Genomic DNA, 72,089 nt, shown 5'->3' with positions numbered 1-72,089 from the left:
TTCCAAAACGATATAGGCAATTTCGTGAATCACATCATAGATCGAACCATGTCCATCAAGGTTCAATTTCGACGTTCAGAAACACCATTCAATTGTGGTGTTGCTGGTGGAATCCACTGTGAGAGAATCTCATTCTCTTTTAGATAACCCAAAAATTAAGCACTTAAGTATTCTCAACTCGATCAGATCGAAGTGCCTTAATACTTCTTTCTTGTTGATTTTCTACTTCAGATCGGAATTCTTTGAACTTTTCAAATGCTTCATATTTTTTTTTTATCAAATAAACACAACCATTCCTCGAATGGTCATCAGTAATGGTAATGAAGTAGGATTGCCCATATTTTGTGCTAACACTTAGCGGGCCACAAACGTCTGTGTGGATCAGATCCAGTAGACCATGTGCACGTTCCACGTTTCAATTGAATGGAGTCTTAGTCATTTTTCCTTTTAGACAGGACTTACAAGCATGTAGAGAATTTATGTCTGACAAGTCAAACATGCCCTCTTCCACTAGCTTGTGCATCCTTCTTTGGGAAATATGACCAAGTCTAGCGTGTCATATTTGTGTGGGATTTGGATCATCTAACTTTCTTTTGTTTGTTGTTGAAATCATGTTTACTCGGACATTCACTTATCATTTCCAGAACATTTCTGACGCATATAATTTCTTATGTCCGGACTTCTTGCAGTGAAATAAATAGTAGCATCGCCCCATGATCCCCTAGGTATCACTGATAGTGCCTGCAAGAACCAGTAGATTATGATTAGCGTACAGTACGGTCCCTTCATCTAATATATCCCGATCGAATATGCAACCATAGGTTCATCGAGGGTTGCATCTTAATTCGATAACTATGTGATAACTATAATAGTGGCATCGCGTGTACTATTGGAGAACTCCTTCTCCAACGTACATCTCATACTATGGCCAGAGATTCCATGCACTATTATTTCATTAGATCACATAGGATATCCACACCCACAGGTGAGCGGTGAATCCACGACTACAATGCACTGGCTCCTATATGTGTCGCAACTATACCCATCCTCGCCACCTGATAACTCTCCTTGAGCCGGTAAACGAGTCAAAGCACAACCCTAGCATATAGAGCCTCAGTGTTGTCCCGGGTCATAAGGACTAATGGTGTGGGGACCCGGACGCTAATCAAGTTCTTAATCATCATTGGGACTAATTAATCAATTATAAAACAGGGTCTAAAAATTTTTCTTTTTAAATTGCGGAACGTAGTGAAATAAAACATATATACATCTCAGTATATAAAATACAAATCCTGTATTACAAAACATTTATTCAAACTAGAGTTTAACATCTAATATCAATTGTTCAAACCCTATCTCAGATCAAAGTCCGAAGTCTCCACTCTAACTCGATCTCTCCTCATCTCCTCGACCCTGAACCTGTCCCACCTGTTGTCAAGTACACATACAGACAAGACAACAGCCGATAAACCGGTGAGAATAACTCCCAGTATAAATCAATGAAACATGCAATCATATAACAAATATAAAGCATGTAATCAGGTATCAACAATATGTAACGAATCTGAAACATAATCAATAACACACTGTCAACTATACTCGTAGCTACAAAATTCAGACTAGACTCAATCCTAGTCTAGGGATCCCGGTTCCAGAAGTTGGCATGCGTATATCAACTAGCAGTAATAGAAAAGACTCCAGTTCTATCCACGCCGATATGGTATCGATCAACAGTAATAGAAAAGACTCCAGTTCTATTCACATCGATACGGTATCAATTACCAGTAATAGAGGAAGCTATTATTCTATCCACATCAATATAGTACCGATTAACAGTAATAGAAGCAACTCTAATTCTATCCACATCGATATGACATCGATTAACAGTAATAGAAGAGCTACTAATCTATCCACATCGATACAATACTGATTAACAGTAATAGAAAAAGCCACCATCCTATTCACATCGATAGCCAAACATCTAGTGACAGTCTTTGGCACAACCGCCAATACACCATCTTATGACATCGTGCAATGTGCCTGTGGCGATCCCCCACTAACGGCACTTCTGTCATAAGATTACTCTTCTAATACCTGAAATCTATAACTCAAGAAAACAAGTATAACAATCAATCAATGCAAATATCAATGCAATAAAGTAAAGTATGTGATTTAGGGAAATCCAAGTCTAACCCGACTCAAGTCCATCTCCCAATACCACATTGACTTATACCTTTCTCTTCTCGTTCAGAAGATGAAGAAGAATTCCCGACTCTATCTCGGTCCATTCCCAAATCTGGTAATCACAATATTGAACAGTCACAATATCAATAAATAACCCAATCCGGAACATGCTCTGATCAATATTTAAATCAAAATATACTCTGATCAATGTCAATCGACATACGGTATCATAATACAATCTAAATCAATACCGACTATGATCAATATCGATCAACTGATGTTTTCGACGGTATAATAATATTGTCTCGATAATCCCGTCAATCCAAACATCACAGATATAATACCAAAACTCATAATCAATACTGAAATAACTCCTAATCTCAACGATAACACAAATCTGATATCGAATCTCTGTCAATATCTTTCGAAAATCATAACAAATACAGAAACAATCTATTCTTCAATCTGACTTCAATTCTATAATATCTACTGTAGCAGGAACACCATATCTGAATCATATTCAATTCTGACAATATCATAAATTCAAATCTTGTCTAAACGTAACAAAACTTACGTCCAGTTGTAGCCTGCGTTGATAGGAACATAGTACTATAATCGGATTCAAAAACAGACGGACGGATTTCTCACAAAAGGCGTAAGGATTTTCGGATGAAATTCTCTTTTCTTTCTTACCTCTGAAGCAAGAATCGTACATGTATATATATATATATACAAACTTGCATGTAAAAGAAACGTGGCATCTTTTCTTACATCTTGGTCGGCGCTCGGGCGGTAATAATTTACCGCTCGGGCGCGACCCTTTCTGCCCAAGCCTTTCGAAATGTACCCTTGGCGCTCGGGCGGTCAAAAACTACCGCCCGAGCGCCACCTTCTCTGCCCGAACTTGTTCTTGTTGAACATTGGCGCTCGGGCGGTCGTCATCTACCGCTCGGGCGCCACTACTTCTGTCCAACACTCGTGTAATTAGTATACTTTGCCCCAATCTGGTCTCGCAATGGCCCGGCTACATCATTCACTTTCGTATAATCTCAATCATATCAATTAATCACCGTCTGATTACAGGAATTAATTTTCGGGCATTACATTTCTCTCCCTCTTAGATCTGAGTTCATCCTCGAAATCACAAGCAATCAATTCTGATATACCAGAAGAAATGTATAATAGAGTTTAACATCCAAACTCATCTCACTAACATCATTCTGAGGTATTTTTCTTTGATCCATCTCTGATTCTAGTCTGAAATAAGAATTCAAGAATTCTAATATCATAATACTTCTCAAAATCATTATGACAGAATCCATCTCGCATTACTGGCTATACAACATCCGTATATGCCCATTTATTCGTTCGTAACAAAGCAATAGCAGCAATTGTTATGTCATATGTTTATCCCAATAAAATATCTATTCTATCTTCGACTTCAAGTACCAATCATCACCATCCGATGTTGGTTTATTAATTCTATCCATTCTGAACTATCTTAATAGCTATTGTCATGTAGTAAGTCATACAGTGACAATAAATCATAACAACTAGTGCTAACATCCAGCACCAAAATTCTACCAATATCTTCCAATATCTGGATAATACCCTCTGACTATCTGTCAATCTGTGAAAAATCTGCGAGAGAGCTCATGATATCTTCTATCACAAGTACAAACTCAATCAAAATCACAATCTCATATAGTCTACTTAAATTTTCTGTTCCATCTGAACATTTCTTTGACATCGATCTACATCATCTAGTTCTGTTTGTACGTAGTCTGGTACAAACTGATAGATATGGATTGAGTAATCTGTCAATCATAATCATATCATATCTCAATCTGGAGAAAATGACGGTACTTTCATTACGAAAGCCATAGAAATGTACTCCCATTTCTATTAAGAAATATACAAAATCTGTAATAATCTTCTGATTTCTATCTTTCTGTCTTCTTCTGTTAGCGATTCAGACATATCTGTACAATTTCTGCTAGCATTTCAGTACAAATTCTGTTATAACTGATTTAATCTATCTATATCATACCTGTCTGTTCGAATCTCATACATTCTCAGTCAGCAAAATGAACACTGAATCCACTACAATGCATTTCTGACACTATCTGTAATTTCAGATTCAAACTATTCGGTATAAACAAATCAATTAATAATAAAATTTAAAGAAAAATACCTACCTGGTATTCGGCTCTGATTATAATATCAATTCTGTTATACAACTCTGAAACCTTTTGATATCATAAACGGGTCACTACATTTATGATCCTAGAGATGGAAGATTTTGATTGTATTCTGGGTATAGACCTGTTGACTACCTACCGAGCTACTGTGGATTGTTACCAGAAGCTTGTTCAGTTTCGTACGACTGAGAGCTCTAGTTGGTTTTTTTATGGTGAGGGAGCGCGACCGCCGATGCCATTGGTATCTGCTCTGAAAGCCTGTCGTGCTTTAGAGTCGTGCGGGGAAGGCTACCTCATCTATGCGATTGATTCATCCACAAGTAGTGTTGATACAGATGATATTCCAGTGGTTTGTGAGTTTCCTGATGTTTTCCCAGATGAGATTCCTGGTTTTCCTCCGATTAGAGATGTGGAATTTGGCATCGAATTAATGCCAGGGACTACACCGATTTCTCGTGCCCCCTATCGTCTGGCTCCGTCAGAGATGAGGGAATTGAAGCAGCAATTGCAGGATCTTCTTGATAAAGGTTATATTCGCCCGAGTGTTTCACCTTGGGGAGCTCCAGTCTTGTTTGTCAAGAAAAAGGATGGATCGATGTGATTGTGTATTGATTATCGCCAGCTGAATCGTGTGACAATCAAAAACAAGTATCCATTACCTCGTATTGATGACTTGTTCGATCAGCTTCAGGGTACCTCTATTTACTCCAAGATTGACTTGCGATCGGGTTATCATCAGATGAGAGTCAGAGATGATGATATTTCCAAGACTGCATTTCGTACTCGATATGGGCATTACGAGTTTCTAGTTATGCCATTCGGATTGACAAATGCGCCAGCGGTGTTCATGGATCTGATGAACCGAGTCTTTCGGGATTTTCTAGATCAGTTTGTTGTGGTTTTCATCGACGATATCTTGATTTATTCTCACAGTGTGGAAGAGCATACCCATCACTTGAGGATTGTGTTGCAGATTCTTCGCGAAAAGCAATTGTATGCTAAGCTGAGTAAGTGCGAGTTCTGGATTAATCGTGTAGTATTCCTTGGTCATGTGATTTCCAAGGAAGGAGTTTCTGTGGATCCTAGCAAGATTGAGGCAGTGCTGAATTGGTCACGTCCGACGACAGTGGCCGAGATCCGTAGTTTTCTAGGTCTGGCAGGGTATTATCGTCGCTTCATCGTGAATTTCTCTCAGGTAGCTAGACCATTGACGCAACTTACTCGGAAGGATGTTCCATTTGAGTGGTCATCTGAGTGCGAAGATAGTTTCAGAGAGCTTCGTCGACTTCTGACTTCTGCACCTGTTTTGGCGTTACCGTCAGGATCTGATGGTTTCAGGGTTTACACCGATGCCTCCTTTCAAGGCTTAGGGTGTGTGTTGACGCAGAATGGTCATGTGATTGCTTATGCTTCCAGACAGTTAAAATCTCACGAGGAGAAGTACCCTATTCATGATCTAAAATTAGCTGCTATTGTGTTTGCGCTAAAGATCTGGCGTCATTATTTGTACGGTGTTCAGTTTGAAATCTTTACTGACCATAAGAGTCTTAAGTATCTGTTCACTCAGGCTGAGTTGAACATGAGACAACGTCGTTGGATGGATCTACTAAAAGATTATGACTGTGTGATCAAGTACCATCCAGGTTCTGCGAATCTCACAGCCGATGCTCTTAGTCGCAAGGTGAGAGCCTCTGCACTTCAGACCAATGCTATGTCTAGTGTTGTCCAGGATTGTTGTTCGTTGGGGTTTAAATTCAAACATCGGAAAGGTATGGAGAGCATTCGTGTTGCTACTATTTTATCTGAGCCAACTTTGTTCACTCGAATTCGAGATGCTCAGATGTCTGATCTCAAGACTCAGAGATTAGCTCGGTTGGTTGGTGGAGATAGAAATTTCCATTATCAGTCTAATGGTCTTCTGTGTTTGTCTAATCGGGTTGTAGTACCAGAGGATGATACTTTGAGGGAAGAGCAGCCCGGGAAGGGAAGATCAGTCGGGAAGGGAAGAGCAGCCCGGGAAGGGAAGATCAGCCGGGAAGGGAAGATCAGCCCGGGAAAGGAAGAGCAGCCCGGGAAGGGAAGATCAGCCCGGGAAGGGAAGAGCAGCCCGGGAATAGTATTTGGTTGACACGCCTGCCGGGCAGGTGTCAAGTGCATGGTAACTGTTGGACACGTTCATGCATGTAAGGTGAGGTGTCTTTGTGCATGTTGCCTAGCGACAGATGTCCGGATGCATGGGATTTGGTTGACACGTTCATGCATGTAAGGTGAGGTGTCTTTGTGCATGCTGCCTAGCGACAGATGTCCGGATGCATGGGATTTGGTTGACACGTTCATGCAGGCTGAGGTCTATAAATAGGCCATGGGATTTCTCATTGTGGAGGGGGCACTGTGTGTTTAAATGCAAGATTTAGCTCTCTAGAGCAGCCCAGAAAGGGAAGAGCAGCCAGGAAGGGAAGAGCAGCCCGGGAAGGGAAGAGCAGCCCGGGAAGGGAAGAGCAGCCCGGGAAGGACAGAGCAGCCCGGACAGAGCAGCCGGGCATAGCCGACAGTCCGAGAAGGTCAGTCAGGGAGCTCAATATCGTCAGGGCTGACAACGGACTAGACCCGATTGATAGGATTTCCTGTGGACTAGGATTGCTTTACTAGAGGTACGAAAGTACTATCCGAGATATCCTGGTCGAGTATACATTCTTATATGTGTTGCATGATTATTTGCTGCATTGATATATGTCATATGATGCATGCTATTATGTCACGCTTATTACTGCATGTTGCATTTCATCTCGAGCCGTATCTCTTTCGAGATAGCCTTTATTGTTGAGCTGTATCTCTTTCGAGATAAGCTATATCTTGTGGGGCCGCTCAGCCCTGTCTTGTGGACGCATGGACACCGAGAGTACACAGTGGCCGACGGGTCCGGAGGGCTTCGGTGATCCGGGACATTTTAGGTCCACGTCTGATCTTGTAGTGGATGTAGTGACCCAGAGGAGTACCGCGCGGCACTATCCACTTGGCGCCTCTAGACTGAGCATATTGAGATCCTTTGTGACTCCTGTTTCTTGACTACCCTGGTATCATATCATAGCATGTGCATTTCATATAGGCTTGTATACTCATGCTTTTGTGCTGGGCGTTCTTATCGCTCACGTCCTCGGTTTTGTTTATCTTGGACACCCCATTCCCACGGGGCAGGCCTCAGGTTGGATGGCTCAGGAGGAGGATGAGGAGGACGTTGAGTAGCCGGTTGTTTTAGTTCTTCAATACTGTTTTGTTTCGATATGGTTGTACCGCATATTTTCATTTTAGTTTGAGTTGTTCTGGACTTCGATTGGGTTGTATAACTATCGTTTGTTGACCTTTTCCGCCATTATCTCTGATTGTAATTAATTAAGTTAATTGCATGCTTAAATCTTGATTAGTAGGTGATTCTGGAACGGGTCACTACATTTATGATCCTAGAGATGGAAGATTTTGATTGTATTCTGGGTATAGACCTGTTGACTACCTACCGAGCTACTGTGGATTGTTACCAGAAGCTTGTTCAGTTTCGTACGACTGAGAGCTCTAGTTGGTTTTTTTATGGTGAGGGAGCGCGACCACCGATGCCAGTGGTATCTGCTCTGAAAGCCTGTCGTGCTTTAGAGTCGTGCGGGGAAGGCTACCTCATCTATGCGATTGATTCATCCACAAGTAGTGTTGATACAGATGATATTCCAGTGGTTTGTGAGTTTCCTGATGTTTTCCCAGATGAGATTCCTGGTTTTCCTCCGATTAGAGATGTGGAATTTGGCATCGAATTAATGCCAGGGACTACACCGATTTCTCGTGCCCCCTATCGTCTGGCTCCGTCAGAGATGAGGGAATTGAAGCAGCAATTGCAGGATCTTCTTGATAAAGGTTATATTCGCCCGAGTGTTTCACCTTGGGGAGCTCCAGTCTTGTTTGTCAAGAAAAAGGATGGATCGATGTGATTGTGTATTGATTATCGCCAGCTGAATCGTGTGACAATCAAAAACAAGTATCCATTACCTCGTATTGATGACTTGTTCGATCAGCTTCAGGGTACCTCTATTTACTCCAAGATTGACTTGCGATCGGGTTATCATCAGATGAGAGTCAGAGATGATGATATTTCCAAGACTGCATTTCGTACTCGATATGGGCATTACGAGTTTCTAGTTATGCCATTCGGATTGACAAATGCGCCAGCGGTGTTCATGGATCTGATGAACCGAGTCTTTCGGGATTTTCTAGATCAGTTTGTTGTGGTTTTCATCGACGATATCTTGATTTATTCTCACAGTGTAGAAGAGCATACCCATCACTTGAGGATTGTGTTGCAGATTCTTCGCGAAAAGCAATTGTATGCTAAGCTGAGTAAGTGCGAGTTCTGGATTAATCGTGTAGTATTCCTTGGTCATGTGATTTCCAAGGAAGGAGTTTCTGTGGATCCTAGCAAGATTGAGGCAGTGCTGAATTGGTCACGTCCGACGACAGTGGCCGAGATCCGTAGTTTTCTAGGTCTGGCAGGGTATTATCGTCGCTTCATCGTGAATTTCTCTCAGGTAGCTAGACCATTGACGCAACTTACTCGGAAGGATGTTCCATTTGAGTGGTCATCTGAGTGCGAAGATAGTTTCAGAGAGCTTCGTCGACTTCTGACTTCTGCACCTGTTTTGGCGTTACCGTCAGGATCTGATGGTTTCAGGGTTTACACCGATGCCTCCTTTCAAGGCTTAGGGTGTGTGTTGACGCAGAATGGTCATGTGATTGCTTATGCTTCCAGACAGTTAAAATCTCACGAGGAGAAGTACCCTATTCATGATCTAGAATTAGCTGCTATTGTGTTTGCGCTAAAGATCTGGCGTCATTATTTGTACGGTGTTCAGTTTGAAATCTTTACTGACCATAAGAGTCTTAAGTATCTGTTCACTCAGGCTGAGTTGAACATGAGACAACGTCGTTGGATGGATCTACTAAAAGATTATGACTGTGTGATCAAGTACCATCCAGGTTCTGCGAATCTCACAGCCGATGCTCTTAGTCGCAAGGTGAGAGCCTCTGCACTTCAGACCAATGCTATGTCTAGTGTTGTCCAGGATTGTTGTTCGTTGGGGTTTAAATTCAAACATCGGAAAGGTATGGAGAGCATTCGTGTTGCTACTATTTTATCTGAGCCAACTTTGTTCACTCGAATTCGAGATGCTCAGATGTCTGATCTCAAGACTCAGAGATTAGCTCGGTTGGTTGGTGGAGATAGCAATTTCCATTATCAGTCTAATGGTCTTCTGTGTTTGTCTAATCGGGTTGTAGTACCAGAGGATGATACTTTGAGGGAAGAGCAGCCCGGGAAGGGAAGATCAGTCGGGAAGGGAAGAGCAGCCCGGGAAGGGAAGATCAGCCGGGAAGGGAAGATCAGCCCGGGAAAGGAAGAGCAGCCCGAGAAGGGAAGATCAGCCCGGGAAGGGAAGAGCAGCCCGGGAATAGTATTTGGTTGACACGCCTGCCGGGCAGGTGTCAAGTGCATGGTAACTGTTGGACACGTTCATGCATGTAAGGTGAGGTGTCTTTGTGCATGTTGCCTAGCGACAGATGTCCGGATGCATGGGATTTGGTTGACACGTTCATGCATGTAAGGTGAGGTGTCTTTGTGCATGCTGCCTAGCGACAGATGTCCGGATGCATGGGATTTGGTTGACACGTTCATGCAGGCTGAGGTCTATAAATAGGCCATGGGATTTCTCATTGTAGAGGGGGCACTGTGTGTTTAAATGCAAGATTTAGCTCTCTAGAGCAGCCCAGAAAGGGAAGAGCAGCCAGGAAGGGAAGAGCAGCCCGGGAAGGGAAGATCAGCCCGGGAAGGGAAGAGCAGCCCGGGAAGGGAAGAGCAGCCCCGGAAGGACAGAGCAGCCCGGACAGAGCAGCCGGGCATAGCCGACGGTCCGAGAAGGTCAGTCAGGGAGCTCAATATCGTCAGGGCTGACAACGGACTAGACCCGATTGATAGGATTTCCTGTGGACTAGGATTGCTTTACTAGAGGTACGAAAGTACTATCCGAGATATCCTGGTCGAGTATACATTCTTATATGTGTTGCATGATTATTTGCTGCATTGATATATGTCATATGATGCATGCTATTATGTCACGCTTATTACTGCATGTTGCATTTCATCTCGAGCCGTATCTCTTTCGAGATAGCCTTTATTGTTGAGCTGTATCTCTTTCGAGATAAGCTATATCTTGTGGGGCCGCTCAGCCCTGTCTTGTGGACGCATGGACACCGAGAGTACACAGTGGCCGACGGGTCCGGAGGGCTTCGGTGATCCGGGACATTTTAGGTCCACGTCTGATCTTGTAGTGGATGTAGTGACCCAGAGGAGTACCGCGCGGCACTATCCACTTGGCGCCTCTAGACTGAGCATATTGAGATCCTTTGTGACTCCTGTTTCTTGACTACCCTGGTATCATATCATAGCATGTGCATTTCATATAGGCTTGTATACTCATGCTTTTGTGCTGGGCGTTCTTATCGCTCACGTCCTCGGTTTTGTTTATCTTGGACACCCCATTCCCACGGGGCAGGCCTCAGGTTGGATGGCTCAGGAGGAGGATGAGGAGGACGTTGAGTAGCCGGTTGTTTTAGTTCTTCAATACTGTTTTGTTTCGATATGGTTGTACCGCATATTTTCATTTTAGTTTGAGTTGTTCTGGACTTCGATTGGGTTGTATAACTATCGTTTGTTGACCTTTTCCGCCATTATCTCTGATTGTAATTAATTAAGTTAATTGCATGCTTAAATCTTGATTAGTAGGTGATTCTGGAACGGGTCACTACACAGATCTTCATGCCATTCTGATCCACTGCTATATATATCATCTGCAAATACAATATGCTCCCCACACAATACAATCTGTATAAAATACTGATCTAGAAGCAATCATTCTCAAGCAGTTCAAAACACAATCATATCAGATAATCTGTCAACTCATATAATATCAATTTCTGACAATTCTGACCTTTCTGACGTTCTGATCTTTCTGATATCGGTATCTGATCAGTCACTGATCACAATATCAACTGTCTCAAAATCAATCGGTATACTAACATCAGATATCATCTATTCTGAATACAATCTGTTTCAAACAGAATACCTATCTGAACAATTTATGTATACAAGAATTCTAATTCTCAGAATATTCACTATAATCTTCAAATATTCAATTCTTTCAATTCGGTATGTATTATTCTGTATATTCAATATCATTCTATACTGAATCTAGCATACAATCAATGTCTGATCTCCATTCAATTTCTGAAATTTATCTTTCTGATATAACTCAATTCTGAAATCTTATCTAGGCAAACATCAGCCAACTTGTATTATACTGACCAATCTGTCAAGACTAAACTCGATTTCAGTGGATCTACTGAATACAGAAGGACCTGTTGTGGGGACCCGGACGCTAATCAAGTTCTTAATCATCATTGGACTAATTAATCAATTATAAAACAGGGTCTAAAAATTTTTCTTTTTAAATTGCAGAACGTAGTGAAATAAAACATATATACATCTCAGTATATAAAATACAAATCCTGTATTACAAAACAATTATTCAAACTAGAGTTTAACATCTAATATCAATTGTTCAAACCCTATCTCAGATCAAAGTCCGAAGTCTCCACTCTAACTCGATCTCTCCTCATCTACTCGACCCTGAACCTGTCCCACCTGTTGTCAAGTACACATACAGACAAGACAACAGCCGGATAAACCTGTGAGAATAACTCCCAGCATAAATCAATGAAACATGCAATCATATAACAAATATAAAGCATGTAATCAGGTATCAACAATATGTAACGAATCTGAAACATAATCAATAACACACTGTCAACTATACTCGTAGCTACAAAATTCAGACTAGACTCAATCCTAGTCTAGGGATCCCGGTTCCAGAAGTTGGCATGCGTATATCGACTAGCAGTAATAGAAAAGACTCAAGTTCTATCCACGCCGATATGGTATCGATCAACAGTAATAGAAAAGACTCCAGTTCTATTCCCATCGATACGGTATCGATTACCAGTAATAGAGGAAGCTATTATTCTATCCACATCAATATAGTACCGATTAACAGTAATAGAAGCAACTCTAATTCTATCCACATCGATATGACATCGATTAACAGTAATAGAAGAGCTACTAATCTATCCACATCGATACAATACTGATTAACAGTAATAGAAAAAGCCACAATCCTATCCACATCGATAGCCAAACATCCAGTGACAGTCTTTGGCACAACCGCCAATACACCATCTTATGACATCGTGCAATGTGCCCGTGGCGATCCCCCACTAACGGCACTTCTGTCATAAGATTACTCTTCTAATACCTAAAATCTATAACTCAAGAAAACAAGTATAACAATCAATCAACGCAAATATCAATGCAATAAAGTAAAGTATGTGATTTAGGAAAACCCAAGTCTAAACCGACTCATGTCCATCTCCCAATACCACATTGACTTATACCTTTCTCTTCTCGTTCAGAAGATGAAGAAGAATTCCCGACTCTATCTCGGTCCATTCCCAAATCTGGTAATCACAATATTGAACAGTCACAATATCAATAAATAACCCAATCTGGAACATGCTCTGATCAATATTTAAATCAAAATATACTCTGATCAATGTCAATCGACATACGGTATCATAATACAATCTAAATCAATACCGACTCTGATCAATATCGATCAACTGATGTTTTCGACGGTATAATAATATTGTCTCGATAATCCCGTCAATCCAAACATCACAGATATAATACCAAAACTCATAATCAATACTGACATAACTCCTAATCTCAACGATAACACAAATCTGATATCGAATCTCTGTCCATATCTTTCGAAAATCATAACAAATACAGAAACAATCTGTTCTTCAATTTGACTTTAATTCTATAATATCTACTGTAGCAGGAACACCATATCTGAATCATATTCAATTCTGACAATATCATAAATTCAAATCTTGTCTAAACGTAACAAAACTTACGTCCAGTTGTAGCCTGCGTCGATAGGAACACAGTACTATAATCGGATTCAAAGACAGACGGACGGATTTCTCACAAAAGGCGTAAGGATTTTCGGATGAAATTCTCTTTTCTTTCTTACCTCTGAAGCAAGAATCGTACATGTATATATATATATATATACAAACTTGCATGTAAAAGAAACGTGGCATCTTTTCTTACATCTTGGTCGGCGCTCGGGCGGTAATAATTTACCGCTCGGGCGCGACCCTTTCTGCCCAAGCCTTTCGAAATGTACCCTTGGCGCTCGGGCGGTCAAAAACTACCGCCCGGGCGCCACCTTCTCTGCCCGAACTTGTTCTTGTTGAACATTGGCGCTCGGGCGGTCGTCATCTACCGCTCGGGCGCCACCTACCTGCTCGCCTAGCCGCCTGCCTTCGCCCGGACGCCCCGCACGCTCGCCCGGACTCCCCGCACGCTCGCCCCCACCTGCTCGCCCAGCCGCCTGCCTTAGCCCAGACTCCCCGTACGCTCGCCCTCACCTGCTCGCCCGAACTCCCTGCACGCTCGCCCCCACCTGCTCGCCCAGCCGCCTGCCTTCGCCCGGATTCCCCGCACGCTCGCCCCCACCTGCTCGCCCGGACTCCCCGCACGCTCGCCCGGCTGCCAGCTCCCGCACGCACTCGCCCAACAGCTCTGTGCGCTTGCCCTGCCAGCCTCGCCTAGGAACCCCTCGTCCGGCCGCCCATTCTTCCCGTACGTTGAGAATTTTGATACATTCCCGGTCAGGTCGATCCCCGTAATTTTCGCAGCGGCAAACATTGTTCGGTAACGACAAACGAAATAAATTTTTCTAACACAGTATGCCCTCGTCGCCCCCATCTTCAAGATCCTCTACTAAGCTTTTGAAGGGAAATAGTTTCCACTTCCCCATGCCCTTGACTCCTCTGCTAAAATAGTTCATAGCAGGAAAATAAAATTCAACACCTCCACCATCTAACTCCTCTGCTAGGTGACGTCATAGCATGAAGATAAAATTCAACGCGCCCACTCTCTAACTACTCTGCTAGGCGATGCCTTAGCAGGAAAATAAAATCAACACCTCCACCATCTAACTCCTCTGCTAAGCCGGGCCTTAGCAGGAAAATAAAATCAACACCTCCTCCACCCTCTAACTCCTCTGCTAAGCCGGGCCTTAGCAGGAAAAATCAAATTCTCACCTCATCATCTCATAACTCCTCTGCTAAGCCGGGCCTTAGAAGGAAAATAAAATCAACATCTCCACCCTCTAACTCCTCTGCTAAGCCGGGCCTTAGCAGGAAAATAAAATTCAACGCGCCCACCCTCTAACTCCTCTGCTAGACGATTCCTTAGCACGAAAATAAAATTCAACGCGCCCACCCTCTAACTCCTCTGCTAGGCGATGCCTTAGCAGGAAATAAAATCAACACCTCCACCCTCTAACTCCTCTGCTAAGCTAGGCCTTAGCAGGAAAATAAAATTCAACGCGCCCACCCTCTATCTCCTCTGCTAGGTGATGCCTTAGCACGAAAATAAAATCAACACCTCCACCCTCTAACTCCTCTGCTAAGCCGGGCCTTAGCAGGAAAATAAAATTCAACGCGCCTACCCTCTAACTCCTCTCCTAGGCGATGCCTTAGCACGAAAATAAAATCAACACCTCCACCCTCTAACTCCTCTGCTAATCCGGGCCTTAGCAGGAAAATAAAATCAACACCTCCACCCTCTACTCCTCTGTTAGGCGATGCCTTAGCAGGAAAAATTTAACTTTTCTCCCCCCCACTCTTCTCCTCTACTAGGCGCAGCCTAATTAGGTAAAACAAAATTCATATAATCCTCATAATACAAGAACAACCATGAACTTAATATAAGAACTTGGCTTTATTAAATATCAACTGATAACGTAAGACAAATTCAGGAACGAAATACATCAAAAATGAAGTAAAGATATTCTCTAAGGTGGTAAGCGTTCCCATGCCTCTTTAGAGCCTTACCTAGCGCATTCTCCAACTTTCCTCTCAGCTCCCCTTGAACCTCCACATGACAAAGTTACCCATTTAGAAGCTTCTCCGAATGACTCTACAACTGCAAGAGTGAGCTCAAGCTTCCATGCGAATGCTCGTGACCTCTCTTTTCTTTTTCCTTCACGATTCTTTCATAACAACGACGCACAGGACTCCGACTCCTTTTCCCACAGGAAACTTAAGCTTCTGATGATAACTTGAAGCTACTGCTCTAAAATCCTTCAGGTTTGGTCGTCCTAGAATTGCACTATACGCTGACGTGGTATCTACTACTGTAAGGCTTGAGATTTCTTTATTAGTCTTCATTGAGGTGAGACTCGGAAGATATGAGTATGCATGACATGTAATGAGAATTTTTGAATAAAGGAATATTGCACCCGCGCCTAGAAAAGGATTGCACCCGCGGTCATTAATCCTGAATTTGTGAAGGGGATGCCGAAACAATACCGCACCCGTGGTAGAGATATGACCGCACCCGCGGTTGATGGCCTGTAGGGTAGGAGTTTTAGTACGAACCATGACCGCACCTGCGGTCGTCGAATGTTGGGAAATTAAAAGACATGCCGTGAGTTGAGCGCACCCACGCTGGTGAAGCCACTGCACCCGCGATCTTACGTGTTTATTGAAAAATAAACCATGTGTCCTAGGCCATGCATACTTAATGTGTTGTCTCTCCATCCTTGTGTTTCAGAAGCAAGAACCGAGAATATTTCCAGGAAAGCCACAAGCTTCTTCATAGCTTAGAATTTGATTTGTGCAAGATTTAGCCATCCAAACATAAATCCAATTTCGATTTTGAGTTCCTCTCTTCAAGGACTTCGAAAGGATGTAAGTATGATTCATTTTCAACATGTTTCGAAATTCAGATATGAGAGGAATTATGATTTAAGTTCTAGAATATGTTCTTGAAATTATAAATGTTGTAGAATCGTAAACAGATTGATTATCGGATGTCGTATGCGATTGGTATGAAATTCCAGCATGTATATGATTGAAAATGTTCATATTTCAGAGTTTAGAGTGTGTTATGAAGAGAATGGTGAATTGTGGATATTGATTATATTGTGTTGAATTGACCGGTATCTAGAAATTACGTCGTTATGCCGTCAAATTGTATTCAAATTGAATATGGAATCCTATATGTAGTGTTGGGGACTAGAAATTGATAGAATGTACTTTGATCATGCCATTTCATATTTGTATTGGCAACTTTGGTAGCAAGATTTCGACTACGACAGATTGTTCGACGAAAGGTATGATTCATGTTTTGTTTGGGGAAGACACAACTCAAATGAGATTCAATTTAAGTTTTCCCAAACTAGATGTTCGGTAGTATCGTCGCATTGGAGCAGTTCGACTCCGTATGTAGACACTCGATAAAGACATGACCGAAGTCTAGGAATAAGACGTACAGTTAACCCGATTGGGAGGGTAGGTAACAGACAGCGACTTCTTATTCATACTGGGATCCCTATAGTAGAGTCGACTTGAGTCATGACATGATTTGATTGTTATTGCATGCTTATATTGAATTGGTTTCATAGACTATGGAACCTATTGTTTTTGATTTATTGATGATAGTTGTTTCATGATTCATACGCTGTTTATGCATGCATACCATGTTTTATACTAGGATTTGTTTTCACCGGAATTTCCAGCTGTTTTTATGTCTGTATGTGTGCATAACAACAGGTGGGGAAGGATCAGGGTCACGACCGAGATGAGAGATGGACATAGCGTGGTGATCACGGGCGTAGAAGATGAACTAGTAGTTGTACTTTTGACATGTACTGTATTTGAATACTGGTTTGTAGAATATGGATAAAACAAGACATGTATATTATGTGTGTTATAATGAAATAAATATAGAACTATCTTTTGCTTGAGTTATAAACATTTGATTTAATGTTAAAAGCAAAAAAAAAATTTGACCCACGTTTTCTAGCAACGATTCGATTAATCCCGTAAAGAACTGAGTTAGAGCCCGGGTCCCCACAACAGGTGGTATCAGAGCAGTAGGTTCTGTAGACTGAGATAGAATTGAGTGAGCGGGGTAGATCGAGTCATCTTCCTTGCTTTATGATGTGCTAGCATGGTTTATTGCTTTCCCTATTACATGTTGTATTGTTATCTGAATTGACTTACAGCATGTACTCGTAAAGACTGAATCAGAACCGATTCTGGATCAGAGGCATATGATCAGAGGAGGGATGAGACAGATTGTATAGATTGTGTATTAATCTGTTTGATATTCAGATATGCCGCCTCGACGAGTACCGCAACCAGCAGCAGGCCGGGCACTAGAACAGGGCAGTACATCCATTGATCCGATGGACGTGACTGCCACACCGATGGAGACTTTGCTTAAACGGTTTCAGTGTTTCCGACCACCGACACTGAAAGGCACAGAAAATGCAGTCGAATGTGAGAGTTGGTAAGAGGATATCGAGATGCTATTCGAATCCCTTGAGTACACTGATGATCGACGAGTGAAATTAGTGGGGCACCAATTTCAAGACGTAGCAAAGAGTTGGTGGATCACTATGAAGAGAGCATTGGAGCACCGTGGCACACAGATCACCTGGAAAGTGTTCAAGACTGAGTTCTATCAGCGATTCTTTCCGGTGTCATACCGAAAGGATAAGGGTGCCGATTTCGCCAACCTGATGCAGGGACAACTGAACATCGAGGAGTATGTTGCTAAGTTTTCGTCATTACTCAGATTCGCTCCTCATGTTGCCGAGAATGAAGAGGCCGTTGCGGATCAGTTTATAAACGGCTTGAATCCAGACATCTTTACCTTGGTGAACACCGGTAAACCCAATAACTTTACTGATGCGTTGAATCGCGCCAAGGGAGCGGAAGCTGGATTACTTAGGCAACGAAGCATTCCTTATGTTGCGCCGACTCCTAGACCGCCACTACCTTCAGTTCAACCCCGTCCTCGATTTGAGAGCAGTGGTAGCAGCAGTGGAAGAAAAGATCAGTTGAAAGCGAAGGGAAACAGTTCAAAAGATCAGGGAACAGTTCGTCGAGCTCCAGCGGGTCACGACAGAGAGGTCCTGGCCAGAGTACCGAGTACACAGGTGTGTATTGCAGTTCTTGTGGAGGTAAACATGCCACTGAGCAGTGTCAGGGTGTGATGGGCAGATGTAACATATGTAGGCAACAGGGACATTTCTCCAAGTTCTGTCCGCAGATGGGTTCACGGAGATCTCAGGGTGCAGGGTCTTCTGCGTCAGTAGCTCATCCTGAGAGGCAAGCTTCGTCTGTCCATTCCTTTCAGCCCACTTCTACACAGACACAGCCAAGAGCCAGAGGTAGCCAGACAGGGAGCCAGCCTCCCAGACAACAGGCTCAGGTGTTTGGATTGACAGAGGAGCAAGCCCAAGATGCACCGGACAATGTGATTGCAGGTAAATGTTTTCTTTGCGGTTATCCTGCCTATGTTTTGATAGACACAGGTGCATCTCATACATTGATTTCTGAGTGCTTTGCATTGTTGCATGCTTTGCCTGTCGAGTCCTTAGCTACTGTAGTGTCTATTTCTTCTCCGTTGGGAAGTGGTCTTATATCTATGACTTCAGTTAGACATTGTACACTACAGTTTGAGGGACATGAAATTGATTTAGATTGTATTTTACTTGGGATAGCTGATTTTGATTGTATTGCTGGCATTGATATGTTAACCAAGTACCGAGCCACTGTAGACTATTTCCAGAAGATTGTCAGGTTCAGACCAGATATGACTGATGAGTGAAAATTCTACGAGAAGGGTTCCAGATCTCGGATTCCCTTAGTGTCTGTTTTGACTATGACCAGATTGTTGCAACAAGGAGCAGAAGGGTTCCTTATTTATTCAGTAGATTTACTGAAGCCGAGCTTGACATTGGCAGATTTGCCAGTGGTTTGCGAATTTGCAGATGTATTCCCAGAGGAGATTCCAGGGTTACCTCCAGCTCGAGAGGTAGATTTTAATATTGATCTTATTCCTGGTACCGTTCCTACATCTCGAGCTCCGTATAGGATGGCGCCGATAGAGTTGAAAGAATTGAAAGCACAGTTAGAAGATCTTTTGACCAAGGGATACATTAGACCGAGTGTGTCTCCTTGGGGCGCACCAGTGCTATTTGTGCGGAAGATAGATGGTTCTATGCGATTGTGTATTGACTACCGGCAACTGAACAAGGCGACGGTAAAGAATAAGTACCCATTGCCTCGCATTGATGATTTATTTGATCAGTTGCAGGGATCCTCTGTTTATTCCAAGATTGATCTGAGATCTGGATATCACCAGCTGCGAGTACGAGATATTGATATACCAAAGATAGTATTCCGAACCAGGTATGGACATTATGAATTTATTGTCATGCCTTTTGGTTTAACGAATGCTCCAGCGGTGTTTATGGGGTTGATGAACCGTGTCTTTCAGAGATATTTAGATGAGTTTGTGATTGTTTTTATTGATGACATTCTGGTGTATTCTAAGAGTATGAGTGAGCATGCAGATCATTTGAGGATTGTATTACAGACATTGAGAAAAGAGAGATTGTATGACAAACTGTCCAAGTGTGAATTCTGGTTGAGACAGGTTGTCTTCTTGGGTCATATCATATCTGGAGATGGTTTTTCTGTGGATCCGAGTAAAGTGGAAGCTGTGATTAGTTGGCCGAGACCGACTTCGGTGCCTGAAATACGCAGTTTCATGGGTTTAGCAGGGTACTATAGACGATTCATCAAAGATTTCTCCAGCATTGCGAAACCGATTACCTAGTTGACACAGAAGAACGCGCCATTTGTATGGTCCAAGGATTGAGAGCCTAGCTTCCTAGAGTTGAAGAAGAGGCTGACCACTGCACCTGTCTTCATGATTCCTTCAGGTACTGGCGATTTCGTGGTATATTGTGATGCATCCCACAGAGGGCTAGGATGTGTTGTTATGCAGCGAGGTCATGTGATTGCATATGCCTCTAGACAGCTGAAGCCAAACGATATTCGATACCCAATTCATGACATTGAATTGGCTGCTATCGTATTTGCACTAAAGATTTGGCGTCATTATCTTTATGGCGAGAAATTTGAGATCTACTCTGATCATAAAAGCCTGAAGTATCTATTTTCTCAATCAGAATTGAACATGAGACACCGCAGATGGCTCGATTTGTTGAAGGACTTTGATTGCGAAATCAAATACTATCCAGGGAAATCAAATGTAGCAGCGGATGCCTTGAGTCGAAAGGTTTGTGCTCTATCCTTGTCGATGATAGGTGTTACGAATATGATTGAAAACTGTTGTTTGTCTAGATTAGCATTTGATACAGGTAGTAGACCATTGCGACTTGCTTTGATTCAAGTTGAGCCAGACTTGATTATGAGAATCAAAGAAGCCCAAAGAACAGATCAGAATGTTCAGAAGTCAATTCAGATGGTCAGATCAGGACATCAATCTGAATATCGGGTACATGATTTTGTTCTGTATGTGAATAACCGTCTTGTGGTGCCAGATGTTTCAGAGTTAAAACAACAGATCTTATCAGAAGCGCACTGTAGTCGGTTTAGCATTCATCCTGGAGGCCGAAAAATGTACAACGATTCGAAGACACAATTCTGGTGGAAACAGATGAAGACAGATATTGCAGAATTTGTGTCTAAGTGCTTAAATTGCCAACAGCTGAAGGCTGAGAGAAAGAAGCCCGGAGGTTTACTTCAGAGTTTGTCTGTTCCAGAATGGAAATGGGATAAAATTTCCATGGATTTCGTGACGAAGTTACCTCGATCGTCCACGGGCTGTGACGCGATTTGGGTAATTATTGACAGATTGACCAAATCTGCATGTTTTATTCCGTACAGAATGACGTATCGGCATGATCAGATGGCAGAGATATATGTCCGAGAGGTAGTCAGATTGCATGGTGTGCCGAAGTCTATCGTATCAGATCGTGAGCCACGATTCACTTCACACTTCTGGCACAGTTTGCAGCAGGCTCTAAGTAGGACATTACACCTGAGTACTGCTTATCATCCCCAGACAGACGGACAGTCAGAGCGGACTATCCAGACTTTAGAGGATATGCTGAGAGCTGTAGTACTAGACTTTGGTACTAGTTGGCAAGATTCACTACCTTTGTGTGAATTCTCGTACAACACAACAGCTATCAGACGAGTATCGAGATGGCACCGTTTGAAGCTTTGTATGGCAAGAAGTGCAGATCTCCGTTATACTAGGATGATATATCTGAGGTACCAGAACTTGGGCCTGATATGATTCGTGAAATGACTGAGAAGGTTAAGATCATTCAGAAAAGGATGAAGACGGCACAGGATAGGCAAGCCAAATATGCTAACATCAGACGTAGACCAATAGTATTTGAATCAGGAGACAGAGTATTTTTGAATATTTCCCCTTTCAGAGGCGTTGTCAGATTTGGAAAACGCGGGAAGTTGTCTCCGAGATACATCGGTCCATACGAGATTCTTGAGAAGATTGGCGATCGAGCATATCGACTAGCTCTTCCTCCTTCTCTATCCGGGATACATGGCGTTTTTCATGTATCAATGCTGCATAGATACATGCCAGATATTTCTCATGTCATTCAGCCTGATGAAGCTGAGCTTGATCAGACTTTGAGCTATGTTGAGCAACCGATACAGATTCTTGATCGGAAGGAAAAGCAGCTCAGAACGAAGACTATTCCGCTAGTGAAAGTCCAGTGGAGTCGTCATGGCATCAAGGAAGCGACTTGGGAGACAAAAGCAGATATGAGAAAGCGATATCCCGAGTTATTTCGATGATGTAAGTATTTATTCAGTTTTGATTATATTGCCTATCATACTTGCATTGATAGAATTACTGGCGATTTCGAGGACGAAATCATTTCTTAGAGGGGGAGAAATGTAAGGCTTGAGATTTCTTTATTAGTCTTCATTGAGTTGAGACTCGGAAGATATGAGTATGCATGACATGTAATGAGAATTTTTGAATAAAGGAAGATCGCACCCGCGCCTAGAAAAGGACTGCACTCGCGGTCATTAATCCTGAATTTGTGAAGGGGATGCCGAAACAATACCGCCCCCGCGGTTGATGGCCAGTAGGGTAGGATTTTTAGTACGAACCATGACCGCACCCGCGGTCCGGGAAATCAAAAGACATGCCGTGAGTTGAGCGCACCCGCGCTGGTGAAGCCACCGCACCCGCGGTCTTACGTGTTTACTGAAAATAAACCATGTGTCCTAGGCCATGCATACTTAATGTGTTGTCTCTCCATCCTTGTGTTTCAGAAGCAAGAACCGAGACTAATTTCCAAGAAAGGCACAAGCTTCTTCATAGCTTAGAATTTGATTTTGTGCAAGATTTAGCCATCCAAACTTAAATCCAATTTCGGTTTTGAGTTCCTCTCCTCAAGGACTTCGAAAGGATGTAAGTATGATTCATTTTCAACATGTTTCGAAATTCAGATATGAGAGGAATTATGATTTGAGTTCTAGAATATGCTCTTGAAATTATAAATGTTGTAGAATCGTAAACGGATTGATTATCGGATGTCGTATGTGATTGGTATGAAATTCCAACATGTATATGATTGAACATGTTCAGATTTCAGAGTTTAGAGTGTGTTATGAAGAGAATGGTGAATTGTGTACATTGATTATATTGTCTTGAATTGACCGGTATCGAGAAGTTACGTCGTTATGACGTCAAATTGTATTCAGATTGAATATTGAATCCTATATGTAGTGTTGGGGACTAGAAATTGATAGAATGTACTTTGATCATGCCATTTCAGATTTGTATTGGCAACTTTGATAGCAAGACTTCGACTACGACAGATTGTTCGACGAAAGGTATAAATCATGTTTTGTTTGGGGAAGACACAACTCAAATGAGATTCAATTTGAGTTTTCCCAACAAAATCACATACTAGATTATGTTTATATTTTGAATGTAATGCCTTGTTTATAGATTCATATTCAAGCCTTGAGATAGGAGTCATTGACAGATTTCTCAAACTAGATGTTCGGTAGTATCGTCGCATTGGAGCAGTTCGACTCCGTATGTAGACACTCGATACAGACATGACCGAAGTCTAGGATTAAGACGTACAGTTACCCCGATTGGGAGGGTAGGTAACAGACAGCGACGTCTTATTCATACCGGGATCCCTAGAGTAGAGTCGACTTGAGTCATGACATTATTTGATTGATATTGCATGCTTATATTGAATTGGTTTCATAGACTATGGAACCTATTGTTTTTTATTTTATTCATGATAGTTGTTTCATGATTCATATGCTTTTTATGTATGCATACCATGTTTTATACTGGGATTTGTTTTCACCAGAATTTCCGGCTGTTGTTATGTCTGTATGTGTGCATAACAACAGGTGGGGCATGATCAGGGTCACGACCGAGATGAGAGATGGACATAGCGTGGTGATCACGGGCGTAGCAGATGAACTAGTAGTTGTACTTTTGACATGTACTGTATTTGAATACTGGTTTGTAGAATATGGATAAAACAAGACAAGTATATTATGTGTGTTTTAATGAAATAAATATAGAACTATCTTTTGCTTGAGTTATAAACATTTGATTTAATGTTAAAAGCAAAAAAAATTTGACCCACGTTTTCTAACAACGATCCGATTAATCCCGTAAAGAACTGAGTTAGAGCCCGGGTCTCCACAACTACAGTGAAGGATATCATCTCTGTTACCCGCCGAGGATCAGCCCCCAAGGATAGGGGAAGAACAATCTCACCCAAAGGCAAGATGACGTGTTCTGCAAACCCATACAGCGGGGTGGATACCGGCTCAAACTCAAATCCTCTCATCTTCATTTGATCCAACGTGCTCTTGAACAAGACGTTCACGGAGCTTCTATTATCAATAAATATTCTTGCCACATCATAATTGGCAATGGTGGTCGTTACCACCAAGGCATCATTATGTGGAGTTACAACGCCTCGGAGGTCTTCCGGCCCAAAGCTGATGACGGGGTCTTGTGGTAAGTCTGCACCCCTAGATATCTCAAAGTTCTCCAACCTTCTCCCATGTGCCTTCCGAGCTCGCCCAAAGTCTCCATCAGTAGCACCCCCCGAGATCATATGAATCATTCCTCTCGTAGGGTGGTTATCCTCATTCAATCCCCTCCTCGGTTCCACGAGCTCCTGAGGGACATCTTGACATCGACCTTCCCCTCTCTGCTCACCCATCCTATGATTTATCCATAGAGGGCCTTGACAACGCCTAGGGGGCAAGCGAGACCTTTGTCGACTCCTGAATGAGGATCCTTCTCGTCTATCCCGTGAAGGCAATCTAGCACTTCACCCAACCCTGCGCGACTTCTCCCACCTCCCCGTGGGCTCCCTCACCTCCATCACCTCGTCCCACTCCTATCTAGGGGAACATGGGATGAGAATTGTCTTCTACTACTAGTTCTGTCTTCCTCTCTTTCCCTCGCACCCCTCTTCCTTCCTCCTTTCTCCACTCCCTCAACTCTACTTCTTCCGTGATGGTTCTCCATCCTTCTGTACCGTTAGGCATCTTCCAAGTTTACATATTTCTCAGCTCGAGCCAACAGTTCATCATAGCTTGACGGGGGCTTCTTGACCAGCGACTTGAAAAACTCCCCTCCCCTCAATCCTTGTGTGAAGGCACTTATCATGATGTTAGGAGTAGCAGCTGGTATTTCCAGCGCTGCACTGTTGAAACGCTGGACAAATTCTCGTAAAGTTTCATTCTCTTGCCGTTTCATCACGAACAAGCTCAAATAATTTTTCTGGCGCCTCTTGCTGCTAGCAAATCGGTGCAAGAAGGCAGCTGAGAAGTCTTCAAAAGAACGTATAGAGTTGGGCTGCAAAGTGTTAAACCACTGCTGGGCTGACCTCACTAACGTGCCCAGAAAAACCCTACACCTGACTCCATCTGAATATTGGTGCAACAGAGCCGAATTCTCAAATCTCCCCAAATGCTCTTCGGGGTCGGTATGTCCATCATATTCTCCAACTTTCAACTGTCGAAAATTTGGAGGAAGTCCTTCTTCTAAAATGGCTAGTGAAAAGGGACTTCCTCTCTTGGGTGCCGACGCTCTACTTCCCAACTGCTGTCTCAACATCTGTATTTCCTTCCACATTTCTCTCATCTCACCAATCTCCCCACTTTGGTGGGCCTGTGTCTCTTCAACCCTGCTTTGGTGGCCCTCAGCATTTTCCTCTTGCTCTTGGCGAGTGGCTTGCTCTTCAGCAAACATAGATTCTTGGTTCCTTTTCATAGCCTAATCCACTGTCCGAGTGATAAAGTGGCCCAACTGCTCCAGGGTCAAGTTCCCCACATTTTCATTAGGACGAGGTTGCTCGACCCTATTCTCTTGACGAGGTTGTTCTGTTCTCTCCTCCTGATGGGGTTGTTCCTGCCTTGCCTCAGCATGAGACTGTTAGGGTCCCCTCTGAGGACGCGATGTGGCTGAGGTAGCTCTTCTACTCCCTCTCTTACCTACCATCTCTACGTCTCAACTCAAATGTTCCCACAGACGGCGCCAAGTGATACTCACGGGAAATTTAGGGTCCGATCCGGCAAGTGTCACTAGTCTAGACGCAGGTTCTGAAATTACCCTGAGCCTGAAACCACAAATAAGATCGTTAGGAGGGGGCCAGGAAGGTGTCCTGGCGTAGCCCCTCCGATGCTCAAGTCAGTGACTGAGGATATATGGAGGGAGCAGCTAAGGGTGCTGCTGAAAACAATATTGAATAATCAACTTAATGCTCAAACCTGGTATTTATAAGAGATTAACTGGGCCCTTGATGGGCCTGTCTTCCTCTTGGGCTTGGGATGAGCCAGGGGATGGGATAGAGGTAGTGGGCCCATTCCTGGGGTATCATGAAGGACACTAAATCTTTTCTCAAAACGTTGTCTCAATGCATTCACGAGACCAATGAGTGCTAAAATGATGCACGGAACATTAGAGATGGTGTTGAAATACTCAGCGACATAGGAAGAGTAAGCATAATTAGGTTCACACCACTCGTGTGTTGACGTGACGCGGCCCACAAAAATTGATACTCCAACAGTCATTTCTCAATAAGTAGGCCCAAATCTTAGCCCCTTTGAAAATCTTATCAGAATGTTGATACTCTCCACAATCCCTACAAATGAAATGCAGTAGAATCCACATGAATATATGCATATTCCTAAAGATACACAAAATAAACGAAGTACCTCCATAACAACTATCACAGTACCACCTAAACCACAATGTTTGAATTCTCATAATGAAATAAAACACACGTAAAACGTGGAAGCTAAAAATAAGAAAAAAAATTATAAAAACCATCATAGGTAACAAATCCAAGGGAAAGAAGTCAAAACTTTCCATGTAAGTACATTGAAGACCCGCGGGAGGGGGGGGGGGGTTCCCTTTATCAAAAAATGAAAGCAAAATGTTGGGTAGAGAGGGATTGATTCAGATCATTTACTGAATAAACTGAGTAATAAGAACCATGTCCTTCAACCCTTAACCGTTAAGAATCAGATCTAGATAATGCAAGGACCATTGTCCTTAATTTCAATTCTTTACCCTCTTGGAAAAAAATAAAGAGTTTAATTACTTCTCTACTAAAATAACCAACATTCTGAACCAAACAAATTCTTTGCATCAAATCGATGCTCTAGAAAGTTTCCCGCTCCATGTAATATTCAGGCATCGATATATCTCTTGAATTTATAAACAAGAATCCTACAACAAACAGATTATTGAGGGTCTTGGGTTTCCAACCAGTATAACAAGGTTACAGTACTATCTGAATCTTTTAAATCTGAAACCAAAACTAGAACTTGCACCAGAATCCCAATTGTAATGTTCGACATTTCAGCCCATTTTCCATTCGATAGGATGATCCATCAATTAGACACGGCCAATTACAAGCCATATTAATCTTTACCTCGATTCTTTCGAAAAGCCCATCAATTAATCTTCAATTTCAGTATAAAAAACTCCCCTTGGTTTCCGATATCATCCCAAAAATCAATCTCATCATTCAAACCAATGCTATGTTAGAGTAGATGCCCTGCAAGCCAACGGTTGGCTAGGGAATTTATTGACTCAAGTGAAATAAACAATATTTATTTTAATATAATTTAATTTTTTATGATCTTGTTATACTTTATCTGTATACCAATGCAAACATCATAGATAAAGTCCTTGATTATGCTTTAATACAAATGAATCATAATTCGATGTTGAAACTCATTTGTAAACACTGCATATTCTAAATTCGTTCCTAGTCGATTCAGCCGCCTAAAACAGGGATAAAGGTCGCTTGAGCTCGAGACTATCATCTGTGATGTTGTGTACTGCGTTTCTTGGTAAGGGCATAGAGATGTCCTGTAGGGCCCAAATTCAGTACACTATAACCCATGCATTTATTTAATTATTAAAGCATTTATTTAATTTTAAAACGAGTCTTAGTAGTGCATGATTTATTTAAATGCATTATTTTAAATTAATTATGTTTATACGGTGTACGTTAAAATGTTTTTCGAGTTTCATGTTTCAGGCGATTATTCGAGGCAGGATCGAGGAAAAGACCGGGGACGGTTCTTGGCAATTTAAAATGCGGTATTTTATTTTAAAAGTTAGGAAGGGGCATTTTAAATATATTATTTAGTTTAGAATTTTAAAGCCTTATTTAGGTGTTTAGTTATTTAAGAGTTTAAAACTTTTAAAATTAGTATTTTTGTGTGCATTATTTTAATTGAGGGATTTTATTAAAGTTTAAAGAGTGTTAATATTTTAAATATTTTTATTTATTACTTAATTAAGAAATTTTTCCTAATTTACTAATCACACACACACACACACACACACACACACACACACTTTTACACACACTAATAAACGCCTAAACACACACACATTCAGATTTCCACTTCTTTTATTTTTTAAAAAAAGAGCAAAACCTAGGGTCTCCTTCCCAAGTGTGCAGCCGCCCCTCCCTTTCGGTTCCAGCAAGATTTTGTTGGATTTTATTCAAACAAAATCGTGCCACGCTCGTCCTGGATCGACCCTCACTCCGTCTCCGCTTCGGTATCGCCGTTACGGTATTTCAAATTATCCAAGGCACGTATATTCTGTTATTTCTGCATCGATCTCGTCATATTATGTGTCGTGTTATTTTATGCGTAAAATTTTATGTATGATGTTCGTCGCTTGAGCAGAAAACGATTTGGATCAGTTTTGAAGTAAGTGTTAGATCTCAAATCCCTTTTTTTCTGTTCTTTGGAAAACTGCAATTTTTCGGTCGGGATTCTGAGAAAACTTTTAATACAAAAATTGTAGAAATTTTTTATACCTTCGATTTGATATAAAATTCGAATTATTTGGATAAAAATTGGGTGAGTTATTATGTTTTTCGTGGGACTGCTCAAACTTCTTTTTCAGAAAATTATGTGTTGATGTGTTTTTGAGATTTTATTGTTGCAGGCTTCGTTGGGAATCAACGGGTGATCGTTGCTGCGTCTAGATATGTTATGGGATGTATCTAGGTGTTAATTGGTGGTTCGTTTGGGTCGGAATTGGCTTGAGATGTAAAAAAAGTCGTAGGAAGTGAAACGATGCCGAATTACGGGTTATTGTTGAATTGAAGTTACTTGTCGATGTTTGGGAACATTCGGGGTGTTTCTATGAGTTTGAATCAATGTAATAACATCCTAGGATGAGTCTTGAGGTGTTGGTTCATGGTCCTTAGGCTTGGATTGAAATGGTGAATAAATAAGTTAGTGAATTTTCGTGAGTTTGCAAGTCCAGTGCCTTCCCGGACCCCTACACGGAGTCCGTGTCCGTTTTCCTTCAAAAATAAGAAATTCCAGAGCCTACCCGGACCCGTACACGGACGGGGTACGTGTACCCCTTTTGAAATTTTTTTTTTAAAAAAAAAACAAATTTTGTTTTTAGGATTTGCTTCGGGGTTCTATATCATGGTTTAACACCATGGTTAAAATTTATTTATGTAAAAATATAGGATTTTTTTTTTTGGTTTTATGTCATGGTTTAGTACGATGATTATACGAGGTCAAGTCTGGAGCGAACTAGAATGTCATAAGCTACTTATTCACTTTGGTGGTGAGCTCAAGTACCTACGTCTAAGACATGCAAGTTAAGTATTTAAAATTCATGTTAGTTTGTGCAGCAACGGCCCCAATCGAAGTCCAACGAATCCCTCAACGCCAAATAAGTATGACGACGTACAAAAGAATATATTTCAATTTTGAGGTATGTTAATTGTCTTGTGACCAAATGTATGAATGGGTTTGGAAGTCGGTGAACGTGGCCGAGGACCTCTCCGCCCCGTTAAACTTATGAACGGGTTCAGATTAGGATTGGAAAGCGGTAAACTTATGACCAGGGACCAATCCACCCGTTAAACTTATGAACGGGGATTTTATGTATGCGACAGTGGATACGTCCCTGTCAGCCCAGTACTATGATGTGTCAGATCAGGCTTTATTATGTTATGGGTCACTCGCTTTGAAACATGCCTCTACGCAAAATTACGTTACGTAAGCTCAAGTTTATGTTGCAAGTATGTTTAAGAAAAGCTTTATGTTGATGGCACGTCTAATTTAAGTTCATGATGTTCAAGTATGCAAGTTCAAGTTTAAGTATGTACGTTCTATTTTAAAGTTGCATGCGATTTTATTTATGTAGTACTTGTTACTCCCAGATTTTACGTGTTGAGTCTTTAGACTCACTAGACTTGATCGATGCAGGTGAGGACGTTTATGAGGAGACAAGAGGTGCCGACCGAGGGGCAGGCTTGGACTGAGAAAGAGGCTAAACCCGAGGACCGCCATGTTTACGTTTTAATGTAAATGTGAAATTACTCGGATTTTTATGTTTGATGGGAATTACTTTGAGCAATTATTTTGTGAAGCAAATTTTACTAGTTGATGTTTTGAACAACCATATCTTATGGGAGACTTGGTTGTGTTATTTTATAGCAAACGTTGAAAATTATTTTATGTTTAAGAAAATTTTTAAATTTTTCCGCAAATTTTTTTTATTTGTAAAATTATGGTAAGTTACATGTCCAAACATACAGATGGGTAGTCATATGATGATTATACCAAACAACCCTCCCTCGAACTTTACAAGTGGTTATTATTCATCGAGAGGATAAGTCCGTGGTTATGATTGTACATCATTAGTCCTTACGACCCGGGACAACACTGAGGCTCTATATGCTAGGGCTGTGCTTTGACTCGTTTACCGGCTCCAGGAGAGTCATCAGGTGGCGAGGTTGGGTACAGTTGCGACACATATAGGAGTCAGTGTATTGTAGTCGTGGATTCACCGCTCACCCGCGGGTGTGGATATCCTATGTGATATGATGAAATAATAGTGCATGGAATCTCTGGCCAGAGTACGAGATGTACGTTGGAGAAGGAGTTCTCCAATACTACACGCGATGGTACTAATATAGTTATCACATAGTTATCGAATTATTATGCAACCCTCGATGAACCAATGGTTGCAGATTCGATCGGGATATATGAGATGAAGGGACCATACTGTACGTTAATCATAATCGACTGGTTCTTGCAGGCACTATCAGTGATACCTAGGGGATCATGGGGCGATGTTACTAGACGCTCTTACCATGATCCGATGGGTGCAATCAGAAATGAGCTCTGATATTCTTGATCAATGTGTTGATGAAAAGAATGGGGCTAACTAGGGTAAGCCTGAATAAAGGATTATGTTTTGAATTACAAAGAATTGTGAATCCACGGCTAGCTGTATCCCTGAACCATTGAGGGTCACACAAGCACTGGATCATTTGTTCCCGTTGAGAGAATAAATTCAAGAAGTTAAATTTATATTATATAGTAAATTCAAGGAGTTGAATTTATGAAAATTAAATTTTGAGAGAATAAATTCAAGGAGTTGAATTTATAAAATTTGAGAATTTAATTTATTAAACTCAAATGTTGGGTTTATTAAATATTAAATTTTGGAGGTGATAAAAATTCAAGGAGTTGAATTTATAATTTATATAATAAATTCAAATGTTGAATTTATAATTTATTTAATATATTAAGCTCAAAAGTTGAGTTGATTAATTAATAAATTAAATATGGTGAATAATATGTTTAATGGGTTTGTAGGGATACAAGTTTAACATATTAAATAATTAAAGTTTTAATAGGCTTTTATTAAATTAATTAAACTAGTTGGACTAGCTCAATTAATTAAATCAAGCCCATTAATGTTAATTATATATATTAGGCTTAGGGTTAACAAGAAAAGATTCATAAAATTCTGAAAACCTAGCCTCCACTAATGTCATGGTGATTTTCGAGAATCACAATAATTATTCCTCCATTATTTTTAGTTTACTTAATTAATTAGATTAATTTAGTTTACTTAATTAATTAGATTAATTAAGTAAATGATGATGATTAAAGAAATATTAAGATTTCTTTATTGCATCGTGATTCCTTTGTGAGTTTCAAGGAATTTTTCGCAAAAAAAATCTCGGCAATTGTTGTTGCTCTCAAAAGTTTTGAACCAATTTTGTGTTTTATCTCTACAAAAAATATCTTCTAAATTTCTAGTGCAATTTAGAAGAAGGACAAATCTTCTAATCGTGGACCTGATTCGAAGATTGAAGAAAAGAGAATTGAAGAAAGTTCGTAGGGATTTTCATAAAGAGCTATCTCCGCTGAACCCGGATTAGTTGGAGCCAAGTGATTAAATTCACTAAAAGTATATTTTTAAACACTGTATGAATGTTTATGACAAATCATACGAGCGCCCAAAGCAAAATATATTTGTTTTTAAAAATAAAATAAAAATTTTAAATTTCCGCTGTGTTTGGGGGTGTAGAAAACCCAGATTCAACAGTGGTATCAGAGCCATGTTTTTCTAAATCGTATGGTTTTTTGATATTGAATAATTTGTTTCTAACCACACAAGAAAATTTTTCATAAAATCATAGAACCATAAAAATTATTTTTTTCCCCAAAAATTTTAAAAAAAATTCGGATTTACCCGGAACTGTTCTGGGCAGCTCCCATGCGCAGGGCTACGAGCGCAGCACCCTGCGCACAGCGCCTGCGCGGAACATCCGTGCGGCGTCCGTGCAACGCAGAGCGTCCGCGCGCCCGGCACACCGCGCCGCGCGCACAAGAGCGCCGCCTTTGTCCGAATCTTTCGGGCAGCAGGCAGGCAGCGCGGGCGGCTGCCCGGGATCGTCTCGGGATGCGTGCTGGATGATGGGCTTGAATTGTTTGGGCCTAGGGTGCAATTTTCTGATTTTTCAAATTTTTGGGTAAAATTGATATTTTTGAAAATTGGTTCAATTTTTTTTTTTTGAAAATTAAGTTTTGGAAAATTAATAATTTTCTTGTGAAATAAATAATTAAAATATGATTTTAATTATTTATGATAAAAATAAGTTTTACGAGAAATCAGTTATTATTGATTTAATTGGAAATTAAATAAAGGGGTTTATTTAATTTATTAAATCTTTTAATAATTGTGGTGGTTAGGGATAAAATTATTATATATATGATTTATCGATTAATTAAATTGATGTTAATATTTGATATTAAATACAAGAAGGATGATTGAGAGGCTTGACAAATGTGTTAGGTGTATGTTAGTATATTTTATTGTTTTATTCGTTTTTAATATTTGATATTATTAAAGTGGGTCTGGTTTATGGCTCGTTCCCACCCCATGAGATGTATCCCTTATGTACCATGGCTATTTAAATGTTATTATTAGAAATAGTGGGAGATCAAGACTGGAAGATGGTGTGCTCGATGAACGAGATGAAGACATGTAAAATCTTGGAAGCTCTTGTAATAGTTTCATTTGCATCCCTGCATTCACCTAAGTTTTGGACCTGGATCCATGTTTGGCTCACATGGATCTAATAGTGTTGGCAATCGATCTTCTTTATTTATTGTTGAATGTCATATTATGATATATGTGATATATAGTAGTATGCATGTATGTATATTATTATATAATATAGTTGCATGAATCCGGCAAACATACATACTCGTGGCACAAGATTTTTAAATTAAAATGATGAGACAATTTTGAAATTAAAATTCCTCATTTTGAATAAAATTCAAAATTTATATCAAACCGAAAAAGTAAAAATTAAAGGAGTTTAATTTTTCATTGTCTTCCATCAACCGTGGTTGCATGTTGATCGCTACCCGCGACAGTGTCTGGCTCATATTATTGGGGAGACCTGTACGCCGGAAAGCTGTGACTTCCACCGGACATATGATGTGTGACACCCTAAAAACAAAGGTGCATAAATGCATTTTTATTAATATAAATTTTATTATTTTCACTTTTAAAATTTTATCATATTATTTTTCGGTACAAATTTTATTTGTCCAAAGTATCTAGAAATACATTAAAATACATCACAATACACTTAAAAATTCATCAAGCACTATGAGGTTCCCATACCAAAATCAAATACCCAAAATATAATAAAATATTATAATTGAGTTCAATATATATGTTAAATAATTAAGTACAATAATTATTATGATCAATATAAGATAATTAGGTTCAATAATTAGATACACGAATATAATAATATTAAGTTTTGATAAACATGAGATTTTTTCTATTTAATAAATAAATAAATAAAAATAAAAAATAATAATAATAATAATAATAAATGGATAAACATAGAATCCTCGACTATATATATATATGTTTGCACTCTTTCATTCTAATATCAAAACCAGCCGAGAGACAGTAGGAAAAGAAGAAAGCAACCGAGAGAGAAGGAAGAAGGAAGAGGAGAGGAAGAAAAAAATAGAAGGAAAAAGCTATACCTTTTCCGAAAAATTCCGATAAATCACCAACTATTCACCTCATATCATAAAGCAATATAGCACTGGAGGTGACGCAAAAGGATCGCTCAAAAACCAGAAAATCAAACAAAGACATTCCGCAAAACGGCAACGGTATACCGTATTCAAGCTAGGTATTTTTCGCTCATTTTTCTTATAGCTACATACCAAACTAGAGGTCGATTTGAATAACAAAGTTGTACCTCTTGTTGCATAGATGAGGTACATACCGCCCGTCATCCTAAAATATTGTCGGAACTAACATTTTCGGAATGCCGGAGTACCCTAGTTCACCATAGGACAATATTTAAATCTGGTATCGTTCGGTTAGGAATTTGGCAAAACTTTCAATAAGAGAATTCAAGATCATAAAAAGTTACACATGCTGGAAAAAAACGGGCCACGCGTGGCCGCCGGACGGCCAGCCACGCGCCGGCACCATCGGCGCGTGTACCCCACGCGCCGCCGGAACGACGATCTTCCGGCGGCCGAACGTTCCTGAGGTTATTTCCGACTTTTTGGCCAACTTTCGTAATGTTTGGATATACCTTCTAATTAATATGAATTTTTGAAATTTAATTAAAATCAACCGGATTAGATTTTGAACAAAAAATAATCTGGAAATGATCAGCTAGTTACTTAAAAACTCTAACACATAAATATCATTAATAATATATTTTTAGGACTTGCTCCAGGAACTCGGAGTATTAATCAAGCCTAAATTGTAAGTTATCAGGTAAGGAAATTACTATTCATTCTTCTATTAAAGCCCTTGGCATTTGGCCTGAAAATTTCAATAGCATTTATTTAATGTTCAAATATCATCCACAATTCATTTCAATTACTGATATATTTTCTTGAGTATTTATGAATGGATTGATATATCATGAATTAATGGAGTCGTGGACAACGGATTTCGTCCGGAAATTGAGTCCACCGGACAACGTTGCTTTGGCCCGGAAAATGAGTCCAATGAACAACGGGTCAAAAGTCCCGGGTATATGGTTCATCTGAACAACGCTCACCGAATATTTCGGTCCAGAGAATGGTTCACCCGGCTCGTAAAAAGTGCTCAATTAGAGCCACCAATGTTATTTTATGGAATTTTCATTTATCTATTATTTCATTGCATATCATTCATAATATCTAAATTTTTATTCCTATTATTTCATGTATAATTATGACGAAGTGTTCTTTAAAAACCATATATTGATTTAAACTCACTAAGTCCTCAAAGACTTAACCATCTGTTTCTCTTCGTCTATTGTAATTTCCAGACAAAGGAACCCCCGAATTGGAACAAGAGGAAAATAACTGAAGCTGAAATAAGAGCATTTGAAAGTGGAGATGATCTGTTTATAAATGAATGTTAAACTTCCGCTGTAACATAATTGTACATATGAATGTTAGACTTCCGCTGTAAAATAATTGTACATATTTGAAATAAGAATGTAAATATTTGTAGATAATCCTTAAATTATTGTAGAAAATGTTCAAATTTTTATCTACAATATCTTTCTAATAATAATAATGGTAAAAATAAAAATAGAAGTTCAATAAAGAAAGATTGAAGGTAAATGTGGCACCTAGTAAGGGAATAATTATGAATTCCTAAACCGGGCGCCAAAGATGTGGTATCAGAGCCTAGGTTTCTTAGAGCCTAGAGACAGGAGCCTAAGGTTTATTATAATGTCATACGTTAATCCTTATGTTGTCTTCATAACTGAAATGTTTTCCTTTCAGGATGACGGAATCTAGTGGGACATCAAAGAAAAACAAACTATAATCATCAAACAAATGGAGGAAGAAATAGAAAAATTAAGCAAAGAAAACTCAGGTTTGAAATGTCTAGTGAATATGTATCGGGAGCATTTTGAAACATTTGGAACAACTGAAACTTTTCATGGATTTATCGAGGAGCGGATAAGGGCTGATAATCTAGCATATTAGGGAGAATTAGGTCATGTACTGTATGAAAGAGACCGCACTCTGATATACTTACTAGACATGCATGAATTTATGACCGAGGTTTGATTAGTTTCTTAAAGGGAGTATCACACCCTTCGATCCACATTGATCACTTAATCATGCATGGGCGTGAACTAGTTTATCAATCTATCCACGGAATGGAACCTGGTGTTATTGGTCCTTCTTACACAAATCATACCACAACTCCTCCCATCACTAGCACATTTAAAACCGGAGGTAGTAGTATTCCAGAGTATGTACCAGCCCCTTTGCAGAATATTCTGGAATCATGAACACAACAATAGATCAAGACCCCTTTATGATAAAAGATTATCTGTTGCAGTCACCAGAATTTGAATTTCTTCCTGACCCCATGTGGGAAGACTTTGTATTTGGAGTAGATGAACTTATTCCAATGACTCTCCTACCTGAAAGTGAAAATGAAAATGAGCTTAGTTATGAACCGGACCCAATTGAACCACATACATCACAGCCGAATACGGATCAAAATATTACAATGGAAACCACAGGCACAAATGAAGGTTCGAGCCACACAACGTTTATAGATCTCTCCGACGACGACTGAAGACAATGACTGTTTGGCACTAGTATACAACTAGTATTAATAATCATCATATTTTGTAGGCATGATGATCATCATGGTCATCATTTTTTGTAGGCATGATGACTCAGTTTGCTTGTTTTGATTGTATTTTGCTTGGGTATTGTAAATATTTGAAACATGTCTTGTTTATAAATAAAACTGACTGTTTACCCTCTGACATAACTATGTACATTCATTACAAGATATGTTCATATTTTATATTTATGTGTTTAGAATGACATCTTCACAAAATAGTACTCAAGCCAGAATCGGACAAGACATCCCCCCTCAAGATGACCACAACTCGGCAATTGGTGGAAATTTCAGAAACGCTCAACACAATCCCCCCCAAGAACAAAACATACAAAATATGTTTGAAATAATGCATCAATTTGTGCAGTTTTGTCAGCAAAATCAACAACGACCTCATGATCAAGCTCAAGGACATCACCTTGAGGCGAATGATAGAGCTCTTGAGAGATTTTTTAGATTCAAACCGCCAAATTTTGAAGGAAAACCAGATGCTTGTCAAGCAGAATCTTGGCTAAGCAAAATCAACAAAATATTCTCTATTCTCAATTATCCTGAAGAACAAAAGGTAAATTTTTCCAATTACTTATTTGAGGAAGCAGCTCATAACTGGTGGCGTACAGTGGAACATAAGTGGACAAAGAATCACACCCCAAAAACATGGAAAATTTTCTGCAAGAGTTCGAAGGTAAATATATAACTCAAGTTATATTAAATACCCGAGAACGTGAATTTATGGATTTAGTCCAAGGTGACATGACCGTAGCTCAATATGAGGCAGAATTCCACCGTCTTATACATTATGCACCACGCTACATGGAAGATAAGTAAGAAAAATTAAAAAAATTGTTCAAGGGTTAAAGCTCGATATTCGTTGGGCAACACTGTCCGCAGAAGTTACCAGTTATGTTTCTGCTGTTAATTAAGCCCTACGAGTGGAAGAAGACATCAAGACACTTCTTAAAAAAGAGGAAGAAGAAAAGAAAATTGGGAAGTCCAGCCTTTTTGAGGATAACCGAAAAGAAAATTTGAAAAGAGAACACAACCAGTCAAGCAAGGAGAAGTTGTTAAAGGAAAAGTTCCAAGAAACAACAATAAAAAGTGTGGATATTGTGGATTACCAAATCACAAAGAAGAAAAGTGCTGGAGAAAAGGTGGGAAATGTCTTATTTGCGGAAGTGAGCAACATCGTATTCAAGATTGTCCAAAAAAATCGCAAAAGACTCAACCCACAACAAAGCCAAAGATACCTGCTCGAGCCTATGCCCTCTTAGGAAACCAAGAGGAGGAAGTTGACCCCACTGCAGTCGTAGAAGGTATTGTTACCATATTATCCAGTGCTGCAAAAACTTTATTTGATCCAGGAGCTACTCATTCTTTTATCTCAAAAGTTTTTGTACATAAATTACCACTGTTATTTGAGCAGCTACCATATAGCTTCGAAATTTGCTCACCTTTAGGGACAACGATGATTACTGACATCATTTACAGAAACTGTCCCTTAAAATTCCAAGAAAAAGAATATCTAGCAGATTTGATTGAATTACCTATCAAAAACTATGATATTATTCTTGGAATGGACTGGTTGTATAGACACCAAGCCCAGCTCAATTGCTACACAAAAGAAGTTTATCTTTAAACTTCTCATCCAATCATTTCCAAAGCTAACCATACCATGGGAATAGTATCAACCATAGAAGCTAGAGCTATACTAAAAGACAACGGACAAGGATTTCTAGCTTATTTGATAAATAAACCAAAAGATCAACTCAAGATCTCAGAAATCTCAGTTGTGCAAGAATTTCCAGAGGTTTTTCCTGAAGAGATAAATACTTTACCTCCTCAGAGAGACGTAGAGTTTTCCATTGATCTAATACCTGGAGCACAACCCAGATCTAAAACTCCATACAGAATGGCACCTTCAGAGTTAAAAGAATTAAAACTTCAATTACAAGAGCTCATGGACAAGAAGTACGTCCGGCCTAGTACATCTCCATGGGGTGCTCCTGTATTATTTGTCAAAAAGAAAGATGGAACTCTAAGGATGTGCATTGATTATCGAGAACTTAACAATGTTACCATCAAAAACAAATATCCTCTCCCGCATATCGAAGAATTGTTTGATGTTTTACTAGGGTCTCAAGTATATTCAAAACTTGATTTGCGACAAGGATATTACCAATTGAGAATTAAGGAGGATGACATCTCCAAAACTGCTTTTAATACCCGTTATGGACACTATGAGTTTGTGGCAATGCCATTCGGATTAACCAACGCTCCCGCAGCTTTCACGGATATGATGCATCGAATATTTCAACCATTCTTGGAAAAATTCGTTGTCATATTCATAGATGACATTTTGATATTTTCAAAAAGTCATGATGAACATGCTCAACATCTACGATTGATTCTCAAAACATTTAAAGAGCATCAATTGTATGCCAAATTCAGTAAGTGTGAATTTTGGCTAGAAAAAGTGTCATTTCTTGGCCACTTTATCTCTAAGAAAGGACTGGAAGTAGATCCTGCAAAAATAGAAGCCATATCTCGTTGGAAACAACCAATCAACATCACAGAAATCAGAAGTTTTCTCGGCTTAGCAGGATACTACCGAAGATTCATTAAAGATTTTGCGAAAATTGCTGTTCCCCTGACACAGCTAACTCGCAAAGACAACCCTTTCTTGTGGAATGATGAGTGTGAGAAAAGTTTTTGCAAATTAAAAGAAATGATTACCAGTGCACCTGTATTAGCTTTACCAGAAGGAACATAAGGATTTGTGGTTTACACAGATGCCTCAAAAGAAGGCTTTGGATGTGTACTGATGCAAAACGCTAAAGTTATTGCATATGCATCTAGAAAATTAAAGAATCACGAGTTAAATTATCTCACTCATGATCTGGAATTAGGATCAATAGTGTTTGCATTAGCAAAATGGAGACACTACTTGTACGGTTCCACTTTTGATATTTATACAGACCACAAAAGCCTGAAGTATTTATTTACTCAAAAAGAGCTGAACATGAGGCAAAGATGATGGATTGAATTTTTGGAAGACTACGATTGTTCCATTCTTTATCAATCAGGTAAAACTAATGTAGTGGCTGATGCTTTAAGTAGAAAGATTAGCATGGCTTGTTTGGGAATGAAAGAAGAAAGAGAATGCGTACACATCCATTCTCGTGGGCATTTGGTCGGATTGAGAATTGAACCTGAATTTCATACCAGTATTAAGCAAAATCAAGAATTGGACCAAGAAGTTTCAAAACTCCGTATTGATACCAATTTCTTCACCAATTCACAAGGAATACTATGCTATCATGACCGTATTTGTGTACCTAGCTCAATGAAAAAAGAAATAATGGAAAAATCACATTAATCTCGGATCAGCATTCATCCAGGAGGATCTAAGATGTACCAAGAGATTAAAAAACACTTCTGGTGGAAAGGAATGAAATGAGATATTGCAAATTTCATTTTCACAATGCCTATCTTGCCAAATGATAAAGGCTGAACATCAAAGACCAGCAGGTCTTTTGCAACCACTTCCTATACCAGAATGGAAATGGGATCAAATAACTATGGACTTTGTGATTGGATTACCCCAGATCCCAGGAGGTTTTAATAGTATATGGGTAATCGTTGATCGCTTGACCAAGTAAGCACATTTCATACCCATAAGTCACAAATATGGGGTGGAAAAACTGGCTAAACTCTATCAGAAGGAAATTATACGATTACATGGTATCCCCACTACCATAGTATCTGATAGAGATCCGAAGTTTACGTCAAGATTATGGAAAAAACTTCAGGAATGCCTTGGTACCAAATTAAATTTTAGCACAACAGCACATCCACAAACCGATGGTCAGTCTGAACGAACCATTCAAATATTGGAAGACATGCTTCGTGCATGTGTGCTGGATTTTGGGGAAAACTGGGGAAAACATTTGCCTCTAGTTGAATTTTCATACAACAATAGTTATCAATCCTCAATAAAAATGGCGCCATATGAAGCATTATATGGAAGAAAATGTCGCTCTCCTCTTAACTGGGATATGGATGAATGGAGAGGCACAAAGAATGGACAAGAAAGAGCAATCAAACCTGACATTATACAAGAAGCTATGGACAAAATACAACTTATCAGGCAACGAATACAAACAGCCCAAAGTCGACAGAAGAATTATGCAGATAAAAGGCGGAAAGATTTGGAATTTGAAGTCGGAGATTTCGTATTACTAAATGTATCACCAAGAAAAAGAATCAAGCGTACTGAAAAGAAGGTAAAGTTCCATCCTCGATTTGTTGGACCCTTTGAAGTGATAGAACGAATAGACACTGTGGCTTATCGTCTATCTCTACCCGAAAATATCTCTGGTATACATAACGTATTCCACGTATCACAATTAAGGAAATGCAAAGCTCAATTAGTTGACCACCAGCAGATAGATCTGGAAGAAAATCTAACATATGAAGAACAACCTGTGAAGATTTTGGACCAAAGAATAAAGGAACTTCGTGGTCGACCAATTCAGTTGATAAAAGTCTTATGGAAAAACCACAACATTGAAGAAGCAACGTGGGAAACAGAGAAAGATATGAGATGTCAATATCCTCATTTATTCCAATAACTCTTAAATCTGGGGACCAGATTTTTAAAAGGAGGGGATATTGTGACACCCTAAAAACAAAGGTGCATAAATGCATTTTTATTAGTATAAATTTTATTATTTTCACTTTTAAAATTTTATCATATCGGTACAAATTTTATTTGTCCAAAGTATCTAGAAATACATTAAAATACATCACAATACACTTAAAAATTCATCAAGCACTATGAGGTTCCCATACCAAAATCAAATACCCAAAATATAATAAAATATAATAAAATATTATAATTGAGTTCAATATATATGTTAAATAATTAAGTATAATAATTATTATGATCAATATAAGATAATTAGGTTTAATAATTAGATACACTAATATAATAATATTAAGTTTGGATAAACATGAGATTTTTTCTATTTAATAAATACATAAATAAATAAAAATTTAAAAAATAATAATAAAGGGATAAACATAGAATCATCGGCTATATATATATATGTGCGCTCTTTCATTCTAAAATCAAAACCAGCCGAGAGACAGTAGGAAAAGAAGAAAGCAACCGAGAGAGAAGGAAGAAGGAAGAGGAGAGGAAGAAAAAAATAGAAGGAAAAAGCTATACACTTTCCGAAAAATTCCGATAAATCACCAACTAATCACCTCATATCATAAAGCAATATAGCACTGGAGGTGATGCAAAAGGATCGCTCAAAAACCAGAAAATCAAACAAAGACATTCCGCAAAACGGCAACGGTATACCGTATTCAAGCTATGTACTTTTCGCTCATTTTTCTTATAGCTACACACCAAACTAGAGGTCGATTTGGATAACAAAGTTGTACCTCTTGTTGCATAGATGAGGTACATACCGCTCGTCATCCCAAAATATTGCCGGAACTAACATTTTTGGAATGCCGGAGTACCCTAGTTCACCATAGGACGATATTTAAATCTGGTATCGTTCGGTTAGGAATTTGGCAAAACTTTCAATAAGAGAATTCAAGATCCTAAAAAGTTACACATGCTGGAAAAAAACGGGCCGCGCATGGCCGCCGGACGGCCAGCCACGCGCCGGCACCATCGGCGCGTGTACCCCACGCGCCGCCGCAACGGCGATCTTCCGGCGGTCGAACGTTCCTGAGGTTATTTCCGACTTTTTGGCCAACTTTCGTAATGTTTGGATATACCTTCTAATTAATATGAATTTTTGAAATTTAATTAAAATCAACCGGATTAGATTTTGAACAAAAAATAATCTGAAAATGATCAGCTAGTTACTTAAAAACTCTAACACATAAATATCATTCATAATATATTTTTAGGACTTGCTCCAGGAACTCGGAGTATTAATCAAGCCTAAATTGTAAGTTATCAGGTGAGGAAATTACTATTCATTCTTCTATTAAAGCCCTTTGCATTTGGCCTGGAAATTTCAATAGCATTTATTTAATGTTAAAATATCATCCACAATTCATTTCAATTACTGATTTATTTTCTTGAATATTTATGAATGGATTGATATATCATGAATGAATGGAGTCATGGACAACGGATTTCGGTCCGAAAATTGAGTCCACTGGACAACGTGGCTTCGGCCAGGAAAATGAGTCCAATGAACAACGAGTCAAAAGTCCTGGGTGTAATGCACATGGGATGTTCCCGATTGGGCTGTATCCCTCTCGGTTGTCCCATTACCCATTACTCATAGAACTTCTCCAGCCCAGGAACTGGAGCTTTTGCCTTCCCCTGGATTAGAACCCAAGACCTCCTGGACTTATATAGATCTTGGCAGCAATCCTGGTACCAGTTGAGCTAGTGATTGTAGAACCCGTAAATCAGTCTACGTATAAGCCATGCATAATTCTAGATTTTTAAAATTTAATTGACTTCATTGCATGATTATTTTAAATGCATTTCTTTGAAGTTAATTATTTTATTATTTCAGTTCAGTAGTTGATTTTTAGCATTTCAGTTATTTCAGTGAGGCCGGACCGGAGTTGGAGTTTTGAGATAGGATTTAAGATTTCGAGAAATATTTCCGGGAGTTAATTTAGCTAGCAAGTAAGTTCATTTAAGTTAAAAAGAAGTTTAAGGAATTATTTAAGTTACTTGAGGTGATTAAGAAATAAGCCCATTTAAGTTGAATAATTAAGGGGTTAGCTCACTAAATTAATTAAAGGATTAGTGAGACTTTTAAGAATTATTAATTTAGTAAATAAACAACACTCTCCATTCATTTTTAGATGCAAAATTTCGGCCCCCTTAAGATGATAGCCTATCATTTGCCAACAAATTAACCTTTTGACCCATTCTTTGTTAAGCTACCATGTAAACCTTTTAATTATTGAGCAACCTTAATTAATTAACTAATAAGTATTATCCTAATCTAGATGGGCTTGTAATCCATCGGTCATTTCCCCCCAAGAAGACTTGTCAAACAACCATCTTATTCCAATTTAATGAGTGTGGGACTTGGTCTTGAGTTGAGATCCTATATTTGTGGATCTTGCTCCTCACCATTCCAACCATCATTCTCCTCCCCCATGACTGAAATTAAGATCATTTTGAGTGTAAATTTCGTGAGTCTTAGCTAGGGAAGAAGGCAAGAAAAATCGAGAGAAGGAAAGGTAGCAAGAAAAGAAAGCGCTCCACCTCCTCCGCGCCGTATCGTTTCGTTCTTTTCGTTTTCTTTCGAAACGAATCCAAAGCATGTATATACTTTTTCTAAACCTCAATCAAGTCATATTAGCAAGTATTTTTCAGTACATGATCAGATTTCATCATGCTAAAAACCGAAATTTTCAGTAGACACGTAACAAAAATTCTGCACAGATTTTTCTATCGACTTCTATGCTTCACGATTGGTATGTTTTGTTTCGTTTTCAGGGATGGATCGTTCCAGGGGCTCAAAGCTGATTATGGAAATGTACTAGGACATGTTAGGGTCATGTTAGAACGTTGGTTTCAGTCCCATGCTTGCTGTATGAACCGAATTGACAGCAAGTCCCATAGGTGCAGAAAATGATGTTCGAAATTTCAGTTTTTATGTCAAGGGGTTGGATCTGATCTTGGCTGCCCTAAGGGCTCTTAGCCATGGTTGGATCACTCCCCTAGCATGTCTAAGACGTGACTAAGTCGCCCTTTTTGTGGCTTGGTCCATGGCTCATCGGTTTTTAAATAAACAACAAGAACAGCCCCTATACACCTTCGGCTGCTTCAGTTGGACAGCTTGTGGTTCGTTTCTTTTGTTGCTTGGTATGGATCTTGGTTGGCCTATTGCCCTTAGCCACGGTTCATACCATGCCCCTAGATGTCTAGATCGTGCCATGGTCAATGAAATGGCCACTGGAACGACGCTAGACAACCAACGAAGCAAGAACAGCCCCTCCCCTCTCGGATTCCCTTCTTTTGACAGCAACATGCATTTCGAATTGTGTGGTTGATGTGGATCTTGGTTGGCCTAGGGCCCTTAGCCACGGTTTACACCTTGCCCCTAGATGTCTAGATCGTGCCATGGTCAATAAAATGGCCACTGGAACGACACGAGACAACAAGCGAAGCCAAACTCCCTACGCGCGCAGAATTTCCTTCTCGGCTAGGTGTGTAGTCTCGTTTCTGGTGTGGGGCAAATTGTGGCTGGCCTTGTGCCCTTAGCCATGGTTCAAATCATTCCTTGGGATGTTGGTAAGAGTCTCTGGTCGGTGGTTCACGCCCCTAATGGCCGATAGTCTCGAAACCAACGCAAGTCTTGTAGTTGCGCAGCTGCTGGAAATTTACAGCAAGTTGCTGTGTCGTTTAGAAGGCTTGTTTGAGTTCTTGGTTGGCTTTTAGCCCATGGCCTTGGACTGGACAGTGCCTCATTGAGTTAGGAAGGTCATGGTTTTGGCCGTTCGTCATTCGGATCATTTTTGAGGTCGTACGAGAATTTACGGTGCGATGTGTCAAATTGACTCTCGAAAGAGCGTTTCTTGTTTTGGCCTCCATTCCACCTAGATTTCGACTATCATAATTTTAGGAGCATTATTTCATTATTTTCAGCGTATTTTAATCATTACTATACGTCGGTTCAGTGTTGGTTCGGGTTGGTTCGGAGTCATGATTAAATACGAAGTCATTAGGCGTCATAGTCGCATCTTTTGAACTAAATTGCATAGTTGGTCAAGTTTAAGCTATTGCATATTTTTCATGGCACAGTTAGGTTGCAGCGAGCCTGGGGGACGATCCAATCCAATCCAGTCGGAAAAATTACAGGATTTTTCATTATGCTAGTTAATTATATTACGTGCATGAAAAATAGAAAATGATTGTTTTTTAGATTTATGCCATATGGCTTGTGGTTCATTCACTATGTGGGAGTATTATTTTATACGGTCGCCAGTGACCGCTCAGTTCAGTTTGGTACCACCCGGTCGCCAGTGACCGGCCAGCTCAGTTCAGTTTCAGACTCCACGGTAGTCAGTTACCGATCAGTTCAGCTTAGTGCAGTGGCCACAGGAGTAAAACATATTCTCAACAAAAAATTTTACCAGTTATTTCAGTACAGGGCTCCAAGGAGCAAACATTTTTACTGTGATTATCAGTCCAGTTATGCACGTATTATAATTGTACAGTACAGATTATTTTCATCATGAGTACAGATTATTTTCAGTATACCTCATGACATGATATTAAATGCAATCATATAAAACATATATAAAAGCATAAACAAACATCAAAACATGTATCTAATCTGATTACATGAATTAATGACTCGTGATCTAATCTTATCTTATCTCAAATCTAGGGATCCCAATCTAATTTAGACTTTGGTATTCTGTATCGAGTGTCTGAGATAGACGTCGATCTACATCTAAGGCTCTTCGATACACCGTAAGTCTAGAGTCTTATCGGTTCTGAGAAAGACTCGGCGGTTCTGCCCTAGCTAGGCTGTCTGCCCTAGACTCGGACTCTGACTTTGTTCTAAGTCAATACATTAACATATCAATCTGATAATCTGCAAATATCAATGCAATAAAGTAAAGTATGTGATTTAGGGAAACTCAAGTCAGACCTAACTCGAGTTGTGCAATCCCGAGTCAACATTTATTTATACCTTTCTTGTTGTCGATCTGATACAATCGAAGTCTCGATTCAAAGTCTGTCACTGTTCAATCTGACAATGACAATATCAATATATTCTGTATCAATAATCTAATCAAATCACAACATCTCTGTTTTATCAATTTCTGACAGTATAACAGTACAATCTTGCGATACTGATAATACTATATCAATCTATATTAATTCCAATCATTTATAATCAATCACCATACAAATCTGATACCACTTCTCAGTCAATTTCATTCTGAAATTCATAACAATTCCATATTCAGTCCGTTTATTAATCTGACTTCGATTCTACGCTGTCTAACATGTCAAGAACAACATATATGACGTGTATTCAATTCTAACAACATCATAATTTCAAAACATGTCAAAACGTAGTAAAACTTACGTCCAGTTGTAGTCTGCGTTGATAGGAACACAGTACCGAAGTCGGATTTAAAATCTGACGGACGGATTGAAATATAAAGGCGTAAGGATTTTCCCGGAGATTCTTTAGCTTCTTTATTTCCTCCTCAAACTAATCTGAAGGATCAACGTTTATATATATATATCACGTTGCATGTATTGAAACGTGTCACTTTTCTCGCATCCTGGTCGGCGCTCGGGCGGTAATAATGTACCGCTCGAGCGCGGCCCTCTCGGCTCGAGCACTATAGATTTGCTTCTTTGGCGCTCGGGCGGTCACAAACTACCGCCCGGGCGCCAAGTCTTTTGCCCGCAACGTACTTTCCAGGGACACTGGCGCTCTGGCGGTCGATCTTCACCGCTCGGGCGCCAACAATTCTGTCCCAAGGTTGTCTAATTTAATTGTTTGGCCAATCTGGTCTCGTAATAGCCCGTCCATAATTATATCAATTCAAATTCTATAATCTTTGCTTAACATGATATAAAATCTAGGGCATTACATTTCTTCCCCCCTAAGAAACGATTTCGTCCTCGAAATCACAGGCATTTCATTCGTATCAACAAGGAGTATATACAAAAATGTACAAGAAGTTTACATCATCTAAATAACTCTGGGAACTCTTGTCTCATATCTGATTCAGTCTCCCAAGTTGCTTCTTCTACACCATGACGAGTCCATTGCACTTTCACAAGTGGAATGGTCTTCGTTCTGAGCTGCTTTTCTTTGCGATCAATAATCTGAATCGGTTTTTCAACACAGCTCAGAGATTCATCAAGCTCGGCCTCGTCTGGTTGTATAGCATGTGAAGCATCAGGAAGGTACTTCCTTAATAATGATACATGAAAGACATCATGTATCCCAGATAATGAAGGCGGTAAAGCGAGTAGATAGGCACGATCTCCTACCTTTTCAAGAATCTCATAAGGCCCAATGTATCTTGGAGACAGTTTTCCTTTCTTGCCAAATCTGACAACTCCTCTGAAAGGTGAAATCTTTAAAAATACTCGGTCTCCAACCTCAAATACCAACGGTCTACGTCGAACATTGGCATATTTGGCCTGTCTGTCTTGCGCTGCCTTCATTTTCTTTCGAATTAGCTTCACTTTTTCTGTCATATCTCTGATCATATCAGGTCCAATCTCAGGCACTTCAGAGATATCATCCCAATATAGAGGGGATCTGCACTTCTTTCCGTACAACGCTTCAAATGGTGCCATCTCAATACTAGTCTGATAGCTGTTGTTGTACGAAAACTCACAAAGAGGCAATGCATCTTGCCAATTAGTGCTGAAATCTAGCACTACTGCTCTCAGCATATACTCCAGTGTCTGGATAGTCCGCTCTGACTGTCCGTCGGTCTATGGATGATATGCGGTACTCAGATGTAACTTTGTACCGAGAGCCTGCTGCAAACTCTGCCAGAAGTGCGAAGTAAATCGAGGATCACGATCTGATACAATCGACTTCGGCACTCCATACAATCTGACCACTTCTCTACATAGATCTCTGCCATTTGGTCAAATCTGTATGTCATCTTGTTCGGTATAAAACATGCGGATTTGGTCAATCTGTCAATTACGACCCAAATCGCATCACAAACTTTGGAGGAACGCGGCAACTGTGTCACAAAGTCCATGGAAATGTGATCTCATTTCCATTCAGGAATGGACAAACTCTGTAATAATCCTCCTGGTTTCTTTCTTTCTGCTTTCACCTGTTGGCAATTCAGACATTTGGAAACAAATTCCGCAATATCATTCTTCATTTGTTTCCACCAGAACTGTCTTTTCAAATAATTGTACATCTTTCTGCCACCAGGATGAATACTGAATCGACTGTTGTGCGCTTCTGACAATATCTATCGTCTCAAATCTGAAACATTTGGCACAACCAAACGATTATTCACGTATAAAACGTTTTCACGTACCTGATACTCTGATCGATGTCCTGCTCTAACCATTGATACTGATTTCTGTACATTCTGATCAACTTTCTGAGCTGCCTTAATTCTCATAATCAGCTCTGGTTCTCTTGCACCGTATAGAGTCTCAACGGTCTATAATCTGTTTCAAATTCTAGTCCAGACAAACAGCAGTCTTCTATCAAATTTGAAACACCAATCGTCGATAAGGATAAAGAACATACCTTTCGACTTAGTGCATCAGCTGCTGCATTAGACTTTCTTGGATAGTATGTGATTTCACAATCAAAATCTTTAAGCAAATCAAGCCATCTTCGTTGCCTCATATTCAATTCAGATTGCGAAAACATATATTTCAAACTCTTATGATCAGAATATATCTCAAACTTCTTCCCGTAAAGATAATGTCGCCATATCTTTAATGCAAAGACAATGGCTGCCAATTCTAGATCATGAATTGGATAACGGGTCTCATGTGGTTTAAGCTGTCTTGAGGCATAAGCGATAACATGCCCTCGTTGCATCAGCACACATCCCAACTCTCTGTGAGAAGCGTCGCAATAAACCACAAAATTACCAGTACCGGAGGGAATAGTCAACACCGGTGCACTGGTCAGTCTCTTCTTTAACTCAAAAAAACTGGTCTCACATTCTTCAGACCAAACAAATAGAGCATTCTTTTGAGTCAGCTGAGTAATTGGTTTAGCTATACTCGAGAAATCTTTAATGAAACGACGGTAATATCCCGCTAAACCCATGAAACTGCGAATTTCAGGTACTGATGTCGGTCTTGGCCAAGAAATCACGGCTTCCACTTTACTGGGATCAACTGATATACCATCTCCAGATATAATATGACCCAGAAATACGACCTGTCTTAGCCAAAACTCACATTTCGACAGTTTAGCATATAATTTCTCAGCTCTTAAAATTCGCAACACAGTTCTTAGATGCTCAGAATGCTCACCCATATTCTTTGAATAAATCAAAATATCATCAATGAAAATAATCACAAAATCATCGAGATATTTCTGGAAGATACGGTTCATAAATCCCATGAATACAGCTGGAGCATTCGTTAAACCCAACGGCATGACAATAAATTCATAGTGTCCATACCTGGTTCTGAATGCTGTCTTTGAGATATCAGAATCTCTGACTCTCAGCTGATGATATCCCGATCTCAAATCAATCTAGGAATATACTGAAGAACCCTGCAACTGATCGAATAAATCATCTATACGAGGCAAAGGATATTTATTCTTTATCGTTGCCTTGTTCAGTTGCCGATAGTCGATGCAGAGTCTCATCGAACCATCTTTCTTTCTTACGAATAATACTGGAGCACCCCAAGGAGAAACACTCGGTCTGATGTACCCCTTGGCCAGTAAATCTTCCAACTGATCCTTCAATTCTTTCAATTCAACTGGTGCCATTCTGTACGGAGCTCTAGAAATCGGTACTGTACCTGGTATCAGTTCAATGCTGAAGTCTATTTCTCTAACTGGAGGTAATCCCGGGATCTCATCTGGGAAGACGTCAGCGAACTCACGTACCACTGGCAGATCTGCCAATGCTGGACTCGACTTCAGTAAATCTACTGAATATACAAGGAACCCTTCTGCTCCTTTCTGTAACAATCGAGTCATAGATAATACGGATACTAAAGGAATTCTCGATCTAGAACCCTTACCGTAAAATTCCCACTCTTCAGCCATATCTGGTCTGAATCTCACTATCTTGTGGAAACAATCAACTATCGCTCTGTACTGGGTCAGCATATCAATACCGATAATACAGTCAAAGTCAGAAAATCCAAGTACGATGCAATATAATTCAATCTCATGCCCGTCATACTGTAGTACACAACGCTTCACAGAGTTTACAGATATCAAACCTATCCCCGAAGGCGAAGATACCGACACTACAGTAGCTAAAGACTCTACAGGCAATGCATGACTCAATGCAAATCGGTCAGAAATAAATGTGTGTGAAGCACCGGTATCAATTAATACGTAAGCAGGATAACCACATAAAGAACAGTTACCTGCCACAACGTCATCTGGTGCTTCCTGGGCCTGCTCCTCTGTCAAAGCGAAGACTCTGGCCTGCTGTCTAGGAGGCTGACCAACTGTCTGGCTTCCTCTTGGCCTCTGCTGTGACTGAGCTGGCGCTGGCTGAAATGTATGAACAGCAGCTGATCGTCTCTCAGTCTGTGCTGCTGATCCCGATGACTCGGCTCCCTGAGTTCTCAGTGAACCTCTCTGTGGACACACTTGAGCAAAGTGTCCCAGCTGTTTACAGAAATTGCAACTACCACTCACTCCCTGGCATTGCTCAGTAGCATGTCTTCCTCCGCAAGTCTTGCAATAAACTCCAGTGTAACTCTGGCTCAGTCTGGAACCACCGGAGCTTGAAGAACTACTGCCAGATTTCTTGAATTGCTTTCCCCTGGCTTTCAAAAATTCTTTCTTTCCTCCACTACTGCTACTGCCGCTCTCAAATCTGGGAGGTGGTTGCTGTGGTCTCGGTGCTGGAGGCACAAATGAAGCCCCTTTCTGTCTCATCAGACCGGCTTCTTCTCCCTTGGCTCTGTTCAGGGCATCAGTAAAATTATCCGGTCGCCCTGTGTTCACCAATGTGAAAATGTCGGGGTTCAGGCCATTGATGAACTGGTCAGCAGTAGCTTCTTCGCTGTCAGCCACATGTGGAGCAAATTTCAGCAAGGAGTAGAACTTTGACACGTACTCCTCTATGTTCATCTGTCCTTGCTTTAGATTGGAAAACTCCGCCCCCTTATCCTTCCAATACGACACTGGAAAGAATCGTTGATAAAATTCAGTTCTAAATATATTCCAGGTAATAATCGTACCTCTATGCTCCATGGCTCTCTTCCTCGTAATCCACCAGTCTTTGGCAACGTCGTGAAAATGGTGTCCAATTAATTTCACCCTCTTCTCATCTATATACTCCAAGGATTCGAAGAACATCTCTATATCATCGAGCCAACTCTCACACTCCACAGCGTTCTCTGTGCCTTTCAAGGTTGGCGGATGAAATGATTGAAATCGTTTCAGTAACGTTTCCATTGGAGTCGGAGTGACATCCATTGGAGGATTTGATGTACTTCCCTGTTCTGGTACTCGTCTCGGAGGCATATCTAATAATCAAATAGATTAGCAACAAATACCACAATTCTGTTTCAATCCTCCTCTGATCATCTTACTGCTGATCTAGAATCAATACTGATCCAATCTCAATAAAACATATTACTATATCAAATCAGATAAACAAGTAACATGTAATAAAGCAGTAAGACATGCTAGCATTCAAAAGCAGGAAAGAAAACCTCAATCTACCCCGCTCACTAGCCTCTTCTATCTCAATCTAAAGGATCTATCGCTCTGATACCACCTGTTGTGGGGACCCGGACGCTAATCATGTTCTTAATCGTCATTGGGACTAATTAATCATTTATAGTAAACAGGGTCTAAATTTTTTTTTTTAAAATGCGGAAGGTAATGGAATCAAACTCCTATACATATCAGTATAAAAGTATAAATCTGATAAAATATACAATCATACATACTCAGGTTCAACAACTACTATCAAGTGTTTAAACCCTAGCTCCAATCCAAGTCCGGTATCACCACTCTAATCTTAATCTGTTTTCATCTCTGTGACCCTGTACTTGTCCCACCTGTTGTCATGCACACATACAAACAAGACAACAGCCGGATAACTCCGGTGAGATATAAATATCCCAGTATAAACAATGTATTAAATGCAATCATATAAAACATATATAAAAGCATAAACAAACATCAAAACATGTATCTAATCTGATTACATGAATTAATGACTCGTGATATAATCTTATCTTATCTCAAATCTAGGGATCCCAATCTAATTTAGACTTTGGTATTCTATATCGAGTGTCTGAGATAGACGTCGATCTACATCTAAGGCTCTTCGATACACCGTAAGTCTAGAGTTTTATCGGTTCTGAGAAAGACTCGGCGGTTCTGCCCTAGCTAGGCTGTCTTCCCTAGACTCGGACTCTGACTCTGTTCTAAGTCAATACATTAACATATCAATCTGATAATCTGCAAATATCAATGCAATAAAGTAAAGTATGTGATTTAGGGAAACTCAAGTCAGACCTAACTCGAGTTGTGCAATCCCGAATCAACATTTATTTATACCTTTCTTGTTGTCGATCTGATACAATCGAAGTCTCGATTCAAATTCTGTCACTGTTCAATCTGGCAATGACAATATCAATATATTCTGTATCAATAATCTAATCAAATCACAACATCTCTGTTTTATCAATTTCTGACAGTATAACAGTACAATCTTGCGATACTGATAATACTATATCAGTCTATATTAATTCCAATCATTTACAATCAATCACCATACAAATCTGATACCACTTCTCAGTCAATTTCATTCTGAAATTCATAACAATTCCATATTCAGTCCGTTTATTAATCTGACTTCGATTCTACGCTGTCTAACATGTCAAGAACAACATATATGACGTGTATTCAATTCTAACCACATCATAATTTCAAAACATGTCAAAACGTAGTAAAACTTACGTCCAGTTGTAGTCTGCGTTGATAGGAACACAGTACCGAAGTCGGATTTAAAATCTAACGGACGGATTGAAGGATCCTTTAGCTTCTTTATTTCCTCCTCAAACTAATCTGAATGTTCAACGTTTATATATATATATATATATATATATATATATATATATATATATATAAATATATATATACATATATATCACGTTGCATGTATTGAAACGTGTCACTTTTCTCGCATCCTGGTCGGCGCTCGGGCGGTAATAATGTACCGCTCGAGCGCGGCCTTCTCGGCTCGAGCACTACAGATTTGCTTCTTTGGCGCTCGGGCGGTCACAAACTACAGCCCGGGCGCCAAGTCTTCTGCCCGCAACGTACTTTCCAGGGACACTGGCGCTCGGGCGGTCGATCTTCACCGCTCGGGCGCCAGCAATTCTGTCCCAAGGTTGTCTAATTTAATTGTTTGGCCAATCTGGTCTCGTAATAGCCCGTCCATAATTATATCAATTCAAATTCTATAATCTTTGCTTAACATGATATAAAATCTAGGGCATTACACATGCTGAGTCTTTAGGCTCACTAGACTTGATTGTTGTAGGTACTGATGAGGCCAGGGCCGAGGACGGGGACCAGTGAGCCAGCTTGGGTCGGCAGTAGTGGCACCCGAGGACCTCAGCGCTGCAGTTGTTATTTTTCCGCTAACAATTTTATCAGTCATTGGACAAATTTTAAATTGTTATTGTTTGCAACTTTATTTTTCTTCTGTTGCAATAATTGGAAACATTGAACTTGATTCACCAGTGATTTTATGAATGAGGCCGTTTAAGTTCTTTTAAAAAGAAAATTTTTAATTTTCCGCAAATTTTCAAAGTAAGGATTTTCAGGGCTTCACAGTTGGTATCAGAGCCTATGTTCTTGTAAAGGGTTACACTACTACTGACTCCGAGAAACTCACGAAGCCATGTCTTCGGTCTGTAAGTTTTACATTTCAGCATTTTATTTAAATCACGAATTATTGTGACAGCATGCTTCCATGAAATAGTTTACAATCAGATCTTTTCAGTATTTCAGTATTCATTTAAAATAAATTATGGAATTATGCATGTTAGTTACGTACGGGTTATGTATGGAACAGTATGCCCCCTAGACGCCAGGTTGGACGCCCGAGAGGTGGCGAGGAGCGCTGTCATGAGTACGGTGAGGATCGTAGGCGGGAGGAAGACTTACCTCCACCACCTCCGCCTGATATGAATGCTCGGATGCTAGCTGGGATGACACAGTTCTTCGCACAGTTTGCGGGGAACAATGTCGTTGCCACTGCCACAGCAAGGCCGACAGGGCCCGAGGCTGTCTATGAGAGGTTTATGAAGATGCGTCCGAAGGAGTTTTCGGGGACGTCTGACCCCATGATTGCCGAGGGATGGATCAAATCCCTCGAGGTCATCTTCGAGTTTATGGAGCTGGGAGACGCAGACCGAGTCCGATGTGCCACCTATCTGTTCACTGGAGACTCCCGCTTATGGTGGGAAGGAGCGTCGGTAGCCCTGACTTTGGCTACACTTTCTTGGGCACACTTTACGGAGGTTTTCTACTCCAAGTATTTTGCTGAGGAGGTTCGCACCAGGCTGACCACCGAGTTCATGAGTCTGAGACAGGGGGATATGTCGGTTACGGAGTTCATCCGTAAGTTTGAGAGGGGCTGTCACTTTGTGCCCCTGATCGCGAATGATGCCAAAGCTAAGTTGATGCATTTCCTGGTGGGTTTAAGGCCGATCTTGCGCCAGGATGTTAGGGTGTCTGACCCTGCTAACTATGAGATTGCCGTCTCCAAAGCTCTAGCCGCAGAGCAGGACCTGCGGGATATTGAGAGGGATCTCCAGGGCAAGCGCCCAGTCCAGGCAACGCACCGCCCTCCTCCTCATCAGCATCAGCAGCAGAATAAGAGGTCTTTTCATAGACCGCCCAGGAACCGAGGCCAGCAGCAGCAGCAGCAGCAGCGGGGACGCCCAGCCCCGAGGACTCAGGAGCACCCAGTCTGTCCCAGGTGCTCACGCCGCCATCCTGGAGCATGTATGTCTGGCTCAGGAAAGTGTTTTAAATGTGGCAGTCCAGACCACATGTTGCTGCAGTGCCCTCAGAGGAATCTGCCTACCCAAGGCAGAGTTTTTGCTCTCCATGCCGCGGAAACAAACCCGGAGACTATGTTGTTGACAGGTACTTTTATGCTTTAAGTTATTATTTGAATTTCCGTGTTTTGGGAATCGGGATTTAGATTTGAACTTAGAACTGCGATAGGATTGCATGCTCTGCTCAATATTAGTTTGGGGATTTAAGTTAGAAGAACTTTGACCTTTGCATGTCTATAAGTTTAACTCTTGTAGCTATTGGGTTCAACTTAGAGTTCCGATCTTTCAGGGAGAATTTTTATATCTGGTTCCGCTACCAAGGCCCTGATAGATTCAGGGGCCACTCACTCGTTTATTTCGGAGGTCTTTGCAAACTTTCTCAAGATCAAGACCATTGGGCTAGACACATCCTTTTCAGTAGTGTTGCCGTCAGGCGAGGAGATGGCAGCTACCAATGTTATCCGAGATATAGATCTTGAGCTGCACGGTAATCTTGTTTATGCGAATCTGATCGTGCTACCGATGCCAAAATTTGACATCATCCTAGGGATGGACTGGCTATTGAGGAATAGAGTGTTGATAGACTTCCAGCGGAGATCTGTTCTTGTCCGACCGCCAGGAATGGAGCAGTTCTTATTTGAGCCGGACAGGTACTTTCCCTTACCGCACATTATTCCTTATGTTCAGGCTAGGAAGCTCATGCATAGAGGGTGTCGGGCGTTTCTAGCAACCTTTTTATCAGTCCCCGAGGAACCTAGCCAGTCAGCCTCAGATGTTCCGATTGTCAAAGATTTCTTAGACGTTTTTCCCGAAGACGTCTCTAGTATGCCACCCGAGAGAGAGGTGGAGTTTTCCATCGAGCTTATGTCAGGTACGGTTCCTATCTCAAAGGCGCCGTACCGACTTGCACCGACAGAGATGGCAGAGCTTAAGAAGCAGATTCAGGAACTTCTTGACAAGGAGTTCATTCGCCCTAGTTTCTCACCTTGGGGCGCGCCAGTCTTGTTTGTTAAGAAGAAGGATGGCTCTATGAGACTTTGCATTGACTACCGAGAATTGAACAGGGTTACAGTGAAGAACAAATACCCACTTCTGAGGATCGAGGATTTGTTTGACCAGTTGCAGGGAGCTTCGATTTTCTCCAAGATTGATCTGTGTTCCGGTTATCACCAGTTGAGGGTGAAGGATGCTGATGTTTCCAAGACTGTTTTCAGGACTCGTTATGGTCACTATGAGTTCCTTGTGATGCCGTTCGGTCTGACGAATGCGCCAGAAATCTTCATGGATCTCATGAATCGCGTATTTCAGCCGTATCTTGACCAGTTTGTGATAGTGTTCATAGACGACATTCTCGTCTACTCCAAAAGTCAAGAGGATCACAGCCGACATTTGACCACAGTGTTGCAGACCTTGCAGAAGCATAAGTTGTTCGCGAAGTTTAGTAAATGCGAATTCTGGTTGGAGAAGGTGGCGTTCTTAGGCCACATCGTTTCAAGCAGTGGTATTGAGGTAGACCTAGCAAAGGTTACAGCAGTCAGAGATTGGGTTTTGCCTCAGAATGCATCTGAAATCCGCAGTTTTCTCGGCCTAGCAGGATATTACCGGAAATTCATTAAGGGATTCTCCTCTATTGCCGTTCCACTCACATCATTGACCAAGAAGAATGTGAAATTTGTATGGAGCGAGGAGTGTCAGAAGAGCTTTGATACTTTGAAGCAAGCTCTTATCTCAGCACCCGTTTTGGCCGTACCGTCAGGATCTGGTGAGTTTGTCCTTTATACCGATGCTTCGAAGCTCGGTCTTGGCGCAGTATTGATGCAGCCTGGGAGAGTGATAGCGTATGCTTCTCGACAGCCGAAGGTCCATGAGAAGAACTACCCTACCCATGATCTGGAGTTAGCAGCCGTAGTTTTTGCCTTGAAGATTTGGAGGCACTATCTGTATGGAGAGAAATGCCAAATCTTTACCGACCATAAGAGCCTCAAGTATTTCTTTACGCAGAAAGAGCTGAACATGCGTCAGAGGCGTTGGTTGGAGCTTGTGAAAGACTACGATTGTGACATTAGCTACCACCCGGTTAAAGCTAATGTAGTTGCGGATGCTTTGAGAAGAAAAGTCGCAGTGATGGCTCATTGACGATGCAGAAACCTCTTCAGATTGAGATGTAGAGGTTTGATCTTGAAACTTACCCTCGAAGTAAAGTTCCTCATTTATCTACCTTGACTATCCAATCCTCTCTTATGGGCCGTATTCGCAGTGGTCAGGCAGCAGATGAGCAGTTGGCACAGTGGAAGAAGAGAGATGAAGCCAAGGGCAGTGTCTTGTATTCAGTCAGCGACGGTATTGTGAGATACCGAGACAGGATATAGGTTCCTAGCAGTGATACTATCCGAGCAGATATTCTATCAGAGGCCCATATGTCGCCGTACTCCATTCACCCTGGGAGTACGATGATGTACAAAGATCTGCTGTTGTTGTATTGGTGGCCTGGGATGAAGAAGGACATCAGACGTTTTGTATCTGAGTGTCTGACTTGTCAGTTAGTGAAGGTAGAGAATCAGAGACCAGCAGGCTTGCTCAAGCCTCTTCCCATTCCCGAGTGGAAGTGGGAGAATGTTACCATGGACTTCGTGACAGGTTTGCCGAAGTCAGTCAGAGGATCAAATGCCATTTGGGTGATTGTAGATCGTCTTACCAAATCAGCGCACTTTTTGCCCATTAAGACGACTTTCACCATGGTTAAGTATGCAGAGTTGTATATCCGGGAGATAGTCCGACTTCATGGTATTCCAGTTTCTATCGTATCTGACAGAGACCCCACATTTACTTCCTCTTTTTGGAAGAGCTTGCATTCGACTATGGGTACGAAGTTGCTGTTTAGCACAGCTTTCCATCCGCAGACAGATGGGCAGTCAGAGCGTGTTATTCAGATCTTAGAGGATCTTCTTCGTGCTTGTGTGATTGACTTCTCAGGGAGTTGGGAGTCGAAATTGCCATTGGTAGAGTTCACATATAACAACAGTTTCCAGTCGTCTATTGGTATGGCTCCGTATGAAGCACTGTATGGCCGTAAGTGTAGATCTCCTGTTCATTGGGATGAAGTAGGAGAGAGAGCAGAATTGGGTCCAGAGATTATTCAGCAGGCTGCCGGTGTAGTAGTAAAGATCCGTGATAGGATGAGGACTGCTCAGAGTCGACAGAAGAGCTATGCAGATCGAGAAGGAGAGATTTAGAATTTGCTGTCGGCGACCATGTCTTTATGAAAGTAGCACCTATGAAGGGTGTCATGAGATTTGGGAAGAAAGGGAAGCTCAGTCCGAGATTCATTGGACCATTTGAGATTCTTGACAGAGTAGGGACGCTAGCTTATCGTGTTGCTCTTCCGCCGAATTTGTCCGCAGTACACAATGTCTTCCACGTCTCTATGCTGAGGAAGTATATGGCAAATCCTTCGCATGTCTTGAATTTTGAGCCGTTACAGCTTACTCCGAATCTATCTTATGAGAAGAGACCAGTGCAGATCCTAGACAGACAGGAGAAGAAGCTTCGGAACAAGCTGGTTAAGCGAGTCAAAGTCAAATGGCTCAACCATTCTGAGGAGGAAGCTACATGGGAGTCTGAGCCGGAGATGAGAGAGCGTTACCCCGAGTTATTCGGTGAGTTTTAATTTCGAGGACGAAATTTCTTTTAAGGGGGGAAGGATTGTAGAACCCGTAAATCAGTCTACGTATAAGCCATGCATAATTCTAGAATTTTAAAATTTAATTGACTTCATTGCATGATTATTTTAAATGCATTTCTTTGAAGTTAATTATTTTATTATTTCAGTTCAGTAGTTGATTTTTAGCATTTCAGTTATTTCAGTGAGGTCGGACCGGAGTTGGAGTTTTGAGATAGGATTTAAGATTTCGAGAAATATTTCCGGGAGTTAATTTAGCTAGCAAGTAAGTTCATTTAAGTTAAAAAGAAGTTTAAGGAATTATTTAAGTTACTTGAGGTGATTAAGAAATAAGCCCATTTAAGTTGAATAATTAAGGGGTTAGCTCACTAAATTAATTAAAGGATTAGTGAGGCTTTTAAGAATTATTAATTTAGTAAATAAACAACACTCCCCATTCATTTTTAGATGCAAAATTTCGGCCCCCTTAAGATGATAGCCTATCATTTGCCAACTCATCAACCTTTTGACCCATTCTTTGTTAAGATAGCATGTAAACCTTTTAATTATTGAGCAACCTTAATTAATTAACTAATAAGCATTATCCTAATCTAGATGTGCTTGTAATCCATCGGTCATTTCCCCCCAAGAAGACTTGTCAAACAACCATCTTATTCCAATTTAATGAGTGTGGGACTTGGTCTTGAGTTGAGATCCTATATTTGTGGATCTTGCCCCTCACCATTCCAACCATCATTCTCCTCCCCCATGACTGAAATTCAGATCATTTTGAGTGTAAATTTCGTGAGTCTTAGCTAGGGAAGAAGGCAAGAAAAATCGAGAGAAGGAAAGGTAGCAAGAAAAGAAAGCCCTCCACCTCCTCCGCGCCGTATCGTTTCGTTCTTTTCGTTTTCTTTCGAAACGAATCCAAGGCATGTATATACTTTTTCTAAACCTCAATCAAGTCATATTAGCAAGTATTTTTCAGTACATGATCAGATTTCATCAGGCTAAAAACCGAAATTTTCAGTAGACACGTAACAAAAATTCTGCACAGATTTTTCTATCGACTTCTATGCTTCACGATTGGTATGTTTTGTTTCGTTTTCAGGGATGGATCGTTCCAGGGGCTCAAAGCTGATTATGGACATGTACTAGGACATGTTAGGGTCATGTTAGAACGTTGGTTTCAGTCCCATGCTTGCTGTATGAACCGAATTGACAGCAAGTCCCATAGGTGCAGAAAATGATGTTCGAAATTTCAGTTTTTATGTCAAGGGGTGGGATCTGATCTTGGCTGCCCTAAGGGCTCTTAGCCATTGTTGGATCACTTCCCTAGCATGTCTAAGACGTGACTAAGTTGCCCTTTTGGTGGCTTGGTTCATGGCTCATCGGTTTTTAAATAAACAACAAGAACAGCCCCTATACCCCTTCGGCTACTTCAGTTGGACAGCTTGTGGTTCGTTTCTTTTGTTGCTTGGTATGGATCTTGGTTGGCCTATGGCCCTTAGCCACGGTTCATACCATGCCCCTAGATGTCTAGATCATGCCATGGTCAATGAAATGGCCACTGGAACGATGCTAGACAACCAACGAAGCAAGAACAGCCCCTCCCCTCTCGGATTCCCTTCATTTGACAGCAACATGCATTTTGAATTGTGTGGTTTGATGTGGATCTTGGTTGGCCTAGGGCCCTTAGCCATGGTTTACACCTTGCCCCTAGATGTCTAGATCGTGCCATGGTCAATAAAATGGCCACTGGAACGACACGAGACAACAAGCGAAGCCAAACTCCCTATGCGCGCAGAATATCCTTCTCGGCTAGGTGTGTAGTCTCGTTTCTGGTATGTGCGAATTGTGGCTGGCCTTGTGCCCTTAGCCATGGTTCAAATCATTCCTTGCGATGTTGGTAAGAGTCTCTAGTCGGTGGTTCACACCCCTAATGGCCGATAGTCTCGAAACCAACTCAAGTCTTGTAGTTGCGCAGCTGCTGGAAATTTACAGCAAGTTGTTGTGTCGTTTAGAAGGCTCGTTTGAGTTCTTAGTTGGCTTTTAGCCCATGGCCTTGGACTGGACAGTGCCTCATTGAGTTAGGAAGGTCATGTTTTTTGCCGTTCGTCATTCGGATCATTTTTGAGGTCGTACGAGAATTTACGGTGCGATGTGCCAAATTGACTCTCGAAAGAGCGTTTCTTGTTTTGGCCTCCATTCCACCTAGATTTCGACTATCATAATTTTAGGAGCATTATTTCATTATTTTCAGCATATTTTAATCATGACTATACGTCGGTTCAGTGTTGGTTCGGGTTGGTTCGGAGTCATGATTAAATACGAAGTCATTAGGCGTCATAGTCGCATCTTTTGAACTAAATTGCATAGTTGGTCAAGTTTAAGCTATTGCATATTTTTCATGGCACAGTTAGGTTGCAGCGAGCCTGGGGGACGATCCAATCCAATCCAGTCGGAAAAATTACAAGATTTTCATTATTCCAGTTAATTATATTACGTGCATGAAAAATAGAAAATGATTATTTTTTAGATTTATGCGATATGGCTTGTGGTTCATTCACTATGTGGGAGTATTATTTTATACGGTCGCCATTGACCGCTCATTTCAGTTTGGTACCACCCGGTCGCCAGTGACCGGCCAGCTCAGTTCAGTTTCAGACTCCCCGGTAGTCAGTTACCGATCAGTTCAGCTTAGTGCAGTGGCCACATGCGTAAAACATATTCTCAACAGAAAATTTTACCAGTTATTTCAGTACAGGGCTCCAAGGAGCAAACATTTTTACTGTGATTATCAGTCCAGTTATGCACGTATTATAATTGTTCAGTACAGATTATTTTCAGCATGAGTACAGATTATTTTCAGTATACCTCATGACATGATATTTTATCCCAAGCATATTTTACTTCAGATTTTACTCGTTACCTGCGATATATGCATGCTGAGTCTTTAGGCTCACTAGACTTGATTGTTGTAGGTACTGATGAGGCCAGGGACCAGTGAGCCAGCTTGGGTCGGCAGTAGTGGCACCCGAGGACCTCAGCGCAACAGTTGTTATTTTTACGCTAACAATTTTATCAGTCATTGGACAAATTTTAAATTGTTATTGTTGGCAACTTTATTTTTCTTCCGTTGCAATAATTGGAAACATTGAACTTGATTAACCAGTGATTTTATGAATGAGGCCGTTTAAGTTCTTTTAAAAAGAAAATTTTTAATTTTCCGCAAATTTTCAAAGTAAGGATTTTCAGGGCTTCACACCGGGTATATGGTTCATCTGAACAACGCGCACCGAATATTTCGGTCCGGAGAATGGTTCACCCGGCTCGTAAAAAATGCTCAATTAGAGCCACCAATGTTATTTAATGGAATTTTCATTTATCTATTATTTCATTGCATATCATTCATAATATCTAAATTTTTATTCCTATTATTTCATGTATAATTATGACGAAGTGTTATTTAAAAACCATATATTGATTTAAACTCACTAAGTACTCAAAGACTTAACCCTCTGTTTCTCTTCGTCTATTGTAATTTCCAGACACAGGAACCCCCGAATTGGAACAAGAGGAAAATAACTGAAGCTGAAATAAGAGCATTTGAAAGTTGAGATGATCTGTTTATAAATGAATGTTTAACTTCCGCTGTAACATAATTGTACATATGAATGTTAGACTTCCGCTGTAAAATAATTGTACATATTTGAAATAAGAATGTAAATATTTGTAGATAATCCTTAAATTATTGTAGAAAATGTTCAAAATTTTTATCTACAATATCTTTCTAATAACAATAATGGTAAAAATAAAAATAGAAGTTCAATAAAGAAAGATTGAAGGTAAATGTGGCACCTAGTAAGGGAATAATTATGAATTCCTAAACCGGGCGCCACATGATGTGAATTGATGGGAACTCCCATGACTTCGGCTCATATTATTGGGGGAACTAATGGCGACCGTGTACTACAATTCAACATGGATGGGTCGGTTTGACACGCGAAAATAAACGAAGTCATATTATTGGGTCCTTATTAAACGCGAGGCAAAACATGCGGAGGTTGCATAGGGATGTAATTGGATTCTACCTTTTAGAAATTATAATTGGCTGATATTATTCGGGATTATAATTGACTAATTGGACTCTACGTGCCCACTAAGGAAATACAATTTCCCTTTTTCATCAGAGGGTGGTGGAAATGTAGAAATAGTGGGAGGGAGATTTATAAAATAAAATCCATATTTTATATCTTAAAATTATTTTAAAATAATCAGCAACAATTATTCTGTTTCCGTATCTGTAACGTACCGTCCTCTTGCTCCTTAAAATTTGCGGAAGAATTAAAAATTTTCTTGAATACGAAAATAAAATCAATACGGTCGTCACTACATCATCCATTCACCAATAAAACTTTGCTAAAAGAAAGGCTTGTTCAAAATGTCCAGCAACCAAAACATAAAATCAGAGTATTAATATTTTCATGCATAAAATCTTAAAATGACGTGGGCGGTCCTCGGGTCTAAACTTCTGCTCAGTCCAAGCTGGCTACTTGGTCCCCATCCCTCGTCTCGTCATGATCATCCTCACCTGCATCGATTAAGTCTAGTGAGTCTAAAGACTCAACACGTATAAACTGAGAATAACAAGTAATACATAATAAAATCGCATGCAACTTTAAAATAGAACATACATACTTGAAACTTGAACTTGCGTATTAAAACTTGAACATACGTACATACATGCTTAGACGTGGCATAACATAAACTTTTCTTAAACGTGCTTGCATACTTGAACATACATAACTTCATAATCATTTTTCGTAGATGATGTTTCAAAGCAAGTGACCCATACATAATAAATGCCTGATCAGACAAACCGCACTACTGAGCTGACAGAGACGTATCCACTGCCACATACATGACATCCCCGTTCATAATTTAACGGGCTGGTTGGTCCTCGTTCATAATTTAACGCTTTCCAACCTCGATCTAAACCTGTTCATAATTTAACGGGGCGGAGAGGTCCTCGGCCACGTTCATCGACTTCCAAACCCATTCATAATTTGGTCACAAGACATTTAGCATACCTCAAAACTTAAAAAAAATATTTTCTTGCAAATCAACATACTTACTTGGCGTTGAGGGATCCATTGGACTTCGATCGGGGTCGTTGCTGCAACATAGTAACGTGAATTCATAAACTTAACGGGTGTAACTTAAACGTAACAGTCAAGCTTACCCACGAGCTCATACATTTCCTTAGGACGTTATAAAATTCCCGTGACTCGATGTTGTTTAACATTGTACTAAACCAAGACATCAAACCTCAAAGCATATCATAATGTTTCCCAAAACTCGAGTACACGGACCCCGTGCCCAGGTCCGGCTCCGAGTCCGTGTAGGTACTGTAAAATGTGTGTGCAGAAAAGGGGAGGCACGGACCCCGTGCTTAGGACCGTGTAGGGGTCCGTGTAGACTCGGTGAAAGACACTCCGGAAGGAACAAAGGCACGGACCCCGTGCCTGGGTCCGTGTAGGGGTCCGGCTAGCCTCGGATGAAATGAAGCCTGCGGGAAATTCTTATATTGCTTATTACTCACTCCCAAGCTTGATTGTACGGACTATGAAAGGACACCTCGAGACCAATCCTAGTATACCATAACACTGACCCAAGCTTATACTATTGCCCCAAAACACCCACATACCACAAGCAACCCAATAAACCCATGAATGCGACTTTTGACAACAACACGATTTATACGCCCATCCAATCTCTCAATTGCCTAACGACACGAAACGACACCACAATAACCATCTTAACAACATGATAAACATACCTAAACGCATCAACGATCACCCGTCGATTCCCAACGAAGCCTGCAGCAATAAAATCTCAAAAAACACAATTTACGTAAGAGTCGTAGTTTGAGAAGTCCCACGAAAAACGACATAACTCGAATTTTACATCAAATCGAAGGTATCAAAAAGTTCTACAATTTTCTTGTTGAAAGTTTTCTCAAAATCTAGACCGAAAATTCGCAGTTTTAAGAAGAACAGTAAAAACGTGATTTAGATCTAAAAATTTTCCTTCAAAATCGATCCCATCAATTATCCGCTCAAACTATGAACATCATACATGAATTTTACGCATAAAATAACGCAACACATAATATGACATGAACGACGCAGCAAAATAGAGATTATACGTGCCTTTGATGATAAACGTTACCGACACGGCGATACCGAAGCGGAGATAGAAGCGAGGTTGATCTGGTACGAACGTGGCGCTAAAATCTTGCGATAAAAACTCTCGAAAATTGATGGAATGGTGAACGGGATGGGCCGGCTGCTGTTGGGAAGGAGAACCCTAGTTTTTCTCTCTTTCAAAATAATAAAAATCTGAAACGTGAAGTGAGTGTGTGTGTTTAGTCGTGTACAAGTGTGTGTAAAAGTGTGTAAGTGTGTGTGAGGTAGAAAACGTGTGTGTGTGTTTTTAATTAGGAGAAATTAGTGCTAAACTAATTAATTTAAAATACTAATTAAAGGGTAACCCACACTAATTTAATCAAACTCTACAATTAAAATAATTACACACCAATTTTAAAAGTTTTAAACTCTTAAATCACTCAATACATAAATAAGTCTTTAAAATACTAAAACTCTATAATTTATTTTAAATGCCCCATCCTAAATCTTAAAATAAAATACCACATTCTAAATTGCCAAAATCGTCACCGGTCTTTTCCTCGAACCCGCCACGAATAATCGCCTGAAATATGAAACTCGAAAAACATTTTAACGTGCATCACATAATGCATTTAAAATAAATCATGCACCACGGAAACTCATTTTAAATTAAAGTAAATGCATTAACAATTTAAATAAATGCATGAGTTATACGTGTACAAAGTTTGGGCACTACAGTATCAGTATATTTTCGATTCTTCACGTAATACATTTCTGTTATTAACAAGCTAACCAAATCTAATTTTCAAGACTGGTTGGGAAATTGTTCTGAATTCGGATAAAATGACATGCACACTAATGTCAGTCCTGCTGAACTGACAAATCTTGCAAGATGGTAGGACCATAGTATGCAAACTAAAGTGTAACATGATCGCTTCTATGTCAAATGAACTGTATGGACAGTTTGAGGAAATGTTGAATGTTACTGACATTCGAATAAACATGCAAGAGTTTCATGGTACATGAAACTCATACAGAGATGCACACTATTTTAAAAGCTCATGAATACATGCATGCAAGATGGGGCTCTAGCCCATGAGCGTGATGTACATATGATTGGGCTTATTGAAAATGTGGTGGGCCTGGAATACGTGATTCCTAACGAGTTAATTGATAACATCAATTTGTTGTCTTTCTCTTCGTCATTTGACGGGGTGATGGTGAACTTCAATTTAAATAAGATAGATGATAGCCTTGAAGAGCTAGTCAATACGCTTATAACTTATAATATCACCGTAAAACCGGGAATCGTTGTTTTTCTATTGGGCCTCTCGTCAGACGAAAATGACCCACAAGGTAAGGGAGAGAAATGTTCAACCCCTCACAAGAAAAACAATCCCAATAAGAGGCAAACTCTGAAAGACACTTAAAAGGCCTACAAAGCCCGATAAGTTAGAAAATATTTATTTCACTGCAAGAAGTCCGGACATAAGAAATTATATGCGCCAGAAATGTTCTGGAAATGATAAGTGAATGTCCAAGTAAACATGATTTCAACAACAAACAAAAGAAAGTTAGATAATCCAAATCCTACACAAATATGACACGCTAGACTATGTCATATTTCCCAAAGAAGGATGCACAAGCTAGTGGGAGAAAGCATGTTTGACTTGTCAGACATAAATTCTCTACCTACTTGTAAGTCCTGTCTAAAAGGAAAATTGACCAAGACTCCATTCAATGGAAACGTGGAACGTACACATGGTCTACTGGATTTGATCCACACAGACGTTTGTGGCCCGCTAAGTGTTAGCACAAAATATGGGCAATCCTACTTCATTACCTTTACTAATGACCATTCGACGTATTGGTATGTTTATATGATGAAACACAAATCTGAAGCATTTGAAAGGTTCAAAGAATTCATATCTGAAGTAGAAAACCAGCTAGAAAGAAGTATTAAGGCATTTCGATCTGATCGAAGTGGAGAATACTTGAGTGCTGAATTTTTGGGTTATCTAAAAGAGAATGTGATTCTCACAGTGGGCTCCACCAGCAACACCACAATTGAATGGTGTTTTTGAACGTCATAAGTGAACCTTGTTGGACAAGGTTCGATCTATGATTGGATTCACTGAATTGCCTACATCGTTTTGGGGCTTTACGCTTGAAACTGCGGCAATGTTGTTGAATAATGTCCATACAAAAGTAGTGGATAAAACACTATATGAGATATGGATGGAAAAAACTCCCAAATATTCTTACATGAGAATATGGGGATGTCCTGCTTACGTGAAGCAGATAGTGGCAGATAAATTGGATAGTAGATCCACTTTGTGCTACTTTGTAAGATATCCAAATAATTCTGTTGGATATTATTTCTATCATCCCAATGAAGCAAAAGTGATTGTTTCAAGAAATGCCACCTTTTTGGAAAGATAATTTCTATTAGATAGAAAAGGCAAGATGATAGAACTTGAAGAAATTCAAGATACTCCCGCAACTACAGAAGTTGAACCCATTTCCGAAGAACCATTAGTTGATGTACAAGCTCCTAGAAGGTCTTATAGGGTTATTAGACCACCTTCAAGATATAAGCTTCTTCATGAACAAGGTCGTGATGAGTCTTGTGTTGGATGTGATTCAATGAATTTCAAAGAAGCAATATCTGATACTGATTCAACCAAATGGCTTGAAGCCATGCAGTCAGAAATGGACTCTATGTATTCAAACCAAGTCTGGACATTGGTGGATCAACCTGAGGGAATCGTTCACATAAGGTGCAAATGGATCTACAAAAGAAATCTTGGGGCGAATGGGAAGGTAGTGACCTTCAAAGCAAGTCTGGTTGCAAAAGATTATACTCAAAGGCAAGGAGTTGACTATGAGGAAACTTTTTCACCCGTTGCTATGTTTAAGTTCATTAGAATACTACAATCCATAGCATCATGGTATGACTATGATATGAAAAATGGATGTAAAGACTGCATTCCTCAATGTAGACATCAAAGAGGAAATTTATGTCTCAACCTGAGGGATACACATCATTTATGTCTCAACCTGAGGGATACACATCAGTAAGAAGTTTGCATAAGGAGATCAATATATGATCTCAAGCAGGCATCAAGGAGATGGAACCTCAAATTGATAGCACTATCAAAGAGTTTGGTTTTGCTAAGAATCCTGAGGAACTATGCGTGTACAAGAAAGTTAGTGGGAGTGCGGTGATATTCCTAGTACTTCATGTTGATGATATCATGCTCATTGAGAATGATGTAGGAATAGTGCAATAAACTAAAGTATGGTTAGCCAGTAAATTCTCCATTAAATACATGGGTGAAACATCCTACGTATTGGGAATACAAGTCTATAGAGATAGATCAAAGAGGATGCTCGGACTCACCCAAGCCACCTATATCGATACCATTATAAAACGATTTTCTATGGAAGAGTTCAAGAGAAGATACTTACCAATGTGTCATGGTATTACTCTATCTAAAGCTATGTGTCCCAAAACTGATGAAGAGATAGAGATGACGACACGTATTCCATATGCGTTAGCTCTTGGTAGTATCATGTATGGTATGATATCGACACGTCTTGATGTCGCTTACACTTTGAGTGTTACAAGCAGATATCAGGCAAACCCTGGTCCAATGCATTGGAAGGTCGTGAAAGATATTCTTAAGTACTTGAAAAGGACTAAGAACTTGTTCATGGTCTATGGGGGTGGAGAATTGAAATTAGAAGGCTACACGGATTCTAGCTTCCAATGTGACGTAGATGATTCGAAATCTACCTCTGACTTTGTATTCATGCTATATGGTGCGGCTGTCTTTTGGAAAGGTTCCAAGCAAGACACCATTGCGGATTCCACCACTAAAGCTGAATACATTGTTGCATCTGATGCAGCCAAAGAGGTAGATTGGATGAGGAATTTTGTCCAAGAGTTGGGCGTTATTCCTAAGGGAGTTGATCCAGTCTCGTTGTACTGGGACAACACTGGTGCCATTGCGCAAGCAAAGAAACCAAGGTCTCATCAGCGATCCAAACATGTACTGAGGAAGTTCCACATCATACGGGAGATAGTGGGAAGAGGAGACATATCAGTTGAAAGAGTCCACTCTGCAGATAATGTTGCTGATCCACTTACAAAAACCTTGCCAGGACCATTGTTTGAAAAGCATCGCGAAGCAATGGGATTAAGGGTAGTTGGCTCTAGGGCAAGTGAGAGATTGTTAGAGTAGATGCCCTGCAAGCCAACGGTTGGCTAGGGAATTTATTGACTCAAGTGAAATAAACAATCTATATTTTAATATAATTAAACTTTTTATGGTCTTGTTATACTTTATCTGTATACCCATGCAAACAGCATAGATAAAGTCCTTGATTATGCTTTAATACAAATGAATCGTAATTCAATGTTGAAACTCATTTGTAAACACTGCATATTCTAAATTCGTTCCTAGTCGATTCAGCCGCCTAAAACAGGGATAAAGGCCGCCTAGCATATGTGATGTTGTGTACTGCGTTTTTTGGTAAGGGCATAGAGATGTCAAACATGCAGATGGGTAGTCATATGATGATTATACCGAACAACCCTCCCTCGGACTTTCCAAGTGGTTATCATTCATCGAGAGGATAAGTCTGTGGTTATGATTGTACATCGTTAGTCCTTACGACCCGGGACAATACTGAGGCTCTATATGCTAGGGCTGTGCTTTGACTCGTTTACCGGTTCCAGGAGAGTCATCTGGTGGCGAGGTTGGGTACAGTTGCGACACATATAGGAGCCAGTGCATTGTAGTCGGGGATTCACCGCTCACCCGCGGTGTGGATATCCTATGTGATCTGATGAAATAATAATGAATGGAATCTCTGGCCAGAGTACGAGATGTACGTTGGAGAAAGAGTTCTCCAAAATTAATAGACTTGAAATTAAATTATACTTCCCCGGCAACGGCGCCAAAAACTTGTTTCGACTTTGATTGTTGCACTCCCAAGAGCAGGTTGTCCACAAGTAATATAATTCGGTGAGTCCGAATATCGTATCCACAGGGAAGCTAAGATAATTACAAGTCCACTACAATGTCTTTTTGTTTTGTTATTGTTTTTGTTTCTTTTAATTTTAATTGTTTGAATATTTAATGGGTAAATTTTAATTGTTCAAATTTTAATTTAAGTAGTTGAGATTAAAGGATCCACTCTTGGTATTTTAATAAAGTTAACATTAACGAACAATAATGAAATACACTTAATAAAATGGTTCCAATATATTAAATAATCATATTTATATTATGTTATAAATTATTATCTCATAAATATATAATATATACCAAACTTATAAATGTGGTCAAGTATTATTGTGCTATATATATATTTGTAAACACTAAATCAAGGTTCCACTTTAAATGGTTGGTAAAACCAAACTAATATTTAAATGGTACCAAGAAAATATTATTATGATATATTTATTATAGTAAATCAAGGAATCCAAGTTAAATGGTTAGTAAAACCAAACTAACATTTAAATGGTTCCAAGAATTTAATATTATAATATATTTATATATAATAAATCAAGGCATCCAATTTAAATGGTTGGTAATACCAAAGTAACATTTAAATGGTTCGAAGAATTTAGTGTAACATATAGCAACAATAAATCAAAACTCCCACTTATAAGTAGGGTATAAAAATACTTAAAGAAATAAATATGACATAAACAATAAATAATGATTAAATAATATAAAACATAGATTCTTACCTTATAATAACCTTATTATCATGCCAAGAGCTTCACCTTATCATCTTAACAACTTTAGGAAGTTAGCTATTCATTATTCAAAGTGTAAAACTTTGAATATGAAATTAACATGCTAATTATATTTAAATGAAGAAATAAAAGAAAAATATAGAGAGAAATATTATGAACTCAAAGGTTTATTCATAGAATGAGGGATATCCCAATACATTACAATGCACCCCTATTTATAGCCAAATTTGGGGAGACAACCATATTATTTTTTACACATAAGTCTTCATTGGTGTTCCAAGAAATTAATATTATATTACACATCACTTTTGAAAATCTTCTTCTCCGAATTTGCTTCTTCACATAAAATGAAACATGTGGATAATTGAGTTGTCTAGTTGTGGTATTTTTTTCAGAATATTTGACCAAGTAATTTGAGAGATATGGTCAAAATACTAGAGCATGGTAAAACTGCCACTCCTTTGGTAACTTTAATTGTTGCTTAATTTGATCCCACTTGTGAGAGGATTTTTATCTCATGCTTGGCAACAATATTGTAGATCTTATAATCAACTTTCTACAGGTCCAATAATCATCTTAATCCCATTTGCAACGCCAAGGTTATTCTTGTTTTATCGAACCTGTAAAAAATAGTAAAAACTTATAATTACAGAACAACTTATATTTTATACAATTTATTATAAAACATATAATATTTAAACATTTAATAAAACCAAAACTATATATTTATATTATAAAACA

At 39.9% G+C, this 72,089-nt stretch overlaps 3 protein-coding genes and 1 long non-coding RNA gene across 4 annotated transcripts; 1 reads left to right on the top strand and 3 right to left on the bottom strand.

Annotated features, from left to right (window-relative positions):
- Window positions 1–24,014: 24,014 nt before the first annotated feature.
- Window positions 24,015–24,685, bottom strand: LOC140831512 (uncharacterized). The gene is made up of 2 exons (XM_073195265.1): window positions 24,164–24,685; window positions 24,015–24,044 (listed from the first exon to the last, which is right to left on the bottom strand). The coding sequence occupies exons 1-2, from the start codon at window positions 24,683–24,685 to the stop codon at window positions 24,015–24,017; spliced, it is 552 nt and encodes a 183-aa protein (XP_073051366.1).
- Window positions 24,686–25,008: 323 nt separating this feature from the next.
- On the bottom strand, window positions 25,009–25,743 carry LOC140831511 (uncharacterized). The gene has a single exon (XM_073195264.1). The coding sequence runs from the start codon at window positions 25,741–25,743 to the stop codon at window positions 25,009–25,011; it is 735 nt and encodes a 244-aa protein (XP_073051365.1).
- A 316-nt stretch (window positions 25,744–26,059) lies between these two features.
- Window positions 26,060–26,543, bottom strand: LOC140831510 (alkaline ceramidase-like). The gene is made up of 2 exons (XM_073195263.1): window positions 26,241–26,543; window positions 26,060–26,089 (listed from the first exon to the last, which is right to left on the bottom strand). The coding sequence occupies exons 1-2, from the start codon at window positions 26,541–26,543 to the stop codon at window positions 26,060–26,062; spliced, it is 333 nt and encodes a 110-aa protein (XP_073051364.1).
- A 7,765-nt stretch (window positions 26,544–34,308) lies between these two features.
- On the top strand, window positions 34,309–63,006 carry LOC140831824 (uncharacterized). Its single transcript, XR_012117961.1, has 3 exons — window positions 34,309–34,492; window positions 35,042–35,094; window positions 62,936–63,006. It is a non-coding gene; the product is annotated as an uncharacterized lncRNA (long non-coding RNA).
- The last annotated feature ends 9,083 nt before the right edge of the window (window positions 63,007–72,089 follow it).

This window comes from Primulina eburnea, chromosome 5 (assembly GCF_022965805.1).
Source record: "Primulina eburnea isolate SZY01 chromosome 5, ASM2296580v1, whole genome shotgun sequence".
Lineage (NCBI taxonomy): Eukaryota > Viridiplantae > Streptophyta > Magnoliopsida > Lamiales > Gesneriaceae > Primulina > Primulina eburnea.
Note: the sequence above shows the minus strand (reverse complement) of the source record. Positions and strands in the feature narration are given on the sequence as shown.

Bases quoted from the DNA above. Each gene is read 5' to 3' on its own strand.
- LOC140831511 (XM_073195264.1), bottom strand. From the start codon at position 25,743: ATGAAAAGGAACCAAGAATCTATGTTTGCTGAAGAGCAAGCCACTCGC.
- LOC140831510 (XM_073195263.1), bottom strand. From the start codon at position 26,543: ATGACTGTTGGAGTATCAATTTTTGTGGGCCGCGTCACGTCAACACAC. The intron at 26,090-26,240 runs GTTTGAGCATTA...TTGTGGTTTCAG, and splicing joins TAATCTCTTATAAATACCAG to GCTCAGGGTAATTTCAGAAC.
- LOC140831512 (XM_073195265.1), bottom strand. From the start codon at position 24,685: ATGGGTGAGCAGAGAGGGGAAGGTCGATGTCAAGATGTCCCTCAGGAG. The intron at 24,045-24,163 runs GTAGTTGTGGAG...TTATAACTCAAG, and splicing joins CAGAGATGATATCCTTCACT to CAAAAGATAGTTCTATATTT.